This window comes from Lepidochelys kempii, chromosome 6, assembly GCF_965140285.1.
Source record: "Lepidochelys kempii isolate rLepKem1 chromosome 6, rLepKem1.hap1, whole genome shotgun sequence".
NCBI classification, from domain to species: Eukaryota; Metazoa; Chordata; order Testudines; family Cheloniidae; genus Lepidochelys; species Lepidochelys kempii.
The window spans coordinates 127,477,409-127,549,335 of NC_136385.1; the positions used below are offsets into that span (position 1 = coordinate 127,477,409).

General features: G+C 46.1%; 1 protein-coding gene across 3 annotated transcripts; it reads right to left on the reverse strand.

Moving 5' to 3' along the window:
- Positions 1-6,897: 6,897 nt before the first annotated feature.
- Positions 6,898-37,916, reverse strand: TMX1 (thioredoxin related transmembrane protein 1). Of its 3 annotated transcripts, none has more exons than XM_073350160.2 (8): positions 37,557-37,916; positions 36,301-36,416; positions 35,521-35,566; positions 34,791-34,919; positions 31,580-31,625; positions 31,382-31,483; positions 31,201-31,270; positions 6,898-7,576 (listed from the first exon to the last, which is right to left on the reverse strand). In XM_073350160.2, exons 1-8 carry the CDS (start codon positions 37,718-37,720, stop codon positions 7,512-7,514), a joined length of 738 nt encoding a protein of 245 aa, XP_073206261.1. In that variant the 5' UTR covers positions 37,721-37,916; the 3' UTR covers positions 6,898-7,511. The 3 variants fall into 3 exon arrangements, with proteins under 3 accessions (XP_073206261.1, XP_073206259.2, XP_073206260.2); XM_073350158.2 differs by lacking the exon at positions 6,898-7,576 and adding an exon at positions 25,836-30,333 and having other exon boundaries at positions 37,557-37,908; XM_073350159.2 differs by lacking the exons at positions 6,898-7,576; positions 31,382-31,483 and adding an exon at positions 25,836-30,333 and having other exon boundaries at positions 37,557-37,911.
- Positions 37,917-71,927: the final 34,011 nt, after the last annotated feature.

Genomic DNA, 71,927 nt, shown 5'->3' on the forward strand with positions numbered 1-71,927 from the left:
GGAAAAGAGATAGTACATTCAAGGCAGCACTTTGTTTTGTTTTCCATGGCAAGCAAATGAAGATGTAGAAGGCAAGCTGAGGAAAAGGGAAGCTTGCCCTCATCAGAAAGCATTTCTCTCCGAGAGCGTCTTACTGATAAAACTACGCAGGCAGAGAAAGAGTCAGAACTTCTGAAGTCAGCTTCTTTACTACCTGTTTTGTAAGAGGCGATGAACTGGTGACATGAATAGACTAGTGTTTATAGCAATATTCCATATGTCAGTTACTAATGGTGTCTTTACTTTGCTTAACCAATACAGAAAGACCAGAGCTGAGTCTCAAAATCACAGAAATTAGAGATGGAAGAGTGCCATTAGCTCAAATGGTCCACCTCCCTTCAAGGCTGGGATTATTCCCTGCAGTATATGTCACAAAGATACTGAGATCCCCCTGTCCCTGTCCATTTACCTGGTATTTATATATGAAGTTAGCCATTTGTCTTGTATTTTGAACGCTAAGGGTCACAGTGTCAAAGCAGCCACCACCACAGCCTTTACCCTCACTAGTTAGTACAGCCAGCACTGGGAGATCATTTTTCCCCACACTAACATTTTGTTCTAAAACTACATTTTCGCACGCAAATCCTCCATTTGCTCAGTGGTGCATGTGAACAGCTTGTAGGCATATAAATGAGGTTTTGGCCAAGCAAAATATTAGTTATAAGATATGTGGTATGCAAAATCCTGTAGTATGCAAAATTGTGGGCAGCCGTTTAGAAGCTGCTGTTGAAAATGTAGCAGTGAGTGTATGAAACATTACTAAAATATTACTCTCTGATTTGGGCAGCTAATATTCGCGCTACAGGTGGCTATTACATGTTATGAAGCTAAGCTAGGTAGAAGTAACAGCTGAATTACAGAAGCATTAGACCCAAGGAACCGGTTGCTTAGCCGGTGTAAACCAGCACAGCTCCACTAATTTCAATGAAGCTACATTGATTTATGCCAGCTGAGGTTCTGGCCCAAGGACCATACGTACATAAAACCTTAACACAGATTCCACTCTTCAGTTCATGCTTTTGTTTTGTTGTTTCCAAACACCTGATTTCCTTTTTCACAAGGAAAAAAGTCTGAATTTGGAGGAACATATGGAAAAAAAAAAAAGAGGATAAGCTTGATGGCTGAAGTATTTTCATACTGTGTTCTATAAACATATATCCATAAATACACATATATACATAGAAGTATAGTTTCCGCACTATTTTTCAATGCTCTTCCCAATGAACAGACGTCACTGTCATTGTGGAAAGCTCTGAAGCTATCTGAAGTGCAAATCATAGAATTTAGAGAAGGAAAATACCTGCTCTGCTATCTAACCTGTCCCCTGCCAGGACAAAATCATTTCCTGTGGAGTAACCTTACTTTCTCTAGTCCAATTTTGAATATTTCCTGGGATGGACAGTCCACCACTTCCCTTGAGAGATTATCCCACAGTGTTATAGTTCTCATGTTCAGGAAGTTCTTCCTGATAGTCAACACAAATTTTCCTTTTCTTAATTTCATCAGATCTGGTTACACTCCTAGTATCCACTTGGTATAACTCCTCCTCTTCCTTGGGGTTCATGTCATGTCATGTCTTTGTAAATTATTATATCGTCCCTTAAAGCAACCAAGATATCACTATTGAGTTCTTTCAAACCTTTAAGTCAATCCTTCCAGTTTCTTAATTATGAAGGTTATTTTCTCAGAGCTTCCTTCCCACCAAAGTAACCCAGAACGGAACACAGTCTTCAGGTAGTATTAACGCTTGCTATTCATGATCAGTTACTTCTTTTGCTTGCTTCTCTTGCTTGTTTTCCTTGGGTATGTCTACACTATGAAATTAGGTTGAATTTATAGAAGTCGGTTTTGTAGAAAGTGTTTTTATACAGTCGATTGTGTGTGTCCCCACACAAATGCTCTAAGTGCATGTAGTCGGCGGAGTGTGTCCACAGTACCGAGGCAACCATCAACTTCCGGAGTGTTGCACTGTGGGTGGCTATCCCATAGTTCCCACAGTCTCCACCGCCCATTTGAATTCTGGGTAGAAATCCCAGTGCCTGATGGGGCTAAAACATTGTCGCAGGTGGTTCTGGGTACATATCGTCAGGCCCCCCTTCCCTCCCTCCTTCTGTGAAAGCAAGGGCAGACAATCATTTTGCGCCTTTTTTCTTGAGTTACCTGTGCAGACGCCATACCACGGCAAGCATGGAGCCCGCTCAGCTAACCATCACCGTATGTCTCCTGGGTGCTGACAGACGCGGTACGGCATTGCTACACAGCAGCAGCTCATTGCCTTTTGGCAGCAGACAGTGCAGTATGACTGGTAGCCGTCGTCGACATAGTCCTGGGTACCCTTTTAACCGACCTCAGTGAGGTCAGGGGCACCTGGGCAAGCATGGGAGTGACTCAGCCAGGTCATTTCCCTTTTAAGTTTCGTCTCAGAAGATGATGGCCAGCAGTCATACTGCACCGTCTTCTGCCGAGCACCCAGGAGATGACGATGGCTAGCGGCCGTACTGCACAGTCTGCTGCCAGCAAGATGTATAAAGATAGATGAAGTGGATCAAAACAAGAAATAGACCAGATTTGTTTTGTATTCAGTTTCTCCTCTCTCCCTGCGTGAAATCAATGGCCTGCTAAACCCAGTTTTGAGTTCTATCCTTGAGGTTTTGAGTTCTATTCTTGAGGGGGCCATTCTGTTTCTCGCAAAGCCACCCCCTTTGTTGATTTTAATTCCCTGTAAACCAACCCTGTAAGCCGTGTTGTCAGTCGCCCCTCCCCCCATCAGGGCAATGGCAGACAATCGTTCCACACCTTTTTTCTGTGCAGACGCCATACCACGGCAAGCATGGAGCCCGCTCAGATCACTTTGGCAATTAGGAGCACATTAAACACCACACGCATTATCCAGCAGTATATGCAGCACCAGAACCTGCCAAAGCGAAACCGGGCGAGTAGGCAACGTCAGCGCGGTGACGAGAGTGATGAGGACATGGACACAGACTTCTCTCAAAGCACGGGCCCTGGAAATGTGGGCATCATGGTGCTAATGGGGCAGGTTCATGTGGTGGAACACCGATCCTGGGCTCGGGAAACAAGCACAGACTGGTGGGACCGCATAGTGTTGCGGATCTGGGATGATTCCCAGTGGCTGCGAAACTTTCGCATGCGTAAGGGCACTTTCATGGAACTTTGTGACTTGTCTCCCCTGCCCTGAGGCGCAAGAATACCAAGATAAGAGCAGCCCTCACAGTTGAGAAGCGAGTGGCAATAGCCCTGTGGAAGCTTGCAATGCCAGACAGCCACCGGTCAGTCGGGAATCAATTTGGAGTGGGCAAATCTCCTGTGGGGGCTGCTGTGATGCAAGTAGCCCACGCAATCAAAGATCTGCAGATATCAAGGGTAGTGACCCTGGGAAATGTGCAGGTCATAGTGGATGGCTTTGCTGCAATGGGATTCCCTAACTGTGGTGGGGCCATAGACGGAACCCATATCCCTATCTTGGCACCGGAGCACCAAGCCGCCGAGTACGTAAGCCGCAAGCTGTACTTTTCAATAGTGCTGCAAGCACTGGTGGATCACAAGGGATGTTTCACCAACATCAACATGGGATGGCCGGGAAAGGTACATGACGCTCGCATCTTCAGGAACTCTGGTCTGTTTCAAAAGCTGCAGGAAGGGACTTTATTCCCAGACCAGAAAATAACCGTTGGGGATGTTGAAATGCCTATAGTTATCCTTGGGGACCCAGCCTACCCCTTAATGCCATGGCTCATGAAGCCGTACACAGGCAGCCTGGACAGTAGTCAGGAGCTGTTCAACTACAGGCTGAGCAAGTGCAGAATGGTGGAGAATGTGCATTTGGACGTTTAAAAGCGCGCTGGTGTACGTATGCTGTATGTAAGGGAGCAGTGTGACTGCTCAGAGCTCCGGTACGAAACTGCAGAAAAACCTGAGTGTCTCTGGATTAAGTTTAGAAGTGTGAGCAACAAGAGTGATGTAGTGGTGGGAGTCTGCTATAGACCACCGGACCAGGGGGATGAGGTGGATGAGGCTTTCTTCCGGCAGCTCGCAGAAGCTACTAGATCGCACACCCTGGTTCTCATGGGTGACTTTAATCTTCCTGATATCTGCTGGGAGAGCAATACAGCGGTGCATAGACAATCCAGGAAGTTTTTGGAAAGCGTAGGGGACAATTTCCTGGCGCAAGTGCTAGAGGAGCCAACTATGGGGGGAGCTTTTCTTGACCTGCTGCTCACAAACCGGGAAGAATTAGTGGGGGAAGCAAAAGTGGACGGGAATCTGGGAGGCAGTGACCATGAGTTGGTTGAGTTCAGGATCCTGACGCAGGGAAGAAAGGTAAGCAGCAGGATACGGACCCTGGACTTCAGGAAAGCAGACTTCGACTCCCTCAGGGAACGGATGGGTAGGATCCCCTGGGGGACTAACATGAAGGGGAAAGGAGAGCTGGCTGTATTTCAAGGAATCCCTGTTGAGGTTACAGGGACAAACCATCCCGATGTGTCGAAAAAATAGTAAATATGGCAGGCGACCAGCTTGGCTTAACGGTGAAATCCAAGCAGATCTTAAACATAAAAAAGAAGCTTACAAGAAGTGGAAGGTTGGACATATGATCAGGGAAGAGTATAAAAATATTGCTTGAGCATGTAGGAATGAAATCAGGAGGGCCAAATCGCACCTGGAGCTGCAGCTAGCGAGAGATGTCAAGAGTAACAAGAAGGGTTTCTTCAGGTATGTTGGCAACAAGAAGAAAGCCAAGGAAAGTGTGGGCCCCTTAATGAATGAGGGAGGCAACCTAGTGACAGAGGATGTGGAAAAAGCTAATGTACTCAATGCTTTTTTTGCCTCTGTCTTCACTAACAAGGTCAGCTCCCAGACTGCTGCGCTGGGCATCACAACATGGGGAATAGATGGCCAGCCCTCTGTGGAGAAAGAGGTGGTTAGGGACTATTTAGAAAAGCTGGACGTGCACAAGTCCATGGGGCCGGACGAGTTGCATCCGAGAGTGCTAAAGGAATTGGCGGCTGTGATTGCAGAGCCATTGGCCATTATCTTTGAAAACTCGTGGCGAACAGGGGAAGTCCCAGATGACTGGAAAAAGGCTAATGTAGTGCCCATCTTTAAAAAAGGGAAGAAGGAAGATCCTGGGAACTACAGGCCAGTCAGCCTCACCTCAGTCCCCGGAAAAATCATGGAGCAGGTCCTCAAAGAATCAATCCTGAAGCACTTACATGAGAGGAAAGTGATCAGGAACAGTCAGCATGGATTCACCAAGGGAAGGTCATGCCTGACTAATCTAATCGCCTTCTATGATGAGATTACTGGTTCTGTGGATGAAGGGAAAGCAGTGGATGTATTGTTTCTTGACTTTAGCAAAGCTTTTGACACGGTCTCCCACAGTATTCTTGTCAGCAAGTTAAAGAAGTATGGGCTGGATGAATGCACTATAAGGTGGGTAGAAAGTTGGCTAGATTGTTGGGCTCAATGGGTAGTGATCAATGGCTCCATGTCTAGTTGGCAGCCGGTGTCAAGTGGAGTGCCCCAGGGGGTTGGTCCTGAGGCTGGTTTTGTTCAATATCTTCATAAATGATCTGGAGGATGGTGTGGATTGCACTCTCAGCAAATTTGTGGATGATACTAAATTGGGAGGAGTGGTAGATACGCTGGAGAGCAGGGATAGGTTACAGAGGAACCTAGACAAATTGGAGGATTGGGCCAAAAGAAATCTGATGAGGTTCAATAAGGATAAGTGCAGGGTCCTGCACTTAGAACGGAAGAACTCAATGCACAGCTACAGACTAGGAACCGAATGGCTAGGCAGCAGTTCTGCGGAAAAGGACCTAGGGGTGACAGTGGACGAGAAGCTGGATAGGAGTCAGCAGTGTGCCCTTGTTGCCAAGAAGGCTAATGGCATTTTGGGATGTATAAGTAGGGGCATAGTGAGCAGATCGAGGGACGTGATCGTCCCCCTCTATTCGACATTGGTGAGGCCTCAACTGGAGTACTGTGTCCAGTTTTGGGCCCCACACTACAAGAAGGATGTGGATAAATTGGAGAGAGTCCAGCAAAGGGCAAGAAAAATGATTAGGGGTCTGGAACACATGACTTATGAGGAGAGGCTGAGGGAACTGGGATTGTTTAGTCTGCAGAAGAGAAGAATGAGAGGGGATTTGATAGCTGCTTTCAACTACCTGAGAGGTGGTTCCAGAGAGGATGGTTCTAGACTATTCTCAGTGGTAGTAGAGGACAAGACAAGGAGTAATGGTCTCAAGTTGCAGTGGGGGAGGTTTAGGTTGGATATTAGGAAAAACTTTTTCACTAGGAGGGTGGTGAAACACTGGAATGCGTTACCTAGGGAGATGGTAGAATCTCCTTCCTTAGAAGTTTTTAAGGTCAGGCTTGACAAAGCCCTGGCTGGGATGATTTAATTGGGGATTGGTCCTGCTTTGAGCAGGGGGTTGGACTAGATGACCTCCTGAGGTCCCTTCCAACCCTGATATTCTATGATTCTATGGTGCAGTTTACTGACTCGGTTAGACCTCAACGAAACCAATATTCCCACTGTTATTACTGCTTGCTGTGTGCTCCGCAATATCTGTGAGAGTAAGGGGGAGACGTTTATGGTGGGGTGGGTTATGCACAGCCAGACACCAGGGTGATTAGAAGAGCACAGGAGGGCGCAGTGCACATCAGAGAAGCTTTGAAAACCAGTTTCATGACTGGCCAGGCTACGGTATGAAAGTTATTTGTGTCTCCTTGATGAAACCCTCTGCCCCTTGGTTCACTCTACTTCCCCGTAAGCTAATCACCCTCCCCTTCTCCCTTTGATCACCGCTTTCAGAGGCAATAAAGTCATTGTTGCTTCACATTCATGCATTCTTTATTAATTCATCACACAAATAGGGGGATAACTACCAAGGTAGCCCAGGAGGTGTGGTGGAGGAGAGAAGCACCAAGTGGGGTGGTGGAGGAGGGAAGGACAAGGCCACACAGCACTTTAAAAGTTTAAAACTTTTAAACTCATTGAACGCCAGCCTTCTGTTGCTTGGGCAATCCTCTGGAGTGGAGTGGCTGGGTGGCCAGAGGCCCCCCCAAAGCGTTCTTAGGCATCTGGGTGAGGAGTTTATGGAACTTGGGGCGGAGGGCGGTTGGTTCCACAGGGGCTGTAGCGGCAGTCTGTGCTCCTGCTGACTTTCCTGCAACTCAACCATACGCTGTAGTATATTAGTTTGATACTCCAGCAGCCTCAGCATTGAATCCTGTCTCCTCTCATCACGCTGCTGCCACCTTTCAGCTTCAGCCCTCTCTTCAGCCAGCCACTTACTCTCTTCAGCCCGCCGCCTCTCCTCCCGCTCATTTTGTGCTTTCCTGCACTCTGACATTGTCTGCCTCCACACATTTGTCTGTGCTCTGTCAGTGTGGGAGGACAGCATGAGCTCAGAGAACATTTCATCACGAGTGCGTTTTTTTCACCTTCTAATCTTCACTAGCCTCTGGGAAGGAGAAGATCCTGTGATCTTTGAAACACATGCAGCTGGTGGAGAAAAAAAGAGGGACAGTGGTATTTAAAAAGACACATTTTATAGAACAATGGGTACACTCTTTCACGGTAAACCTTGCTGTTAACATTACATACATAGCACATGTGCTTTTGTTCCAAGGTCAAATTTTGCCTCCCCCCAGCATGTGGCTAGCCCCTCACCACTCCCCCCTCGCCATGGCTAACAGCGGTGAACATTTCTGTTCAGCCACAGGCAAAAAGCCCAGCAGGAACGGGCACCTCTGAATGTCCCCTTAAGAAAAGCACCCTATTTCAACCAGGTGACCATGAATGATATCTCACTCTCCTGAGGATAACACAGAGAGATAAAGAACAGATGTAGTTTGAACGCCAGCAAACATTCACTGCAATGCTTTGTTGTACAATGATTCCCAAGTACGTGCTACTGGCCTGGAGTGGTAAAGTGTCCTACCATGAAGGACGCAATAAGGCTGCCCTCCCCAGAAACCTTTGGCAAAGGCTTTGGGAGTACATCCAGGAGAGCCGCGAATGCCAGGGCAAATTAATCATTAAACATGCTTGCTTTTAAACCATGTATAGTATTTTAAAAGGTACACTCACCGGAGGTCCCTTCTCCACCTAGTGGGTCCAGGAGCCAGCCTTGGTTGGGTTCGGATGGTACTGTCTCCAGGTCCAGGGTGAGAAACAGTTCCTGGCTGTTGGGAAAACCGCTTTCTCCGCTTGCTTGCTGTGAGCTATCTACAACCTCATCATCATCTTCCTTGTCCCCAAAACCTGCTTCCGTGTTGCGTCCCTCTCCATTGACTGAGTCAAAGCACACAGTTGGGGTAATGGTGGCTGAACCCCCTAAAATGGCATGCAGCTCATCATAGAAGTGGAATGTTTGGGGCTCTGACCTGGAGCAGCCGTTCGCCTCTCTGGTTTTCTGGTAGGCTTGCCTCAGCTCCTTAAGTTTCACGCAGCACTGCTTCGGGTCCCTGTTATGGCTTCTGTCCTTCATGCCCTGGGAGATTTTGACAAATGTTTTGGCATTTAGAAAACTGGAACAGAGTTCTGATAGCACGGATTCCTCTCCCCATACAGCGATCAGATCCTGTACCTCCCATTCGGTCCATGCTGGAGCTCTTTTGCGATTCTGGGACTCCATCATGGTCACCTCTGCTGATGAGCTCTGCATGGTCACCTGCAGCTTGCCACGCTGGCCAAACAGGAAATTGAAATTCAAAAGTTCGCAGGCCTTTTCCTGTCTACCTGGCCAGTGCATCTGAGTTGAGAGTGCTGTCCAGAGCGGTCACAATGGAGCACTCTGGGATAGCTCCCGGAGGCCAATACCATTTAATTGTGTCCACAGTACCTCAAATTCAACCCGGCAAGGCCGATTTCAGCGCTAATCCCCTTGTCACGGATGGAGTAAGGAAATCGATTTTAAGAGCCCTTTAAATCGTAAAAAAGGGCTTCGTCGTGTGGACGGGTGCAGGGTTAAATCGATTTAACGCTGCTAAATTCGACCTCAACTCCTCGTGTAGACCAGGGCCTTGTGGCGATGTCACATTTCTCCATTAGTTTCTAAATGTTACAGCAGCATATTGTGAGATTTGAGCCAAGGTGTTGTGTTTTGTTGTTGTTGTTGGGTTTTTTAAGTATACAAGAAGTGGAGGCACCTGAAACTGAGGCACCCAACAATCACAAGTTCCTTTGGCCGTAATCTATTTTACCTTTATAAACCAAAGCTTTTTTTTTTGTAAAGACATCAATCAAATGTAACTATAATATATGTTGTTACTAAATTGCTCACTCGGAACAAGAGATATTTGATATCTGCCTGATTAATGTTTCTTCCAAAGATTTTCCTTCTGCTGCTCGTACATTGCCGTAGCATGTTCACCTGCACTGGGGCTTCCAACAAACTCACAATCATTTCCCCTACCACTGTTTATTCAAACTTCCCTAACCTAACACCAGGGGACCACATCATCTGTATTATTTATGTTTCCACACCTGGATCAGCAGGGTATGGAACAGACATTGGTGTGCTCACACAAAAGCTCTTTTGTGGATACCCGATGCATATCTGAAGGTACACAACTCAAGCTGTTAAGCAAATGGTCCAGCATAAAAACCCATTGCATTTCTATTCCAACACATTTCCAAGTGGAAAAGAATACAGCTACATGGACTGGGAAGAGAAAAGGGAAACCTTTTACTCGTTTGTCTGACAGTGTAGAAAGCTCTGCAGTGTAGAAAACAACTGGAAAATTTAGGATGAGGGCCAAATGGAAAAGTTTTGTATCTCCATGTAGGAATCAAAGGACTGAAGCAGATTCCATAGGCAAGAGCCCAAACGCTAATGGTTTATACAGAATCACAGCTGAATACGTCACTAGTCAGGAAATGGTTCACTGAAGAACCATTTGCTGTCCCTAATAGTAGCACCACCCCTACTAGGAAGACAAACAGATAAGGTAGCTCTCAAACAAGGAGCTCACATAACTGCAATCACATCTATTCTGCTCCCCTGTCTAATTCACTTCCCGGACATAATTCCCGTCTTAGTTTTTTGTTTTTGGAGGATTGATGAAAACGCTGTTCAGAGACAGACCGTGTGGTCAGCCAGTGAACAAGCTCTTGGCTCTTCAGAGAAGTCAGCTGGAAATGATTTATGGCATCAGTGTTAATAGCAGGTCTTCAGTGCAGCTGCACCAGAGCAAACCCAACGCGATGACGTTAATCGAGTAAAAGCTCTCTCCCGCATGTAGCTGTGGCAACCACAGCAATCCCACTGCACGTGAAGGGTAAATAACTCCATGCCTAGCACAGAAGACAACGTCTACATTTGCGGACACAGCATTTAAATTTGCCTGTGGCTAAAATTACAGGGATACAGGATGCCACTTGCAGAAGGGATGGAGTACTGGTGTATCTCCTCCCTTCATTTGCCTATATGTCAAGTATTTATATGGCATCAGTCACTATAGTATCCAAGCACCCATTTACTTGCAATCCCCCCCAAAACAAGATGCAAATTATAGAGGAGTATAGAGAGATCACCTCTCTCAGAAATTATAATACATGGGAGGATCAAGGGGCTTTGAGGCCTCTGCTGAGTCTGACATTCATAAGAGCCCCCAAAATATCATACTATTAGTTCTTGAAGAAGCAGAAGCCAAGTATTGCCACTAATTACCAACACAAATATAATTGTGGAATAATGATTTACTGATGAAAATGATTCATTCTGCATTTTTTAAAGCTTCCTGATTTAGAAGTCACATTCTACCTCTCAAAATGAATCTTCCAAAAAACAAAAACAAAACAAAAAAAACCACTAAAAGATGTAATAAGTTTATTTTCCCCAGATGCTCACAAATATTTTAGAAGCTGACATTGTTTTAAGGGTGTACCTTTCCATCATGTATGATTCACATGCACAGAATTCTAAGAGGCCATAAGCAGTGTAAAACAAGGCACCGGATGGGGAGTCAGAGTAGAGAACTGCAGACCCCTAATGCTCCATGAAGGAGTCAGCGACCCATGCCAGAGGATCTTGGCCTGGATGCATGAAATGGCCAGGGAATGGAAAAAGGCCCCACAGTCACAGAGAACCTCCCCATCCAGCTTCCTCCTCCTGGACTTATGGATGGCCAGAGCTAGGAAGACTGACAAGGCGTCTCGTGCCTTTGTGGAGCCACAGATGGGCCACGTAGACAGGAACAGTTGTGGAGGAAAGCATGGCCAGAACCTCACTCGGCCTGAAGGAGCTGAAAGAGGAGCGGCAACATGGCACTCTGCAGGTAGGCCAGGGTCTCCCTCTCACCACAACAGGGGAAGGCGTCAGAGATTTCTGTGAACTGTGCCTGCCACGCACCCAGGCTAACAGCCCCTGTGTAAGAGCCACCAGCTGATAACCACAGCAGGCCACAAGACCAGAGCTGCATGAAGGCTCACCCTTGCTAGGTGGAAGGGCATCCTGCCATTTAGTAGTAGGGCAGGACACGAGAGCAAGGAAGCACATGTCATGGAGAGCAGACACGTAGAGATGGTCCCCGGGTGTGGCTCTGAAGCAGGCCCGCTGGACGGCATTCAGCCTGCCTAGGTGATATGCTGGGGGCAGCCAGCAGGGTGGTTTGTGGGGTAGGAGCCTGAAGTTGAGTTCTGATGGGCCAGTAGCTACAGGAAGGTGGAGAACACCCTTTTCACAGGACCTGCTCAAGACACAGAAGAGAGGCTGGGCAGCCTTCATCTCCTAGAGCACACAGCAGGGGACACGAAGAGTGTGCACCCCATGGTTGACCCAGTATTACCAGCCATAGTCCAGAGGTCTCTTATCCTAGTGATATCAGCCAGGGCCAGCCTCCAACACACCAAGGACACCCCCATCACCTGCGCAGGAAGACAGGGATTTTGCAGCAGGGGCTCAGCAAGGCACCCCCCCACACACACACTTGGCGTGGATCCCCTGCAATGGACATGGTTGTGTTGGTTCACATGCACAGGCTTGACGCCTCTGGCAACTGAAGACTTACTTATTCATAGAGCAGGCAGTCACCGTGCAGGTTTCCTCTCAGCCCCGACTTGGAAGGACCAGGCATAGAAGCAAAAAGATCCATCAGTCTTTAGACATATTCAATCAATGGCTGCTTGGGCTGGGTTGGCCCAACAAAAGGGATAACCCAGGGGAGCTTGTGTGGCTAAAGGCCTTTGGCTCAGTCTAACTTGACAAATGACCAAGTGACATGATGCTCAGATATAGGAGAGGCTGGCAAATGAAAGTGAGTGTCCACGGCCACATTCTGGTTAGGCCTTCCTGATGTCACACTTGGTCACAGACTCACAGCGAGGCTCTCATTGCCTCAACAGGAGCCTGATCCAAAGCCCACTGAAGTCAACTGAGATACCTTCTCTCTTAATCTTCCGTCTCTGTACTGGACCATTTCAATAGTTGTCATAGGATCAGCTGTTAAACCTGTAAACCCCTTTTCCGCAACCCCCCCCCCAACCCCAACCCCAGGGGCCAGCTGCCTCTTTCTAGCAGGCGGCTGCTGTTCTTCAAATAGTCACCCTTACTAACAAACTGAGCGCCCTGAACCTCTGTCTCCAAATTCAAGGTGTAATTAAACCTGCCCCATGTCTGCAACAACCACTGACCTACCTCTGGTTTCCCATCAAAGGGATACTACAGCTTCCCCAGGCAGTCCAGCCCAGCCTCATCCTCAAGCCCACTAGGGCCCTTTCTATGTCTCCATTCCAGCAAAGCACTTAAGCAGGTGACTAATCCCATTCAAGTCAAGCACATGCTTGAAATTAAGCATATATTTAAATCCTTTGCTGAATCAGGGAATAAACGCCTTTCCCTCCCCCACTATATGCCCAGATGCCAATTAAACAGCAGTTAGTGGTCCTCTGGCCATGTTGAATTCTCATAACAACAGATATGCCCCGCTTTAGGAATAAAAAGTTAGCATTATGCCAGAAACTGCCACTGAAAGGAAAGACAAGACCATGAATTTATTTCAAGGAGAGAGAAAGACCTAAGACAAAAAAAAGTGAGGGAAAAAATAATTGTGTACAAAAGAGGCCAGAAAAAGGGTGCTATAATTTTGTTCTCTATTTTTGTCTGCTGTCCTTAAAGGACTATTTTTAATAGGGGAGGATGACCTATCCTTGACCCCCGAAATACTGCACTTTTAAAAAAAAATTTAAAAACACTGAGATGTAAAATGAAGGAGCTGTTCAGTCTAACAAGGAATAAACCACACCAGAAGGTGTGCATGAGGCTCTCTTTCTTGAGTACATAAAGGCCACCTGCTAGGGGATATACTTTTGGGGCTTATTGCTGTATTTATCATCCCATCTACAGAGGTTATTAAAAGATGTATTTCAGATGCTCTTTTCCTGGTACTAATCCTCAAAGGTGAATAATTTATGCATTTGACTTTTTTCTTGTCAACAAAAATACCTGAAGGTGGTGTCTCAACTGGGGAAATAGTCCCAAAGATTCAAATCAGTTTTAAAACCAGCTAGAGCCCCAGTAGAGACTAGGGTTTAGCAACTAGAAGCTGCTTTTCAGAGATTTAGGTGATTCTTAGCATTGGCACCTTGTCTATGTGCCAGCTCTGAACAAGTCTGAATTTTAGGGAAAGGTACAGTAGAGGCAGAAGTCAAATCTTCATTTTTGGAATATTTACTCAATTTAGGCAGACTGAAGAAAAGTATTGGTCTGTTTCATACTTTCAGCATCACTTACTCTCCATTTAACTGCAGAACAGCACCGTTTGCTGAACGGCTGTACAAAGAGCTGTACATCTGTAAGCAGTGTCAGGATGAGCTCCACCCTGACATCTGGTGGTGAGGTGTGGCAAGTTGTGGAAAAGAACTTCAGGGGCAGATCTCATTTGCATAGGCACACCCACCACGCCTAGAATGAGACCATAGCTGCCCAAATGGTCACTTTGGCCGCTGTGGGATCCCCAGTGTCTCTGTTATTGGGGCAGGAAGAATAAATTGTTATTACCCTGATTATGGGAACTGTGCTTGGAACTGTACGTGGCCTTTTGTTACGATGGAGGGATTCACCATCATCTAAGTAGCACTCGCTAGGCAAGGGTCATGGGTTCCAAAACTGTGTGAATGGAGAGAGGCTGGGGACAAGTATTAATACTTGGTGGCATGGGCCCCTTGGTGAGGGCCTTACATGCTGATTGTACTTCCTCCTCTCTCCACTGTGGAATATCAGAGCTAATTTTGATTTCATTAGAAGTCTAGTTATAGGCTGCTGAGCTCACTTTGGGCTGACAGTGCACCAGCACTGGGGCTCCCCTACTATAAGCTGAATTCACCTAAGAGCTGAAATCACTGAGTGTTGTGTTAAGTAGTGGGGGAGCCTGAAGATATATTGTGGAGCAGTTTGCGGGACGGCTGGTGAAGCAGTTCGACGCGGAGCAGTGTGTGGATGGCAGGAGCTGCTTGTGGGCCGTGGAGCTGAGTGAAGGAGTTCGTGGGGCGGCTGGCGGAGCGGAGCGCAGCTGAGCGAAGGAGTTCGTGGGGCGGCTGGTGGAGCGGAGCGCAGCTGAGCGAAGGAGTTCGTGGGGCGGCTGGTGGAGCGGAGCGCAGCTGCGCGAAGGAGTTTTGTGGGGCGGCTGGCGAAGCGGAGCGCCGCTATGGAGCTATGGGGCGGTCAGCTTCAGATCACGTAAGGTGCCTCTTACCCCCGTCCCATTTCCACCCAGGTTGGGAGGTAAAGCTCCGCTGATAAACTTTCGAACTCTGGGGCTGCCCTGACCAGGGACAGAGACTTTTGGGGCATTGGACTTTTGGGGTTGCTGGACTCAAGAACCAAAGGGAAAAGGGCATGCCCCAATTTGCCTGGGGTGGGGTTGTTTTTGCTCATGGGTTGTGTTATGAATCCGGTTGGTGGTGTTTCCCCAACATAATGCCACATTGTTTCTCTCTGTTATTAAAAGACTTTTGCTACACTCAGACTCTGTGCTTGCGAGAGGGGAAGTATTGCCTCTTGGAGGCGCCCAGCGGGGGTGGTATATATTTTTCCCAGGTCACTGGGTGGGGGCTCGAGCTGGTTTGCATTGTGTTATTGGAATGGAACCCCTAGATATTGAACCCGGCCCTTGTTGCTGCCAACTCTGACGGGCAGAAGGGTTACATTTTTGGGGGCTCGTCCGGGATCGCCTGGGTCAGTACCCCTCGCAAGCACCTGTTGAGTGATCTACTACATTGGGAAACAATTTATATATTTTTTTTGTTTGTGCTTATATTTTGAGGAAATTACTGTTTGTATAATGGCTAATATGTCAGGTTTGTTGGGCCCTGGCTCAGCAGCTTCTAGCTCGGAGGCTGCAGCCTCGGCTGATGATTGGACAAAAGCTCTGGGGCAAATATTGGAAAAGGTTGTGCTGTCCCATGCTGAGTCAGACTCTTGTCGTAAGTTAAGATTATTTGCTGGGGAGGAGGAGTTTGAACCCTGGTTAGAGCATACCACTGAAATGCTGCAAGAGTGGGCCGTACCAGATGCAGAAAAGCGAAGATGCCTTATAGAGAGCCTTGGCGGCCCAGCATTAGATGTGATTCGCACCCTGAAGCTCATTGACCCTGGGGTCAGTGTGAAGGACTGCCTAGAGGCCCTTGAACACAACTTTGGGAGCGTAGAGGGCCCTGAAGACAGCTACTGTAAGTTCCTTAATTCCCGACAACAAAAGGGCGAGAAGGCTTCAGCCTACATACAGAGACTGGAGAGACTGCTTCAGAGAGCTGTCATGAGGGGAGCAGTGACTGCTGAGCAGATGGATCAGACCAGACTGGCTCAAATTGTAAGAGGAACTCAGTATCAGAACCCGATTCTACTTCATCTCCGGCTAAGAGAACGACGGGAACATCCCCCAAGTTACTCCCAGCTGATAAAAGAGGTCCGAGAGGAGGAAGAAAGGCAGGCTGCCAGTGAGTTTTGGGAAGCCCAAACATCGGAGCCAGCCAGCACAACACCACTGCAAATGGCCAGTGTACTGATGGTGAGCACCAGAGAGGAACTTGCCCAACAAATGCAGGTCCTGACGGAACGGATAGCTGAGCTGCAAAGTACCGTTGACCGAGTTAAGACTTCTAGGAATAAGAAGCCTCAAACTGTGGCGATTGAGAAGCCCGCACTTAGAGCCACCATCCCCCCCAGGCGAAGGGGGAAAGGTCAATTCTTCTGCTACCGATGTGGTCAGGATGGACACAGTGCTGCCAAGTGCCGTAATGAAGAAAACCCCTCCTTAGTGTATGGAAAGCTGAGGATCAGTTGGGAGAGATCCGGTAGCTGCCAGAGGGTCTGGGGACGGGGACCCCCCAGGTCTGCAGGATTTGAAGATTCCCCCAGAAAAGACTTTCCAGCTGGGATCCCTGCAGGACTGATAGGGCCTCGAGCAGAGGTCATGGTGAGGATCGAAGGGGTGGAGTGTAAAGCAGTGCTTGACACTGGATCTCAAGTGACTATTATATTTCAGTCATTCTACCAACAGATGCTTAGGCACCTGCCTATACAGCCACTGACTGGCCTTGGCCTATGTGGCCTCAGCATGGATGAATACCCCTATCAAGGGTATGTCATAGTGCACCTGGAATTCCCAGAGGAGGTTGCTGGGGTAAGAGAAGAGGTAGACACAGCTGCCTTAATATGCCCTGACCCTAAAGGGACTTCTGATGTGTCTGTGCTGATAGGGACCAACTCCAGTCTCTTCAAGGTACTCGCGGATTACTGCAGAAGGCGGGCTGGAGACCAGTACCTGAATACCCTGATGATCCATACGCTTTGTGCTGAAGCCTATAGGAAAATTGAGAGCGCTAAAAGGGACACATCTGAGCTACCGCTTGGGGCACTGAAGTACGCGGGCACAACCCCCTTAGTAGTGCCTGCAAGGACGGAGCAAGAAGTGCTTGTCATGAGTACCTGTCTGAAAGGCAGTAAAGGGACGTTAGCAATGATAGAGCAGCCGATGGGAGGAGAGCTCCCTGAAGGAGTGCTGGTCCCCAGTGGAGTCATAACCCTACCTGCTGAAGCCCAGGAAAGGGTGACTATACTGATTGCTAATGAAACGAGTCGTGATATTTTTGTGAAGCAAGGACAAAAGATAGCAGACCTCTTTGAGCCTGAGTCGATTGTAAAACCCCAGTATGAAACTCCAGTTCCGGCAATAGACCCAGCAAAGTTTGACTTTGGAGATTCACCAGTGTCCGAGGACTGGAAAGATCGCCTGAGGAAGAAACTTTGTGAAAGATCCAAGGTGTTCTCACTGCATGAGTGGGATGTGGGATGTGCAAAAGGAGTAGAGCACAATATCAGACTACATGACTCTCGACCTTTCAGGGAGAGATCTAGGAAGATTGCTCTCTCTGAGATGGAAGATGTGCGACATCATCTTCAGGAGCTGGCTGCGAATGGCATCATTACAGAGTCCCGCAGCCCATACGCCTCACCCATTGTGGTAGTCCGCAAAAAGAATGGGAAAATCCGGATGTGTATTGACTACCGCACCCTAAACAGCCGTACGGTGGTCGACCAGTACACTATGCCTCGAGTGCAAGACGCCTTAGACTGTTTGCTGGGAAGCCAGTGGTTCTCTGTGTTGGATCTTCGAAGTGGATACTACCAGATCCCTCTGGGAGAAGAAGATAAGGAGAAGACAGCCTTCATCTGCCCATTAGGGTTTTATCAGTTCGAACGCATGCCCCAAGGGATTTCTGGAGCACCTGCCACTTTTCAACGTCTCATGGAGAAAGTTGTGGGAGACATGAATTTACTGCAAGTGTTAGTTTATTTGGATGACCTGATTGTGTTTGGAAGAACCTTAGAGGAGCATGAAGAAAGACTTCTTAAAGTGCTTGATAGGTTGGAGGATTATGGTCTGAAGCTTTCAATTGACAAATGCCAGTTCTGCAGAACCTCAGTGAAGTATGTGGGTCACATTGTGTCCCAAGAAGGTGTGAGTACTGATCCTGATAAAATAGAAGCACTCACTACATGGCCACGTCCAAGTAACTACAGAGAACTCAAGACCTTCCTTGGATTTAGTGGCTACTACCGCAGATTTGTGAAAAACTATGCTACGATTGTAAAGCCTCTGAATGATCTTACCAGGGGACATCAGTCCAGCAAGAACAAATCTAAGTCCAAGAATAAGGGGAGGTCCCCAAAGCCTCCTGTGCAGAGACACAATGGCCCCTTTGCACCATTTGGGCCACGGTGGGATGAGAGATGTGAAAGGGCTTTTCAAGAAATCATTACTTGCCTAACTCATGCTCCAGTCCTAGTTTTTGCTGACCCAAGCAAACCATTTATCCTGCATACTGATGCCAGTTTGGAGGGTCTGGGAGCAGTCCTGTACCAGGAAGTGGAAGGCAAATGTAAACCTGTAGCCTTTGCCAGCCGAGGATTGTCTGATAGTGAAACTCGCTATCCCACCCACAAGCTGGAGTTTTTGGCCTTGAAATGGGCCATCACTGAGAAATTTCGAGACTACTTGTATGGTGCTCAGTTCCAGGTGTGGACAGACAACAATCCACTGACTTATGTGTTAACAAGTGCTAAGCTGGATGCTACAGGGCAGAGATGGGTGGCCGCCTTGGCTAGCTATGAGTTCAGCATTCAGTACCGATCAGGGAGAAGCAATGTAGATGCAGATGCATTGTCCAGGCGTCCGCAGGCTCCAGAAGTTGCTGTGATACCCACAGATGGAGTGAGAGCTATTTGCAGTGTGAGTCGCCGAGAGCCAGAGGCCCGTGAAGACTTTCAGGGATGTGTTGCAGAAGCTTTGGGCCTGCCCCCTGAATGCATGCCTTCTGCTTCGGTGAACTATATTGCATTAGACCAATCTCCTTTGCCCATGCTCAATGCGGCTGACTGGCAAGAAGCCCAGCGGCAAGATATTGACATTCGTGATACACTACTTGCCAAAAGGGAGGGGCGAAGCCCAACTGCGGTTGTCCCACCTAACCCGGAGGGTAAACTACTATTGAGAGAATGGACCAAACTAAAACTGATTCAGGGAGTGCTACACCGAATGACCACTGACCCTTTACAAAAACAACGAGCACAACTAGTACTGCCAAAAAAGTACAGAGCCCTGGCCATGAGGGCCCTGCATGATGACTTTGGGCATTTAGGGATGGAGAGGACCCTGGAACTTATTCGTAGTAGGTTCTATTGGCCCCGAATGGCTGAAGATGTTCGCAGGAAATGTGAGACTTGCGCTCGATGTGTTCAAAGGAAAACTCTGCCCACGAGGGCTGCATATCTCAAGAACATCACCAGCAACAAACCTTTGGAGTTGGTATGCATTGATTTCTTGTCTGTAGAGGTAGACAAGAGGAATGTTGGAAACATTCTAGTAGTGACTGACCATTTTACACGGTATGCACAAGCATATCCCACACGTGATCAGAGGGCCACCACCGTTGCTCGAGTATTGTGGGACAAATATTTCTCAGTCTATGGATTCCCGGCTCGGATACACTCTGATCAGGGGCGGGATTTTGAGAGTCACCTTCTGAAGGAGGTGCTGAAGATAGCAGGAATTAAAAAGTCTAGGACAACGCCTTATCACCCCCAAGGTGATCCTCAGCCAGAGAGGTTCAATCGAACCCTATTAGATATGTTGGGAACTTTGCGACCAGAGCAGAAGGCAACCTGGAGCCAGCATGTCGCATTTCTGGTGCATGCCTACAATGCCACAAAGAACGATGCTACGGGAGTCACCCCATATCTCTTGATGTTTGGGCGAGAACCAAGATTACCCATAGACTTGTGCTTTGGTGTATCAGAGGATGGAGATAGCTATGAAACTCATCAGCAATATGTATCCCGACTAAGAGAAAAGCTGCGGGATGCTTATCGCTTAGCTACCGCTGCGGCTCGGAAGAACGCAGACCGCAACAAACATCGATATGATGCTAGAGTGCGTTCGCAGGAGCTCCAGCCGGGGGACAGAGTCTTGCTGCGAAATTTGGGTATTGCTGGCAAACACAAGATAGCTGACAGATGGAAGGCAATACCTTACCTGGTGATGGAAAAGCTGGGAGATCTGCCGGTCTACAAGATCAAACCTGAAGACGGTCCAGGGCAAATAAAGACGGTGCATAGAAACCTTTTGCTCCCTGTGGGGGAATTGGTAAGCACCCCTTGTGAGATGGGCCACGGCAGGGCCGCCGGGCAGAACAGAGGTGCTAGACCAAAGCCGCCATCCAACACAGACAGTGGGCCCCCTGCAGCTAACTTACCCCTATTCTGCACATCTGAGAGTGAGTCTGAGGAGGAAGACACAACCCTGGTGTATCCTGGGATGGAGACAAGATTTCAGTCTCGATCAGCTGAACCAAACGAGAGTTTTCCCTCTTCCGCCCTAAACCCAATGGCGGAACTATTTAGGCCCCTTTCTGATACCCCGGTGCTGCTGATGAGACCCCCCTGTGATGACACACACAGGTTATTGGACAATGGGGACAGACAGGTAGAGGATGTCCTGGGCACCTTGGACCCTCCAGCGTTAGAACTAGGAGTGCAGGGGCCTACGCCAGTAGCCGAGGGACCCTCCAGGGAAGCCTCTCCATCCGTCACTCAAGAGGATGTTCCCCTTACTTCGGCAACAGAGATTCTCAATAGACGAGACAGGGTGATAAGACCAGTGAAACGGTTAACTTATGATGCACCTGGGGTGACTAGTGAGGAGCCAATACATTTAGCACACAGGCTTGTGGAAGCTAAAGTGGGCTTCCTGAGGCCCTTTGGAGGAAACCAATGAGTTGGTATAAAGGGAGTGTGATTTGTCGGGACGACAAAGTCTTGGCTGGGGGGAGGATGTAAGCAGTGTCAGGATGAGCTCCACCCTGACATCTGGTGGTGAGGTGTGGCAAGTTGTGGAAAAGAACTTCAGGGGCAGATCTCATTTGCATAGGCACACCCACCACGCCTAGAATGAGACCATAGCTGCCCAAATGGTCACTTTGGCCGCTGTGGGATCCCCAGTGTCTCTGTTATTGGGGCAGGAAGAATAAATTGTTATTACCCTGATTATGGGAACTGTGCTTGGAACTGTACGTGGCCTTTTGTTACGATGGAGGGATTCACCATCATCTAAGTAGCACTCGCTAGGCAAGGGTCATGGGTTCCAAAACTGTGTGAATGGAGAGAGGCTGGGGACAAGTATTAATACTTGGTGGCATGGGCCCCTTGGTGAGGGCCTTACATGCTGATTGTACTTCCTCCTCTCTCCACTGTAGAATATCAGAGCTAATTTTGATTTCATTAGAAGTCTAGTTATAGGCTGCTGAGCTCACTTTGGGCTGACAGTGCACCAGCACTGGGGCTCCCCTACTATAAGCTGAATTCACCTAAGAGCTGAAATCACTGAGTGTTGTGTTAAGTAGTGGGGGAGCCTGAAGATATATTGTGGAGCAGTTTGCGGGACGGCTGGTGAAGCAGTTCGACGCGGAGCAGTGTGTGGATGGCAGGAGCTGCTTGTGGGCCGTGGAGCTGAGTGAAGGAGTTCGTGGGGCGGCTGGCGGAGCGGAGCGCAGCTGAGCGAAGGAGTTCGTGGGGCGGCTGGTGGAGCGGAGCGCAGCTGAGCGAAGGAGTTCGTGGGGCGGCTGGTGGAGCGGAGCGCAGCTGCGCGAAGGAGTTTTGTGGGGCGGCTGGCGGAGCGGAGCGCCGCTATGGAGCTATGGGGCGGTCAGCTTCAGATCACGTAAGGTGCCTCTTACCCCCGTCCCATTTCCACCCAGGTTGGGAGGTAAAGCTCCGCTGATAAACTTTCGAACTCTGGGGCTGCCCTGACCAGGGACAGAGACTTTTGGGGCATTGGACTTTTGGGGTTGCTGGACTCAAGAACCAAAGGGAAAAGGGCATGCCCCAATTTGCCTGGGGTGGGGTTGTTTTTGCTCATGGGTTGTGTTATGAATCCGGTTGGTGGTGTTTCCCCAACATAATGCCACATTGTTTCTCTCTGTTATTAAAAGACTTTTGCTACACTCAGACTCTGTGCTTGCGAGAGGGGAAGTATTGCCTCTTGGAGGCGCCCAGCGGGGGTGGTATATATTTTTCCCAGGTCACTGGGTGGGGGCTCGAGCTGGTTTGCATTGTGTTATTGGAATGGAACCCCTAGATATTGAACCCGGCCCTTGTTGCTGCCAACTCTGACGGGCAGAAGGGTTACACATCAACGTGATATATGGTGAAACTATAATTGCATTCAGAAAGCTTCCGGTTACTGAAGGCAGATGCTAACTGCAGCTTCTGGGTGGGGATGTTAAAATCAAAATGAACAGTAGTTACCTGTCCACTTTTTAGCAACAGGTCATTTCTTCTTTCTTTTTAAGAGCTGCACGAACCTGTCATTTGTGTTTGACCAATGGAACTAAGCAACCCCACCTCCCACCGAGGAAAGGAGCAGGCTAAGCTAGAATATGCTCACACTTTTCAAAAAGAAAAAGAGTACTTGGGGCACCTTAGAGACTAACCAATTTATCTGAGCATAAGCTTTTGTGAGCTACAGCTCACTTCATCGTTGTTCGTCTCTAAGGTGCCACAAGTACTCCTTTTCTTTTTGCGAATAGAGATTAACATGGCTGCTACTCTGAAACCTGTCACTTTTCAGTTAGCTTCCCCGTTTTAAAACTTTGTGCAAACTAGTTTGCCAGCAGGCGAAAGTCAGGACAGCAGCTTACATCCAGCCTCACCTATTTCACCGAACAAGGCAAGGCTTATGCACATGCAATTGGGGCACGCAACAGGTGCTAGTGAAAAGTGCCTGACTCCCAGCCTGTATTTCCTACTTTCTTTCTAGATTCATAGAATCATAGAATCATAGAAAATCAGGGTTGGAAGGGACCCCAGAAGGTCATCTAGTCCAACCCCCTGCTCAAAGCAGGACCAATTCCCAGTTAAATCATCCCAGCAAGGGCTTTGTCAAGCCTGACCTTAAAAACCTCTAAGGAAGGAGATTCTACCACCTCCCTAGGTAACGCATTCCAGTGTTTCACCACCCTCTTAGTGAAAAAGTTTTTCCTAATATCCAATCTAAACCTCCCCCACTGCAACTTGAGACCATTACTCCTCGTTCTGTCATCTGCTACCATTGAGAACAGTCTAGAGCCATCCTCTTTGGAACCCCCTTTCAGGTAGTTGAAAGCAGCTATCAAATCCCCCCTCATTCTTCTCTTCTGCAGGCTAAACAATCCCAGCTCCCTCAGCCTCTCCTCATAACTCATGTGTTCCAGTCCCCTAATCATTTTTGTTGCCCTTCGCTGGACTCTCTCCAATTTATCCACATCCTTCTTGAATTGTGGGGCCCAAAACTGGACACAGTACTCCAGATGAGGCCTCACCAATGTCGAATAGAGGGGAACGATCACGTCCCTCGATCTGCTCGCTATGCCCCTACTTATACATCCCAAAATGCCATTGGCCTTCTTGGCAACAAGGGCACACTGCTGACTCCTATCCAGCTTCTCGTCCACTGTCACCCCTAGGTCCTTTTCCGCAGAACTGCTGCCTAGCCATTCGGTCCCTAGTCTGTAGCTGTGCATTGGGTTCTTCCGTCCTAAGTGCAGGACCCTGCACTTATCCTTATTGAACCTCATCAGATTCCTTTTGGCCCAATCTTCCAATTGGTCTAGGTCCTTCTGTATCCTATCCCTCCCCTCCAGCGTATCTACCACTCCTCCCAGTTTAGTATCATCCGCAAATTTGCTGAGAGTGCAATCTACACCATCCTCCAGATCATTTATGAAGATATTGAATAAAACCGGCCCCAGGACCGACCCTTGGGGCACTCCACTTGATACCGGCTGCCAACTAGACATGGAGCCATTGATCACTACCCGTTGAGCCCGACAATCTAGCCAGCTTTCTACCCACCTTATAGTGCATTCATCCAGCCCATACTTCCTTAACTTGCTGACAAGAATACTATGGGAGACCGTGTCAAAAGCTTTGCTAAAGTCAAGAAACAATACATCCACTGCTTTCCCTTCATCCACAGAACCAGTAATCTCATCGTAAAAGGCGATTAGATTAGTCAGGCATGACCTTCCCTTGGTGAATCCATGCTGGCTGTTCCTGATCACTTTCCTCTCATGCAAGTGCTTCAGGATTGATTCTTTGAGGACCTGCTCCATGATTTTTCCAGGGATTGAGGTGAGGCTGACTGGCCTGTAGTTCCCAGGATCTTCCTTCTTCCCTTTTTTAAAGATTGGCACTACATTAGCCTTTTTCCAGTCATCTGGCACTTCCCCGGTTCGCCACGAGTTTTCAAAGATAATGGCCAGTGGCTCTGCAATCACAGCCGCCAATTCCTTCAGCACTCTCGGATGCAACTCGTCCGGCCCCATGGACTTGTGCACGTCCAGCTTTTCTAAATAGTCCCTAACCGCCTCTATCTCCACAGAGGGCTGGCCATCTCTTCCGCATTTTGTGATGCCCAGCGCAGCAGTCTGGGAGCTGACCTTGTTAGTGAAAACAGAGGCAAAAAAAGCATTGAGTACATTAGCTTTTTCCACATCCTCTGTCACTAGGTTGCCTCCCTCATTCAGTAAGGGGCCCACACATTCCTTGGCTTTCTTCTTGTTGCCAACATACCTGAAGAAACCCTTCTTGTTACTCTTGACATCTCTGGCTAGCTGCAGCTCCAGGTGCGATTTGGCCCTCCTGATAACATTCCTACATGCCCGAGCAATATTTTTATACTCTTCCCTGGTCATATGTCCAACCTTCCACTTCTTGTAAGCTTCTTTTTTATGTTTAAGATCCGCTAGGATTTCACCATTAAGCCAAGCTGGTCGCCTGCCATATTTACTATTCTTTCGACTCATCGGGATGGGATACTGCAGAGATTCAGTATCTGCAGCCACACCCACTCACTAGGGTGCACATGACACTGCTTAAAAGTATTCTAGAAGAATCCCATTTGTAAGGCAGCTCGCTGCACCAGGGCATATAGCAAACATTTAGTTGTTAGTAGCTGGCGTGTAGACAATCACAAAGACGATTCCTAAAAATTCCTTGGGTTGGGGAAGTTTCACAGCATATTGTTTTAGACCCCAGGAGAAAAGTCAATGAGTCAAACCAGGAGGCCAAACTTCAAGATTTCTAACTGTTGACTCCAACCTGTGTTTTTCTACACTGAGATCTATACTGTCCTATACACTCATTATCTAAGCCCTTTTGGGGAGTAGATTCCCCTGCACCCTGGGAGGTATCTAGCTACTGCTAAATAACCAGGTCATGTTACAAGAAGTAGGGCTCTGTGTCTGTCATGGAGGTCACCGAAGTCATGGATTCCATGACTTCTGACACTTCTGCAGTGGCCAGCGTGGCTGACCCCAGGGCTGCCCATAGAGACAGCCTCAGCGGCTGCTGGTGGAGTAGCTCCGCAGCCAGCCATACTATGCAGCTGGAGGGGCCCCAGGGCCAGCCGCACCTCGGCACCAGACCAGGACCGTCCTGAGCAGGGTCAGCGGCCCCTGGCCACGGGTGCTCCCCCTCAGCACAGTGCCCCCCGTTAAGATTTAGTCACGGGTATTGTTAATGTAAGTCATGGATAGGTCACAGGCTGTGAATGTTTGTTTATTGCCCATGACCTGTCCTTGACTGTCTTGTACTAAAAATACCCTTGACCAGATCCTAGCCTTAACAATAAGAGATGCTATTGTGGATTTTAAAAAGAGGCACAAGCTGTTCGCTGCCACTTTAGTTTAAAATGTCATTCAACATTTTTCCTTTAAAAAGACAAACAGTCAGAACTATTTTATTAATTGTATTGTTACAATGTGAGTGTTATTTTGCATTGACAATGGCTGCTTAGCCTTGCTTTGACACTGGAAAAGGGAGCTAACCCAAAATGTGTATTCAAAATTCACCGAGAAAACAGGAATCTAAGGCTGGTAGTCATAGTTTCAATAAGTATTCTTTCGGAGAACCTTTGACAAAACTTTAAAAACGGTATGTTACAGCACCCTGGTCTACGAGGTTATATTTCAATCCCAACTAGAATGAAAAAGGGTAGTCTGGCTTTTATAAAATTGATATTCAAGCATTATGAACACAAACAGATATAAAGGGCAGGTTCTTATTAACATACCTTTGTTACATTGCAATCTGAGGCTAGTAAGCCTCGATAAACAATTTTAGGAATACAGTAATTCAGTACAGATGAAAGGAAGAAATGATCACAGGACAAACCATCGCAGTGTGAAAGCATGACAGTAAGATTTACAAAGGTGGGCAAAAGCACGAGGCTGGCCTATGATCACTAAACACAGCATTTATTGCACAAACAATAAGCACAAATGCAAGTTCTGCAACACTAAGTCAGGATTCACGCAACTCAGAATAAATGACCCTTAAGTTCGAGAGGCAATTTTTGAACTAGTTCAATCATTTGCCTGTAGGGCAGGAATGTATTCGGAAAGGTAGGAAAATCAAAGACAAGTTATACAAGTGTTACCCTGGCAAGAGAAACACGAGAGTGCTACCACTTTAACAAGAAAACACATTGATTTTCTTCACTTAAAAGCTGTAACATGGCAAAAAAAATCAAGAATATGTTTTATATATTATACAAGTGTAGTTGTTTAAAACTAACATCTGCATCTGTAAGCAGCAGCTACATTTAGACATACGGAAGGCTTTGTTAAACTGTATTATTTCAAATCTAGAGTAAGCACTTTTCCACACTGAGAACATGCAGCTCTATCTGAATCCTTGGCCTTCTCTCAAATCCTCTCCAGGATTAAGTGCAAGTTTCATGCTGAATGAAATGTACCACTTATCAAATAAAGTGCTGCTTTTCTCTAGTACATCATACATTATTGCTTTATTTTACTGGTAACAGACAGTGATCTAGACTCTATAGCATTTAAGGCAATTCCCACAAAAACATCTTAAGTGTATTATACAGGATACACATTTCATTTCACATACTACGTTAATTTTGATATTTTAAAACGTAGGAACACGATTCAACTAAAAAGCTAACCAAAACAGATTGATTTACATTGTTGTAGTTACACTTTCACTGAGGTAACAGCATAAGTGATAACACAGAATGGAAAATATTTTTGCTTAGGATAAATCAAACCAACAGCACCAAAGAAACAAAAAAGACTAATAGGAAGTACTAGGACACGTTTTATAGCTGATCGTTTTCTTGTACATCTGAGAATTTCCCTGGAGGGATTTGTTTGACAGCAGAATATATCTGGTGAGTTGACTCATGTTTTTCCAATCACAGTATGCAGGTTGATTAAAGATGTGACTAACTGACATACAAATGCATATTTTGTGTTATTTATTGCCAAGAAATGTTCAAGACATGACAGACACTTAATGTGTCCCTCCCTTATGACTTTCAATGTATTAAATCAACAGCAATATTTGTGAATGCTGAGCAAGTTTGTTTTTAAGTAACTACTCCATATACCTTGGACATTCATTAATAGCTACTTGTTCCCGGCTGGTCTCTGCTAAAAGTAATTAGTAATATTGTTAAAACATTTCTGGCTTCAACGTGCCATTTTGCAGTGAAAAATTAAGAACGGCATCAGTATTTCCATTAGCCTCTCAAGTGACTCCAGACCAAAATTTACTGTTTGTAATGACAGATGTTTAATCTGCCAGCACTGCAAATTCACTAAGATGAGGACCAGCAAGAACTGAGTTACATTTGTTTGAAAATGTTGCACCTACTATATACAGCAATCTCACTTGCAAACACCACTTCAGAAGTTAGCAACAGAACTCTTCATTTTCTTTGGCTCGCTAATGCACAATTCCAGTATTAACATATACTCTATATTTCATATATATATATATAACAGAAAAACCCTTAGAATGCTAAGGAGACATGTATATTAATTTCAGGGCATAGCATTTAAAATGGCACTCTAAGAAACTGGACTTTTTGTAAATTAGTCAATTTAAAAAAAAATTCAGTGTGACACGTGTTCCTTTAAATATACACTAGGTACACAACCATGCTCATAAGAAGATGCGGTTGAACCATGACAGCTTTAGTTCCCTACAGCAGGATGAACTGATGGAACTGGCACTTAGGCAGAAAACTCTTTGTAAACTAAGCCAGTTTGAGCTGGAGTCATTGAGACAGACAGGGAATTGCCAGATGCCATTTGAAATAAGTTTTCAGAGTAGAAGAATTACATGGTTAATTGAGAAGCTCAGAACTTGTGTATCTCCTTTGGGGCATTTAAGAGCCTTGTACTCCTGCTAAAAAGAGACAATGCAACTGACGAGATTTCTGGGTAATGCAAGAGAGATTTCATACTAGCTTCACAATGCACATAAGGGACCTTCATTTTGTGGTTGAATAATTATAGGTACTGGCCTTTTGCTGTTCTCAGCTTTGACTACAGTGGGGTGACTATGCAGTCAGAAGACACTGTAGTCAAGATTACTCATTTGAACAGATGGATATGGAGCATCACTGTCTTAACTGAAAGCCACAAAAGCTTTAAATAGTCACAAAAAATGCTTAGGACTATTTCAAAGACTTTTTTTTATAGCATGTTATTACCTTTTAGGTTTATTAAAGGCTCTGTTTCCATGAGACATCACTAAAGACACGAACAGCTCCTTAAACTAATATGAAGCAGGCAAACACTTTACTGCATCAAAGCACAGGGAATGGAGTGCGCATACTACCATGGCAAAGAGATCATTGCTGACCATTCCTACAGGAATCATTTCTTTAGCTCCTCAGCACCAGCTTTCCATTTGTTTTAATAAGGCGGTTAGAATTATCTGCGCTATAATGTAGCAGAAGTGAAAATATATTAGCTTCATAAGAGTGGTCCTGGAAGGCAAGCAACCACAAGGCCTGTGGTATTTGAAAAGAACATGTGTGCCTCTAGGCCAGGAGACACAGTGCTGAATGTCCTCTGCACAGTAAATGCAGAAAATGAGATGCTCTGAACACAAAACTCTGGAAACATCTTAACTTAGAACTTGGCAAGAGTAACAGAGGGTTTTCACACTAAATGTTTAACAGGAGAGAGTGTGCTATTTCTGTTTGAGTGTGGAAGATCAGGCATCCTGCTTTCTTCATCTATAACGCATGCTCATGTACTTTAGTTATCTAGGATACATTCAAATTAAAAAAAGAAAGCATTTTTTAATTTGAATGTAAGAGTAGAAAAATACCTTTCCACTCAAGAGTTCAGAAGGAGAAAAGCAACCAGGAAATTAAATTTCATCAATTCAAATTTTTTTAAGTCATATTTGTAGTTTTTCCTCCAGCCTGGGATATATAAAAGATTTACCTACTACACAGAGGATGAAAGTTGGTTAAAAAGAGAGGGGAAAGAGTAATATGGAACAGAATAAAAATGGTCCACAATAGAAGGGAAGACTCAAGTTTCATAACAGGGCAATCCTGAATATCAGGCCAATGCATGATTGGCATTAACAAGCCACTGTTCAGTTTTTAAGACTCCAGTATGTCCCATATTAGTCTCATCTCCTTGCTTTTTATTAGAGGATATCCTTAGTTTGCATTATTTGGTGTAAAGAAATTTGTTTGCTGCACTCAAGGTCATACCTATCTAACAGAACAGTGACCTGGAAACAGCTTATAGCACATTTTTACCACAAAAACTGGGCAAAGATCCCATAACTTGAGGAATTTTTTCCAGCATTTCTTCAGAATGAAACTGGAAAGGAGGAATCTTTACAATGAGGAATCTTTTCAGCTGCTCTAGCAGGCAAACAGGTTAGTGCATTTTCCTTGCTAATATTCTCTAATACTGCAAATACACTGGTTTTGCATTTTGTACAACTCAACCACAGAATGAGTCATTCAGAAAGCCATACAAACTATTTCTTAGCACCAATCCACAGACATGGTATTGGGTTTCGCCATTTGCCATATCAAGTTTCAGCTTTGAATACCTGATGCCACAGACTTTTTTAAAGGTAGCTTTCTCTGAAAGTGATGAGCAAACACTACAGCGATACGAGTTCCACCTCTCTTCAAGCAGAAGGGTCTGGTATATTGCACCTCTTTTGTTTCTCAAGAAACCCTCAAGTATATGGAACTATGATTTATCTGTGGCAGCAGCAAGGTTCACAGGACGCTGTCTTAGAGCATTTGTTGAAGAGTTTCTGTCTGCCACCTCTTTATCCTCTGCTTCATCATCTGAAAGATCCTCCTCATCTGCTTCTTGTTCTTCATCCAGTTTTTTCAAGAGCCGGGCTGATTCTGGTGCTAATTTTTCTTAAAGAGAAAACAGAAGTACTTTCATCTCAAGACCTATTTTGCTTGCGCAACACCTAACAGGTCTGTCTAGGAATTCTGATATACATGAACATTAACTGCAGTGGTTTAGTCATAGCAATTATCTTAACCACAAACCAGCAGAAGTTGGGAATTCCAATATTAAATGTAAAATGCCTAAACAGATTCATTGCCACCAAAGGAATTAGGTCACTCATGTTCTTCGATTACTTAGTCAAAATTACTTGGCATAAGACTCCCTCAAGCTTGGGACAGGGAACCTAAAAGCACCAGTTTGAGGTACACAGGGCTGAGCTTTCTCCTCATATGTCTTTGTAACAGTGAGTAAGCAATCCCCTTTAGTACCACCCCTCATTTTAATAGCTCTCAGTGAAGCATTTTAAACTGAATTGTTGGATTATGTTAACAGATGTAAACCCCTCCTCCTTTTAAAATGCGGCATGTCTTCTTTTGCCCTCAATCTGACTACAAGTTCCAAACGGAGTTCATTCACTGGAATTTAACTGAAATGTGTTGATGCCCAAACTTTTAGCTTACCTTATTAAATTTGAGATGGTGAGGGAGGAAATATCCTCCAAACATCTAAATGTTGAAAAAAAGCTATTTTCACCATCTGAAGTCTATATTAAACAATATTCTGCTCTCCTAACCTCAGTCATGATCCTATTATGAAGCCTAGACACTAGATAATCACAGTTAAAGTGCAATATCACTGATCAGCAAAAAGTCAAAATTTTAGTGAATGTTTCATGGCCAGCAATCATAAGCCTCATATTATTACACGAGGATTTACTCACTGGCTTCCTCGAACAAAATGAAACCCTTAGAAACATATAGCATGCTTACTTTGATAGTGGTGCTGCTGTGGTCTATGCCTTTTGGATGGACAGAGACAGTCTGCTAAAAATACCATGATCTGAAAAGAAAGTTTTCATTCAATAATTCTGAACTTCTACATTGCATTAATCCATCATGCTGTATAAAAAGCAGTTTCTGTTTCTCACAACTGAAAATATTTTTTACTTACAAGTCCAAGTATCAGTCCTGAAAACAGAGTTGCCAATGCAAAAATAGCATATGATCCCCAAACTGGTATACCAACATTTTCTGTAAAATAATTGTGGCAATGCTAAAAAGAAAGACAGACATTAGTCATCTCAAGAATGGCAGAATACCAAGTTTCTCTTTATTCAAGTTAAACAAAAATCAGACTTGCAACACATACCCTGATCCACATGGACAACTGAAACAAAGCAGACATACTGCTCATCCTGAAATAAATCAGAAAAGAGTGAAACTGGAAACTGCAATTTTTTTTTTTTTTAGGCAAATCAGAAGCATACAGATCTATGAACCTCCCATTCATCAGACCTACATTGAGCATTGGTTTTGCCACCATCCCAAAATATCTGGCTCCTTTCCTAACCACTTCTCCTTTATCCTTCTACTTTGCCCTTTACTCTGAAATAGAGCTCTGTGCAGATACAAAGCGTGTATCTGCATCCTATCCGTGATTCGCAAATATGCCCCACATATATCCGCATCTGTGGAGATGATGCGGATATCCGCAGGGTTTTAGATATAAAATTTGGATCCACTTCCATCCTCAAGCCGCAAAAATCCACATCTGCAAATGCAGATATCAACCGGGTATCTGCGGATTTGCAGGGTTCTAGAAACAGTCTCCCTCACAGGAGATGGGCATTATTTGGTACCTGAGTATATATTTTCTGCAAGTTTCTGAAGGACATCTACAGATCCCCACACCACCTAGAACTTGCACCTGCTGCCTATGCATTTTAACTCTTCATTTGTGAATGCACTAGACTTTGTTCCTCAGGGAAAACAGCCTATACAGTACCAATTATGTTTGTATTCAAGTAACTAATATGATACAAAAAGTATCTTAATGTGACATTGAGACTGCAGAGTTACAATAAAAGTCAGGGTATATAAAAGCTATGGTCCCTATAGCAACGTTAGCTTGGCCACAATGCACACACAGAATTATAAAATATTGCATCTAAGTAACAGATATTGGTGTAGGAATTCTAGGTTTTTCCATTTCCTGATCTTTCATTGTTACCGGGCTATCTTTGCAGTGCTGTTGTTTTGTTTGTGTTGTTTTGTTTTTTAGGAAAAGAAAAGCTAAAAGTTGACCCGCTGAAAAGTTAACTCACTTTCAGTACTTAAGCGTGCACTTATGAAAGGAGGCATGCACAGTGACTAAGGCACAAACATTAAAGATCTCAATTGTACACTTGCAGTAGTCATTTTTCTGTTCATCCTAATTTAATTAGAAGCCTATTTGTGTCATACTTGGTTGTGGACCAACTCTTTCATTAAGATTACTTGCAGACCAAGTTTCAAAGCTCAGGTATCTTGACTTCTGAACAAAGGGACAGCTTTTAAGTGGGAGAAGTATTTTTATACCTTTGTAAAAAAGACATCACAATTTTCCTTGACCTTTCAAAACACACACACACACACACACACACGCCCTGGAGGCCAAAGATTTCAGGCCTAAAGGTGACTGCCCAGAAATGCTGAGCAGGACTGCAACTGAGCCTGATGTTATTCTAACTGCAGAAAGGCTACACTATGAACACAGTACAGGAACTCCTCATTTAAAGTCATCCCGGTTAATGTTATTTCGTTGTTACATTGCTGATCATTTAGGGAACATGCTCGTTTAAAGCTGTGCAATGCTCCCTTCTGTCGTTTGGCAACCGCCTGCTTTGTCCACTGCTTGCAGGAAGAGCAGCCCTTTGGAGCTAGCTGGTGGGTGGTTGGAACCAGGGTGGACTGGCAGCCCCCCATCAGCTCCTGCTCCCCTAAGTTCCCTGTGCAGCAGCTGCTCAGCAGGGTATCAGTTGCTGGAGTTCAGCTGTCCCTCCCTGCACTGCCATGTGCTGCTCCTGCCCTCTGCCTTGGAGCTGCTCCCCGAGACTCCTGCTTGCTGTGTGTGGCGGAGGGGAAGAAAGGGGGGGGCTAATGTCAGGGTGTCCATCTCCCCCCTGCTCCTGCACCCCGCTTACACCATCTTCCATAGAGCAGGGGGGACACAGGGACAGAGGGAGCTGCTGCCTTAGGCAGCAACTGCGGTCTGGTCCCAGCTTGCTGATCTAATTAACAAGGCAGTGTACTTCTGACCCCACTCTTCATACTTAAAGGGGAAATGTGCATCTCTCTCTCAAACACACACAGGGGGTGTGTGTCTGTCTGCCCTCCCTCCTTTCCTGCTGCCTCGTAGAGTGTGAGAGTTAACCTTTGAGGGCTCAGCCAATTGCTAGTTCATCATTTAGCAGTAAGGCATTCCCTGGGAAATATCCCACCCTCAGACTCCTCCACCTCAACCAAGCTTCACAATCATCATCACTGTGTACCAGTATTAAATTGTTTGTTTAAAACTTATACTGTGTGTGTATGTATATATAGTAAGTATATTAGACTTTTGTCTGGTGAAAAAAATTACCCTGGAACCTAATCACTTCATTTACATTAAGTCTTATGGGGAAACTAGATTCGCTTAACATCGTTTCGCTTTAAGTCACATTTTTCAGGAACATAACTATAACGTTAAGTGAGGAGTTCCTGTATTTGTATTTTTGTACAGAAGAGCTCCAAATATTATTGTTTAGACTGTGCTCCAACAGCTGTCAAACTAGTCCAGCGCATAAGAATTTGGGATCACCCAAGTCAGATTACAGAATCTTGATTCTGGAATGCCATTTTGCTAAGCAATTCCCTATCTACTATCCCATTCCCTCCCCCAAAATAACTATATACCCCCAGCATTTACAACATAGGAGCACTGCAGTAGTTAAAAGCAAGCAATCTTCTGAGTTGCCCCTCAAAACCACTGGAAGACTATATAGCATTTCAAACAGCACTATTCTTTTGAGACTGGGTGACATCACTTTCCCACTGTTTCCTGCCTGCACTCATCACAGGTTGCATCTGATTTGTCTCCACATGTTCCTTACACTGCTAGCACTCTAAAACAATGATATACTCTTTCCAAATTTTTAGCTGCTCCACTCAAGCGTGCAGAACAAGTACATTAGCCTATGAAAAATCTACAAATACAGTGTCAGAGTCTCAACTCTGCAAAGATTATCCTCACCAGCATAATGGCCCCTGAAACAGCCTCATTCGAACAGGGGACAAAAAGTTACTTTTACCCCCTAAGGCAGCTGGTTCCCAAACTTGGTTCGTGACTTGTTCAGGGTAAGCCCCTGGCGGGCCATGAGACACTTTGTTTACCTAAGCACCCACAGGTACAAGCCGCGAACCAAGTTTGGGAACCACTGATCTAAGGTGAACCAAGCAGTGCTATGGTGCACCAGATAATTTGTCCCACAGAATCCTTGAATGTGCACGTGTCTGGTAGTGAAAATAATACAGATACTGATAAAAATCACACTGATACTTACAGGACAGAGCAAGGACCAAACCAAGAAGAAACTGGTTCAACAGACTTCCATTCTTGGTCACTGATGAAATTTATGAAGTCGTTTTTAGTTCTCTGGCCCTGGTACCTTCTAAACTCTCCATCTTTACAACTGTTCAAAGAGGAACAAATTAGATGAGTACCTTAGGATGCCAGATACAGTACAACTATTGTGTAGCTGTGTAGTACAATCTATCCATGTAGCATTCATTTCTGTTCAATGGCATTTTTCTCCTGTATTCTCTATAATCATTCTTTTTATCCTACTTTAAAATCAAGATTCTTAGAAAAAATGGAACGCAATCAACGTCATTTATCTGGCAGAATACAGGATCTTTGCTGGACTCATATTGTGTTACTACGGAAAGACGACAATCTTGCCAGTGCCTCACCCAACAGCAGCATTAAAACCACCTAATAGACACAAGTTTAAAAAATGGAAGCACCCACTACAGAGATAGGTCAAGGTATGGACTAACTGCAAAGAAATAACTGGATGACATTCTATGGCCCATGCTATGCAGGAGGCCAGGCTAGGTGATCATAAATTTATGATTAATGATACAAAGAGCTCTGAGACTTCTCCCTCTCCATCCTAAAAAGCCTCTCTCAATAAAGCAAACAAATAATCTAGAATCATTTTTCCAAGAAATACAACATTTAATAAGGAGATCACCACATTTCCTCTATTACTGTGAATTTTGAGTACTTACTGATAGATAGTGGGAAGTGCTGTTATGACAAATCGGCCACTCAGACCTGAAGGACACAATTGTTTTTAAAATGTTAAGAACAATTTGAACTGGTCGGGGGGTTGGGAAGAGAGAATAAACAGTGTCGGACAATAAATGTGTTTATCATAGGCATCTTGACAAAAATGTCTATCAGTTGTTCACCTGTAATTCTAATAAAGCACAAATTGACACACACTGGAAAGAGAGCACAGTCTAAGGGATATGACACTCAACAGGGAGACAGAAGTCCTGGGTTCTATTCCCAGCTCTGCACTGATCAGCTATGTGACTTTGGGCAAGTTACTTCACCTGTCTGTGCCTGTTTCATCTTTTGTCTGTCTATTTAGACTGTAAGGTCTTCAGAGCAAGGACTGTCTCTTTCTGTGTGTTGTATAGCAGCTTGTGCAAAGGGAACCCAATCTTGGGTTCCCACAGTAATGCAAACAGGGTGGAATTTTCAAGGTGCTCCTAAATGATTTAGGAGTACAAGTACCATTGACTTTCAGCAGGACTTGTGCTTCTCAGCCATAAATATAGTTAATGGGCTTTCACTACAATTAAGGATACTGTATCTGTATTGTTCCTATTGCCTCTAATCATTTTATGTAAAACAAGCACACTCAACATTTCACTTTAGTACAACAAAAAAAACCCCAAACAAAGAAAGCATATGAAGCAACACAGCCTCTGGGTATTGCACAAAGTGTAAACATCTGTATAAAATATTGTTTCTTTTTTCAGATCTATAACAGGGATTACCTGGCTGTTCTGTGACATCCACTTTTGCAATGTTAACTTCAAGATCTTCCCCCCATTCAGCAAACTTTTCCCATTCAGGCTGAAGGTTTTGACAGGCAGGACACCAGGGAGCATAACTGAAAAATAAGGTTTGTCTCAAGAAACGAAGTGGGAGAAAACACAATGCTAATTTATCCAACCATACAGTAATAACCCAGAATATAGACACTGCCATTGCAAGTAACATGCCTAGTGACTTAATACAAGCTAACACGCAAGTGCTACAGAGATATTAAGAAACGGGCAGCCACACCCCATTGTAACAGATTAAGCAAATTAAAGATATGATTACAACAGAGTCAGCTATCATCTATTTTTAAGCCATGTCTTCAGGCCTCATAAATTTGCCACCTTTACTACCTCTCAAGTAACAGCTTCCAAGAGAACAATTGTTAGCAAAACTGAGTATGGCAGACTGTGAATGCTGCGGTTATTGAAAGAAGTCTGCACAAAGGAGAAACTAGGCTGTTTTAAAAGCTGCCCGATCCTGCCTGAGGCACTGGTGCGGAATCATAGATGAAAAAAAATAATCCCAATTAACAGACCTTGCAGCAAGAGGGATTTGATGAAGTGAGCTGTAGCTCACGAAAGCTCATGCTCAAATAAATTGGTTAGTCTCTAAGGTGCCACAAGTCCTCCTGTTCTTTTTGCGGCTTACTATTAACTCAGGAAAGCGTCTAGGAGTCAGGGCAGGTAAGCACTGGAATAGCTTATCTAGGGAGGTTGGGGGATAGCCACCACTGGAGGTTTTTAAGCACAGGTCAGGCAAACACGTAGGGTCAGGTCCAGAGAACATGGGGCCCTGGCTCAACGCGGGGGCTGGACGGGATGACCTCGGGAGGTCCCTTCTAGCCCCACGGCTCTATGAGACTGCGGTTCGCCCTGGGAATCTCAACACAGCGAGAGGGGCCAAGACCCCAGCGCCGGGCCGGAGCGGGGGGGGGGGGGGCTGGGCCCACGGAGCCCCCCCCCGCGGCGGCGGCGGCCTGAGGTCCGCCCCCCCCCACACACACCCCAGGGCATGCCGGGAGCATGGGGCGACGCCCGAGTGGTGCCGAGAACCCTTCCCCCCGCTCCCCGGGAGGGACTGGCGGGAAGCGCGGGCCGAGGCCCGGACAGCACGACCCCGCCTGGTGGCTCTGCAGGGCTGGTGGGGGAGGGGAGACACCCCGGGGCGCGGCGGGCCGGGGGAGGGGCGGTCGCTCCCGCGCACTCACAATTCAATCATCCACTCGCCCTGCAGCAGCTCCCGCCACGTCCCGTCCGTCAGCGCCTTCACTTCGCTCCGCCTCCCCAGCGCCCCCGGGCCGGCCAGCAGCGCCAGCAGCCCCGCCGCGGGGACGAGCCAGGCCACGGCGCAGCGCCGCACGGAGGCCGCCATCTTAGTTACGCGGCCGGCGCTAAGCCGCTGAGGACTTCCGCGTTCTCGCCCGCCCAGCGCGCTTACTGCGCATGTCAAGGGGGCGCTGAACCCGGCCTGCGTGGCTGGCGAAAGGGCTAGCGCCGGCGCCTGCGCATTCCGGGACAGCGCCCAGACTGCGCATGCCCGAACCGAGCCCCGTACACAGCGCGGGTGGCGGAGCTGACAGCCGCCACTCAGAGCGCATGCGCATTTCGTAGTAGGCCGATCTGTCCACAATGCGCATGTTCGGGCTCTGAGCGGCGAGGCGCGCATGTCAGAGCTTGGAGCGGCGCTGTCATCCATTGGGCACGATGGAAGTGAGGCGCGGTCGGGGACCGAGAGGGGCGGGTCCAGGCTGAGTGAAAGGCCGCTCAAGGCGGGCTTAGAACGTTAGGGAGCCAATAGGGCACCGTGTTCTGGGAGGGTGCGTGTGGGAGCGGCAAGCTCAGAAGGCCTGCCTCGAAGGCCAGTGGGGAGCCGGGCTGGCCCCGCGCGGAGCAAGAAGTGTCAAGGTTCCTCCCCCACTCTGAACTCTAGGGTACAGATGGGGGGACCTGCATGAAAACCCCCTAAGCTTATCTTTACCAGCTTAGGTTAAAACTTCCCCAAGGTACAAACTATTTTACCTTTTGTCCCTGGACCTTATTGCTGCTACCACCAAGCGTCTAACAAAAATAACAGGGAAAGAGCCCGCTTGGTTACATCTTTTCCCCCAAAATCCCCCCAAGCCCCACACCCCCTTTCCAGGGGAAGGCTTGATAAAAATCCTCACCAATTTGCATAGGTGAACACAGACCCAAACCCTTGGATCTTAAGAACAACGAAAGCAATCAGGTTCTTAAAAGAAGAATTTTAATTAAAGAAAAAGTAAAAGAATCATTTCTGTAAAATCAGGATGGTAGATACCTTACAGGGTAATCAGATTCAAAACATAGAGAATCCCTCTAGGCAAAACCTTAAGTTACAAAAAGACACAAACACAGGAATATACATTCCATTCAGCACAACTTATTTTATTAGCCATTTAAACAAAGCAGAATCTAACGCATATCTAACTAGATTACTTATTAGCTCTGTCATAAATATAAAGGGAAGGGTAAACCCCTTTGAAATCCCTCCTGGCCAGGGGAAAGCTCCTCTCACCTGTAAAGGGTTAAGAAGCTAAAGGTAACCTCGCTGGCACCTGACCAAAATGACCAATGAGGAGACAAGATACTTTCAAAAGCTGGGAGGAGGGAGAGGAACAAAGGGTCTGTGTCTGTCTGTATGCTGCGCTTGCCAGGGACAGAACAGGAATGGAGTCTTAGAACTTTTAGTAAGTAATCTAGCTAGGTATGTGTTAGATTATGATTTCTTTAAATGGCTGAGAAAAGAATTGTGCTGAATAGAATAACTATTTCTGTCTGTGTATCTTTTTTGTAACTTAAGGTTTTGCCTAGAGGAGTTCTCTATGTTTTTGAATCTAATTACCCTGTAAGATATCTACCATCCTGATTTTACAGGGGGGGATTTCTTTATTTCTATTTACTTCTATTTTTTATTAAAAGTCTTCTTGTAAAACACTGAATGCTTTTTCATTGTTCTCAGATCCAAGGGTTTGGGTCTGTGGTCACCTATGCAAATTGGTGAGGCTTTTTATCCAACATTTCCCAGGAAAGGGGGGGTGCAAGTGTTGGGAGGATTGTTCATTGTTCTTAAGATCCAAGGGTCTGGGTCTGTAGTCACCTAGGCAAATTGGTGAGGCTTTTTACCAAACCTTGTCCAGGAAGTGGGGTGCAAGGTTTTGGGAAGTATTTTGGGGGGAAGGACGCGTCCAAACAGCTCTTCCCCAGTAACCAGTATTAGTTTGGTGGTGGTAGCGGCCAGTCCAAGGATAACGGGTGTAATATTTTGTACCTTGGGGAAGTTTTGACCTAAGCTGGTAAAGATAAGCTTAGGAGGTTTTTCATGCAGGTCCCCACATCTGTACCCTAGAGTTCAGAGTGGGGGAGGAACCTTGACAAGCTCTTTACAGGAGTTCTGACCTGCATTCCTGCTCTGGTCCTGGCAAAAAGGAACACAGACAGAGAGAACCCTTTTTTCCCCCCTACCCCTCCAGCTTTGAAAGTATCTTTTCTCCTCATCGGTCATTTTGGTCAGGTGCCAGCGAGGTTATCCTAGCTTCTTAATCCTTTACAGGTGAAAGGGTTTTTCCTCTGGCCAGGAGGGATTTAAAGATGTTTACCCTTCCCTTTACATTTATGACAGGGCGCTAGAACCGGCGGGTCTCAGACTGTGCTAGAACCGCAGCCCCAGGGGGTGCTAGAACCGGCGGGTCTCAGACTGTGCTAGAACCGCAGCCCCAGGGGGTGCTAGAACCGGCGGGTCTCAGACTGTGCTAGAACCGCAGCCCCAGGGGGTGCTAGAACCGGCGGGTCTCAGACTGTGCTAGAACCGCAGCCCCAGGGGGTGCTAGAACCACTAACCTAAGCTGGTACAAGAACCAGGGTCCCAGGCTATCCTAGAACCAGGGTCCTAGGCTGCACTAGAACCGATGATGTAGGCTGGTGTTAGAACCAGGAGCCTAGGCTGAGCTGATTCTCTTGCCTGCTCCTAGACTTGGCAGAATCCGATTTCCATTTTTTAAATAATTTTGACTGATAGTATCAATGTTGATGTTTAAGCTTTTTAAAAATTGTTATCCTTTTAAATGTTCACAGTTGTGCAAGATTATGGGGTTTAAACTTTTTTAGATGTTTATCAATTTACATTTTCACCGCTGTGGGAAACTATGGGAAGGTCAGACAATAATAATTTAATGACAGATGATATTCAAAAAGTCTTATAAACTCTTAAACACAAATTGTCAACATCACATCAAAATATACAGAGTAAATATCTTTAAGTCAACCTCTAATAAGTTCTCAAGCAGCATTTTCTCACTTTGTCTATCTGTAAATTTTGATTATTACCCATAGAAATATTTTCATCAGTTTGTGTGCGTATGGTGAAATTAACATTTATTGACATTTGCCAATAAAGAGGTAATCCTTCCAAACCTATCCATTCCTGACCCACCAAGTCACTCATACGCCACTGCAAAAGTGCCTGCTTATGCCATTTATCAGTACACCTCTTATGAGTCCAAGACCTTTCAGCAGACCTGGAGAAGTAAAAATCCAAAAGACATATTGCACAACTGGGATATGGAGCAGACTAGATCTTCCACCACCGTCAACAGCTGCTTGCAAAAAACAGAGTTTTCTCAGGGCAAGTCTGAGACTGGAATGACTCCCACAGGAACCAAGGATCATCACAAACTTTCCACTCCCGTGCAAGGAGGACTTCTTCCCTATGTCTTCTCTAACATAACACAGAACAGCGTGGACATTCAAACCAAAAAAAAAAACACTACACACCGAGTTCTCCCCCTGGGGAGAGGAAGAGAGAGAATCCCCCGCAGACGATGGATGTTAGTCAGAAGTGGAAGGCTCACAGTAATGACAGCAGTATAAGAACCTGAATAGAATAGAGTGAAGGGATGTCTTTTCAGCCCTATAGTGTTCTACACAGATTTGGAAGCCCCTCACACCTGTGGTTGAAAATTAATCAGAAATAGAGAAAAAATCATGAAGCTGAAGTTAGAGAAAGGGTTGTTGCCACTACAGGGATGAATCCCACTGCATTTTCCTACACTCTGTTTATATTCGCAAAAAGAACAGGAGGACTTGTGTCACCTTATAGACGAACAAACTTATTTGAGTATAAGCTTTCATGAGCTACAGCTCACTTCATCGGATGCCTGTAGCTCACGAAAGCTTATGCTCAAATAAATTTGTTCGTCTCTAAGGTGCCACAAGTCCTCCTTTTCTTTTTGCGGATACAGACTAACATGGCTGCTACTCTGAAATCTGTTTATATTGTAAGTTCTTTGGGGGGACCATCTTTTCCTTACATGTATGTACAGCCCCTAGCACAAGGAAGCCCAGGCCCCTGATAGTAAGTGCTACCGCAATACAAATAATATTTTTTCATTTTCTGCGTGAATCATTTTCTTTATTTCCCTCATTTTGGGATCTTTTGTCATTGCTTTATTTCCCGCATGCGGGGCCTTGGCAGGTGGAGTGGTCTGGCCTGGGTGCAGAATGAATTACTAGAGCTATGCAGGAAAAATAATAGATCCGTTTTTGTTGCCTTATTGGCACCGACTATATTATACAGTGTGTGTGTTTTTAAAATAGGTACACGTTACTAAGAACTTGCTGACTCAGCTTATTTACTACTTCAGTGGTCAGTGCTTTCAGCACTGCACACGTTATTCCTTTTTATTTTTATTTTAACTGGATTTTTGCAACCTAATTATTAAAAAATCCAAGAACATATCCCTGTCCCACATCAGTAATGATATGTTAAGACTTTTCTTCTGTTCTTCAGAGTAACAGTGCTCCTCTTCATAATCTGAGATGCAGTCAAGCATAAGAAAGTGGATAAGTAGTCAGCATGTCTCTTATCCTAGTAATGAATCTTGTACTATCATGTAAATCTCTTTTACTTTTTATTAATGATTATTGAACAAATAGAAACTACTGTACATTAGTTTTTCTCTCCATTATCACATAGAGTTTACTTCTAAATATACAAGAAAACAGATAATTTTTTTTGGAACCTGAGGACAAGGAAACCTTGAACAAGTCTTACACACTCCAGAATATTCAAGAGACACTGCCAGGGACAAGAAGTTTGCTTGGCCTTAAAAATTACTGTAATCTTTTCCAGGAGTTTTAGTTCTTGGTTGATTTTGCTGTAAAGTCTCCTGTAGACTTAAGAGAATTAAATGGCAGTAGTTGTGAGTGGCCCACACTAAAGAACCATAACTAAAGAAACACCTTCTCTGATTGCAGCCTCGTACTCCATTGCATTGGTCTGCTCTGTTCTTGTGAAACTAAAGTCTGAAGAACTTTTGGTCTGAAGCAGGACTGATTCTTGGAAATGGAAAAGGAGTACTTGTGGCACCTTAGAGACTAACCAATTTATTTGCGCGTTATTAGAGCATAGTCTCTAAGGTGCCACAAGTCCTCCTTTTCTTTTTTGCGAATACAGACTAACACGGCTGCTACTCTGAAACCATTCTTGGAAATGTTGCTCTAGTCTACAGCCTGCTTGCAGAAACGTTTTGGGGAAATGTTAGGGGCCTGTGTGACACTGACAGACCAGCCAACCTGTGTATGACCCATAACAACTTAACAGGAGGCATTACAATTGTAATCAAGACAATCTACTTGTATGTGAATTTCAAAGAGATGTTCTAGCAGTCATCAACCCCTTCATTTGTAGTAATAGAATTCAAGGGTAGATGCTGTGTATTTGTCTATGTTTACCTATATCCTGTTAGAAGTTTAACACTGCAGCCAGATTAGTGTATAGATGCTAATTTCCTTTCATGTCTTAATTGCTTTAATTATGTATGCGACTGTGTCCAGTATCCTTAAAATCAAAGATGTAAGATATTGCAAGAAACTAATAATATTATCTACATTGTCTTCAGTTTAACTATGTTATAATGGAGGATGGGCTAATTGCCTTATGTGAATGTGTGTAACTAGTTTACCTGTGTATACATAGGAAATAGAACATTAGCTTCAAAGCAAGGTCCAAAGGCGATCTGTATTGCCTATTCCTCTGAGGGAAAGGCCCTGATGTGACAAAATCTGAGGAGGCATGTTAGCCTTCTAGAAGAGCTATAAAAAAGAAGCCTTGGGCCTAATCATGCCATCTCTAGTCTGCTTAAACTTTGAACAGGGAAAGTGAAAGCCAGGGGTCGGCAACCGTTGAGAAGTGGCGTGCTAAGTCTTTATTACTTTAAGGTTTTGTGTGCCAGTAATAAATTTTACAGGGCCCTCCCCCCCCCCGCCCCCCGATGGAACCCCAGACCGGCAGCGGGCCGAGCGGGGCCGGCAGCTGGGACCCCAGCTGGCAGGGGCCAGCGGACGGAACCCCAGACCGGCAGCGGGCTGAGCGGCTCAGTCTGGGGTTCCAGCGGGCGGCCCTGCTCATCCCGCTGCCTGCCTGGATGGACGGAACCCCGGGACGCCAGCGGGCTGAGCAGGGCCAGCGGCCGGGACCCCGGCTGTCAGGGGCCGGCAGACAGAACCCCAGACCAGCAGCGCGGGCGGCAGATGGAACAACAGACCGGCAGCGGGCTGGGTCTGGGGTTCCGTCCGCCGGCCCCTGACAGCCAGGGTCCTGGCCGCCGGCCCGGGGTTCCGTTCATCCAGGCCGGCAGCGGGCTGAGCGGGGCCGGTGGCTGAGACCCCGGCTGGCAGCAGAGTGCCACTAAAAATCAGTTTGCATGCTGCCTTTGGCACGCATGCCACAGGTTGCCGACCCCTGGTGTAAGCTATAGAATGGAGATCTTCCAAATAATTATTTGGAATAACCAGGGAAATGCCTGGAAAGACTTTGACAGACTTTACATATAAGATGCCTTCGGATTCTGACCTGTTGGGATGATTCCAGGGAGACTTTTACAAGCCAGCAATTTATTTCATCACTGCTGTGATTTTGAACTATGAACACTGGAAGTCACATGTATGTATATTGATATTTTAACCATTTGTAACTCTCGTTTCTTTTTCCTTTTATTATTAAATCTTTAATTTTTAGTTACTAAAAGGTCAGTATCAGCACATAGGCGCTGACTTTTAGTTTTCCACAGGGGTGCTCCACCCCCAAGGCCCTACTCTCGTTCCACCCCCTCCCACAAAGCCCCACCCTCCCTCTGCCTCTTCCCGCCCCTCCTACGTCCCCTCCCTAAGGTTCCCACCTGCCCGTCGCTCGCTGCCCTCCGCCCTCCTCAATTCCATCACTGAGCTGCCGATCAGCTGATCAGGTGTGCTTCCAATCAGCTGTGGCTGGTGGATGCTGAGCACCCACTGTTTTTTTCTGTGGCTGCCCAGCCGCAGAGCACCCACGGAGTCGGCACTTATGTATCAACGTATTATTAGTTAAGATCTGAGATGCAGATTGACTTGAATAAGTGTCTAGTCCTTTGGGATTGGTGAACCTCACATATGGTGAATCAGGTTTTCAGTGACCCCTCACTGTATTAGACTTGGCTGTCTAGGTGGGAGCCAAGGGCTGGAATACCTAAAGGGGACCGTGTCTGGCTTCTTATTAACCAGTGTGGTGTTACAGAAGCTGTTTTGTTACTGGGTTGGTGAATCGAAGTATAGAATAAACCACCAGTTTTGGGGATCATCTGCCCTATTTCTTGCAGGCTGCCATGAATGTAGCATTCCCCGTGTGGCCCATCCAGGCACCCCAGTCACAGCCTGACCCCATAGTCCTTACACAGGCAAACTTCCCATTGACCTCAGGGCTGGGCAGGCCCCTCTTCCATACACATAACTCCCTGTAGGCTTGACTCTACCCCATGGGAGCAGGATCAGATCCTATCTCTCTATCATTTGGAGGGCTCCCCACCTTTGACATTGGGGAACTTACTCGCCTTATCATTGGAGCATCCTGGGGGTTTTCTCCTCCCTAAAAAAATGGTGATTGGAGGGAATGGTGGTCCTTTTCTTTCTCTCTTTGGCTCCTAGGACATGAGCTGTTAGCCACGGAGAGCTGAATATTTTTCTGCAGCTGGTCCATAACATCATTTCTCAGTTGTCCATTCATCCAAACCCTTCTGCATAATAAGATGTCAGGAGCCCATGATCCTGACTGTCAGATATAGTGTTCCACTTCTAAGGCCATGTCTACACTACAAAGTTAAGTCGACTTCATGCAAGTCGACATCGAGCCTCCGATGTAAGTAAGTTGATCTTGCGTGTCCACACTGTGCTCACTGTGTCGATGCAGTGCATCCTCACTAGCAGAGCTTGCATCAGTGGACAGAGCACTGCACTATGGATAGCTATCCCACAGTGCATGTAGCCAAGTACAATTTTGGGTTGGGCTTGCAATGCCTTATGGGACCAAAACATTGGCATGGGTGGTTATGGGAACATGGCATTAGCCTCCCATGATGCACTTCCCTCCCTCCCAGAAATCAATGGCAAACAAACAAATCCTTTTTTGCGCCTTTTTTTGTAAGCCTGGGTTACCCGCCTGGACGCCATAGGATGAGAAGCATGGACCCTGCTCAGCTGTACCCTGTTGTTGTGAGCATTACAAACACCTCGCGCCTTATCCTGCAGTATTTACACAGCCCATACAGCAGCCGCTGCACGGAACAATATGATGTCACACAAGCAGCCCTGCTGGAAGACACAGAGCAGAGCAATTTGCAGTTGCTGGCGACAGTCATGCATCACCTTGACACGGTTGAGTGCCGTTTCTGGGCCCAGGAAACAAGCACTGACTGGTGGGTCCGCATCATTATGCAGCTATGGGATAATGAGCAGTGGCTGCAGAATTTTCGAATGCATAAGGCCGCTTTCCAGGAACTGCGTGAAGAACTTTCCACAGCCCTGAAGCATAGCAATACTAAAATGAGCTGTTCTAACAGTTGAGAAGCAAGTGGCGTTAGCTCTGTGGAAGCGTGCAATGCCAGACGGCTAACGGTCAGTGGAGCATCAATTTGAGGTGGGTAAATCTACCATGGGATCTCTTGTGATCCAAGTTTGCAGGGCCATTAGTAGACTTCTGCTAAGAAGGATAGTGACTCTGGGCAACGTGCAGGACATAGTGAATGGTTTTGCCATGATGGGGTTCCCTAATTGCAGTGGGGCAATAGATGGCATGCATATCCCGATCTTGGCACCAGAGCACCTTGCCAAAGAGTACATAAACCAAAAGAGGTACTTCTCAAGGGTGTTGCAAGCACTGGTGGATCACAGGGGCTGTTTCACCGACATCAACTTGGGATGGTCAGGAAAGGTTCATGACTCGCGCATCTTTAGGAACACAGGTCTGTTCAGAAAGCTGCAAGCAGGGACTTTCTTTCCAGACTGCAAAATAACCATTGGTGATATTAAAATGCCAATAATGATCCTGGGAGACGCAATCTATACCTTCCTCCCATGGCTCATGAAGCCATACACAGGCAACCTGGACAGCAGTAAGGACCAGTTCAACCATAGGCTCAGCAAGTGCAGAATGGTGGTGGAATGTGCCTTTGGACATTTAAAAGGTCACTGGCATTGTTTGCTTACTAGGTTAGACCTCAGTGAAAGCAATATCCCCTTTGTTATTGCTGCCTGCTGTGTGCTCCATAATATCCGTGAAACAAAGGGAGAAAAGTTTCCGCCGGGGTGGGGAGTTGACGCAGATCACCTGGCAGCCAATTTTGAGCAGCCAGACATCAGGGGACTAAGAAGAGCACATCGAGGGGCTCTGCATCTCCGTGAGGCTTTGAAAACCAGTTTCAGCAATGAGCCAGAGTAATGTGACAGTTATCTGTATTGTTCCTTACCAAACTGTCCCTTTTTTGCATTTTATTCCCTGTAGACTCCACCCCCACCAACCACCGTGTGTTTGAATTAATAAAGAGCTTTTTCCTCCTCAATCTGTTGTTTTATTATGCTCACAGACACACAGAGGCAGCAAAGAAAAGTAAGATAACCTGGGGCAAAAGGGCTGATAACACGGTGGGGGGAAAGAAACAAGGAAAGGTTGCTTACAGATGCACTGCAACAATAAAAAATGTGGGAATGGGCACCTTCTGGTCCTTGTACCCGCCGCTGGTTCTGAGTGCAAGGGATACCGAACTTCCCCTCCCCACACCTCATAGGATGTTTGGGGGAGGAGGCTTGAGGACTGAGCAATGATGGCAGCATAGGCTGCAGAGGGAATCTAGCATCCAGCTGCCTTTCTTGACCCTCAGCCAGATGCCTCAACATGTCTGACTGCTCCTTCATAATCCACAGCATCTCTTCCTGCATGGTCTCCTGTCTTCCCGGTCCACGTCCAGGTTCTCAGACAGTGTAATCCTCCTTTTTCTGAGCTCTGTCTTGTCACTGTCAGAGGCGTGCATTAACTCATTGAACATATCCTCCCGAGTCTTCTTTTTCTAATCTGGGAAAGTCTCTGTCCCAGGGTGGAGGATGCACTGGCCGACAAGGTTTCAAGTGCAAGGAATGCAAAGCACAAGGGTAGCATTGACAGTACATACATTTAAAAAAAAAATTAACCTTGCACCAGAAAAACACCCATCAATACACTTCACTGCAAGCCACAAGGTACTCACAACCGCTGGCTAGTGCAAGAGTTGGTTTGCTGCTCCAGCCATGGTGAGTAGGGCCACGAGGCATAGGCAAGAGGTCTTGTGCTGCTGCTTTTGTGAAGACATCCTTGGGATCACCGGTTGGAAAAGCCCTCTTTCCCCCAGCAACCTGGATGGTGCTTGAGGACAGGCACCAGAGTAAAGAGCCCCTCCCCCGCCTTAAACACACACACACATACACACACACAGCTCCCGGTTGGGGGGGTAAGAGAGACAAATAGGAAGCTGTCACCCCCTTTTTTTCCAATGCTGTTTGATCCCTTCCAACCACAGCACATTTGGGAAAGCATGGTTGTGTGACCCAGATTTCACCAAACAGGGGGCGGATTACTTGTTGAATTGTTTGCAGTTTAAGGGCTAGCATTGAAAACTTCCCCCATTTCCCCTAGGTGACCCTGTGCGATATCACTCTCCTGAGGGGAACAGAGGCAGCAAGGGAGCAGATGCTGCAAGCGTCTGGGTACAGACCTGGTCCTTATGCTGCAATGTTGTGCGCTGCAATGATGCCAGCAGAGTTAATACTGGAGTGGCACGGGGAAACGTGTCCTATCTGTGGTGGACAAAATAAGGCAGTCCTTTCCAGAAACCTTCTGCCAAGGATTGCAGAGTACCTCCATGAAGGCTTCCTGGAGCTCTCCATGGAGGATTCTCGGGCCATAAATAATCTTTTTTGGAGAGCACCCTCTGCGTAGCTGGAGTGGCCACCGATACCCACTACACCTACTTTTTTGTTCATAAAAAATAATAACACGTAACCCCTGCAATTTTGATTGGAAATGTGGGCTCACCAGAGGTGCCTTCCCCGGCGTAATGCTCTCCCACCAACTTGTCCTCTGAAGGGATGGGCTCCAGGGTTAAAAACAGTTCTTGGCTGTCGGGGAGAATGGATCCTCCACATGCCTGCCTCACATCCTCCTCCTCTTCAACGTCAACAATGTCCTCCTCATTGTTGCTCGAGGTTGCCCTAGGCTCCTGGGAGGTCTCCACGGAGCGTTTCGGGATAGCAGTGGGGTCTATGAGGATCACATGCAGCTCCTCATAGAAGCGGCCTGTCTGTGGGGCAGAACCAGAACGACCGTTCGCCTCCCTCGTCTTCTCGTACGCTTGCTGAAGCTCCTTTATTTTCCACACGGCTCTGCTGCATGTCCCTGGTGTAGCCCTTCTCCCCCATGCCCCACGCAATCTTGGCATAGATGTCAGCATTTCTTCTGCTGGATCGGAGCTTCGCTGCACACTCCATGCTGGAGTGCGTTTGCGGCCTTGAGTCTCCATGATCCGTTGTGCTGGCGAGCTCTTCACGCTGATCAAACAGGAAACAAACATTCAAAAGTTCCTGGGGCTTTAACAGGGGAACAGCTATTTCCTCTGTACCTGGCTGACGTGCAGTGGAGTTGTAAGTGGTCACAGTCAAGCACTGTGGGACACCTCCTGGAGGCCAATTCATTCAAATGACACAACGCAGCGTCTACACTATCCCCATGTCGACCCGTGGATGTCGAATCAAGCACTACGCCTCTTGAGGAGATGGAGTACAGAAGTCGACTTTACAGGCCACTTAGGTTGGCAGAAGGGAGACAGGATACTGGGCTGGATGGACCTTTGGTCTGACCCAGTATGGCCGTTCTTATGTTCTTATTAGATCAACTTAATGTGGCTTATGTTGACCTAAGTTTGTAGTGTAGACCAGGTCTGAGACTCAGTGGTGGTTGTTTGCTTTCACTAAGGGAAAGACTCAGCTGGTGGGGTCTGGGCTTTTAGCACCCAATGGCACTCCATCTTATCACCAGTCTACAATAGGAAATTGGATCCCATCTGAAAACTGTTTTTGCAGTAACTGGTCTCCCAGGACCATTACAGGAATGACTGAAGGGGCAGTCTAGACTACACAAAACCCTTCGCCATACCATTACAGAAAGCACAAAACAGTGCTACAAACTACTAAATACACCGCATGGGGTTAGGTTATGGCTGTGATGGGAACGGTAAATGTGAATTTTCTGACATCTGTGCATTTAAAATCTCAACCACAATGTTGGGTAGTTCGTTTTCTGTATGTGACAGTTAGCTGTACTGTGTTGCTGGAGAATGGCTTTTCGTGTTCCTTTTCAATCTGGGCACAAGGTGGCAGAGTTGACGCTTCTTCTGAGCAGAATGCGGAATGAGTGTTGGAGAATTTATATTTGCCTGCTAATGGCATTATAACACAGTTATCAATATATTAAAGATGAGGCAGTATAACTATTCCTAGATCACTTCCATCTATATTTCCATTAACAACTCCAGTCCTGTTTCTTTTAATATATGGCCAGTTGTACTGCTGTAATGGCTGGCTGTATCAGTTCTGGAATTGATTAGATATTCTTAAAGGGAGAAGATAAAAGCCCAGTATTTTATCTACGTAATAAAGGAATTGTCCTTTTCGTTAGGTCATGCCTAGCCTTGAAAAATTCCCAGGGTTTATTTGGATGGACTGGTTGACCAAAAAAAAAAAAAAAGGAACAAATTTTGAAAAAAACCCAAACACTTAGCTTTTTTCCTTCCATATTCAAAAACGTAGAAATTGGAAATCCAACCACACATATAGATGGTCAAAAAAATAAATGACTTGTTCCTAAAATTTCAGTTTTTATTCCTTTTTGTAAAAAATTCACAATTTGAAATTGTCCGCATTTGGAAATTTGAAAAGTTTCAAACAGTTCTATTTACATGTTCATTTTTTAAAAACACTTGCATGCTCTGGTGACACAGAGCTAAACAAAAATAGCGTCCAGTGAGTAAACCTGAGTATATAATGTGAGAACAAAACATGCTCATATCACCTGGCTATTGAGAGCTGACCTTATTGAACAGCGTTTTGCCATTGTGACTCGCCTGACCATACAGCCAGCTCAGAAGCCCCACTGTTATACAAACAAGCCAGGCAACCGCTGGATGAGTCACATGGTCAGTGACCTGACCTTGATCAGCTGGTTCAGGGCACACATTTGGCAGAATCCCCTGCAGATTACAAGACACCGTGCAGCTGTCATCTGCACCTAATCATTTGAAGTAGTGGACAACAATACAGTTCAGGATCCCAAGTAAAACCGACCCCAAAATCCTAAGGCTGAAAAATTGCTCCGAGATTACATTCCATAGTATCTAGTATTATGCAGGCAGATGAAATATTACGTATAAGCATCCAGAGCATCTAATTTGATAGAACTGTTTTCTAGTATAGGCCTTTAGGAAAAGGCGGCTTTCGGAAACCTACTCCGGGACCGAGTGGGTTTGGCCTTTAGTGGAGCTAGTGCAAGGAGGTGATGGTTTTCTGCAACCCAGGTGCTCGTTTCCATAATTGGAAGGCGGGAGGACAAGGCAAACATCACCTGCCCTTCCACAGAGAAGAATCTTGCTGTGATGCAGCTGTCTATGTGCTAGTGGGAGGGAATTAATCCCTGCATGCTTAACTGTGAGCACACGTCTAGACCCATTGGCTTCATTGGAAGTTAGATCAGGCCCTGTGATTGCAAATGCAGTTTTCGCCTTGCAATGCCATTTGAGAGGATTACGGACTTTTCATTCTGCTTTATGGAGTGTTGCTGTATTGACGTGTACTATACGCAGGTTCTTGTTCAGTCTTGTATCACATTCCGTAATGCATTTTGAGACGGGGTGTAAAATGCAACACATACTAAAGTTGCACTATTGTGTGTTATATAACAATTTTGTCATCTTCTTGGGATGTATAAGCATCACAGCATCCTTCTCATAACCACTGCCCGTCGGCATTTTCCTTTGCATGCCAGAGAGATTGCACCAAATGCTAATTATTCAATAATCTGATTACTGTCTCACTTAGGAACAGTAAATCTTTCTTATCCCAGAGACTGTTTGCTCTTCAGTTATCTCACTTGTTTTCTTAGTGCAAAAGCTAATTCGGTGGTTTACATTTGAAAGAACTACCAAATCACTTTCAACTGTGTAGAGACGATTAGAAGGCAGTGTTCCGTTCACGTGTTCCACAGTAGTTACCATGGGAACCAGAGTAGAAAGATTTTTGAAAACCAAAAAGTCAAACAGATTGTGTTTCCGACAACAGGTATTGTCTTATTTATTGATTCATTTGGTTTAACTCTTTCATAGCCTGCAGGTATTGCTCTTAAAATCGACTTAAAAAGTAGAGGCATTTTTTAAAATTTGCACCTTAGCCACCTGATCTGTCCCTCTCCCCCACCGCAAGGTCCCCCCTGCCAAACCCCAGCCCTGGCTCACCCCGAACATCCACTTCCCCGACCCCATGCTCTCATCCTTCAGTTCTGCCATCTTCCGAGCTGAATGACCCTACTGCTCCAACTTAACTGAATCCCAAGTTCACAACCCCAGTCAGCTTTTTACCACCTTTGATTCACTCCTCAAACTCCTGCCTCCACTAGTCTCTCGACACCGGATCTCACTTGATTTTGTCAAAGAGAAATTTAACAAAATATGACATGACCTTCCCCTTTGTTTGCCCTCCCTTCCCCTCCTACAACGCTCTTCTCCTTCTCTGCAGTTAGAGATTTCTCATCTGCTCTCCTCCTCTAATCCCTCAATTTGCCCCAGTAACTCCATCCCATCTCCCTCACACCCTCTTCCTATTCTTTCCCCAACCCTTCTCCTTAACCTCTCATTCACCTCTGGCTCTTCCCCTCCCAATCATCATTGGTATATGTGCAATGTGCCCAGCCATTTAATGGCGTTCTCAGCCAGGTGGAGAGCTGGTAGCTTGCCGTCACAATAAGTCAGTGGGCACTCGACAAGGATATGCGACATAGTCTGACGTTGACCACAGCTGCATAGTGGATCATTAGAAAAAACCCATTTAAAGAGATTGACCGCACAGTTGTCCTGTCCTGTTTGAAACTGGTTCAGAGATGTCCACAGGTGCTTTCAACCCCTCGCAATAAATGAGTCTCTCATCTTGAAAAACCCCACCCTTGACCCCACTTGCTTCTCCAGTTACAGACAAAAGGGAGAAGGGATATGGGGAGGTAAACTCATTGAATGCACTGCCTAGAATAGCAGTCTGGAGTTTCTTTCCTCCAGTTCCACCCTAGACTCTCTCCAGTCCAACTTCAATCCCTCAAGCTCCATTGAAATGGCTGTTGCCAACGTCTCTAATGACCTGTTTTCGGCCAAAATTCAGAACCAGTCCTCCGTGCTCAGCCTCCTTGGCCCATCAGTCACCTCTGACATTCTCGACCATGTTCTTCTTGATATCTTGTTCTCCACTAGCTTCCATGGCTCTGTCCCTTCCTGGTTCTTTTCCTACCTCTCTCATTGTTCTTTTAGTGTGTCCTTTAGAGGATCCTCACCACCCCCCCTCCATCTTTCCATGGGGTCTCCACAGAGCTCTGTCGTTGGCCCCCTTCTGTTCTCCCTCTACACCTTATATCTGGGTAATCTCATCCACAAACACAAATTCAGCTGCCATCTCTATGCTGATGACTCACGGACCTACCTCTCTACTCCAGACCTTTCTCCTTCTGTCCAAACTAAAATCTCAGCCTCTCTCCTGACATCTCCTCGTGGATGTCAAAGCTGTCAGCTCAAGCTCAACATGGCTAAAGGCGAACTCCTAATCTCTCCCTCCAAACCCACCCCACTGGCTCTATCCCTAGTCACTGGGGACAACACCATCATCCTTCCTGTCACTTAAGCCCATAACTGAAGCTTCACCCTGGACTCCAACCTCTCTCTAGTTCCTCACATCTGGGCTACGTCTAAACTTTGCAGATTCTCTCTGTATAAGATCTCTAAGATCCAGCCTTTCTTATCCAAGCTCATAAGATAAGAGCCTGGATGTCTCAATTACTGCAACATCCTTCTCTCCAGCCTTCACACATGCAATCTTGCCCTACTTCTATCCCTTCAGAAAGCTGCTGCACAGATCATTCCCCTGCCTTATTGCTTTGACCATGTCTCCCCTCTCTTTGCATCCCTCCTCTGTTGCATCAAACACAAGCTACTTGTCTTCACTTTCAAGGCCCTTCACAACCCATCTCCGCCAACCTATCATTTCTATCCCCTGTCGACTGGCCTTCAGTCAGTCCAGGGCGCTTCCTCCTGTGCTGCCCCTCACGGTTAGAAGCTCCCCGTGACCATCTGCAAAGCTACCTCATGATCCTGCTTCAAATCCCTCCTCAGACCTCTCCTTTGCTGCGATGCCCACAAAACGCTTGACAACAGCTGGGCTGCTGGCATGCTGAGACCACTGCCAATCATGCCGACCAACGCTGGCTCATTGCTTTATTGTATCTCTCCATCTGTCTGTACCAATCTGTGTTTTGTCTTATATGTCGATTGGAAGGTCTCTGGAGCAGGGGCTTTTTGTTCTGTGTCTGTACAACATCTAGCCCCATGCGTTCTGGTCCATGACCGGCTCATAGGTGTTACTGCAAAACAAGTACATGATCATGTACTATTTTTCCCCACAAGACTACGGCATCACACAGCACACTGGATGGATGGTGCTTACCGAATGGAGAGGAATTCAATATTTCTTTTTATTCTCATCCTATTTAATCCCTCCATGCATTATTTACTACACACCATCCACGCCTTGCACTGAATGCACAATTATTCATTTCCTACTGAGCTTTTCTGTGGTACACTTATCGTGGAATCTTAGTTCTTCACAAATATTAATGAATTTATTCACAATACCCCTATGAAGAGGTGAAAATAAGCCGGTACGCCCAGGTACGGCACACGGGCAAGAGCCCGTGTGCCGTACCGGGGTGGATCGGCTTCCCCTGGTGCAATTTAAAGGGCCTGCGGCTCCCAGCAGCGGCTGGAGCCCCCGGCCCTTTAAATTGCTGCCAGAGCCCCGCTGCTGGAGCCCTGGAGTAGCGGCGGTGGGGCTGGGGCGGCGATTTAAAGGGGCCAGGGCGGTAGCGGCGGCTGAGCCCTGGGCCCTTTAAATCATCCCCGGAGCCCCGCTGCCGCTTCCCCAGGGCTCTGGCAGGCTCCGGAGACGATTTAAAGGGCCCGGGGCAGTAGTGGTGGCCGGAGCCCCGTCCCCGGAGCCCTGCTGCCGGAGCCCTGGGGAAGCGGTGGGGTTCCGGGGACGATTTAAAGGGCCCAGAGTTCGGCCACCGCTACTGCCCTGGGCCCTTTAAACCGCTGCCAGAGCCCCCGGCTGCTGCTGTTACCCCGGGGAGGGGGAAGGAGGTACTTGCTGGTACAGGGTGGGCAGGGGCTGGCTCTGACCTCCCCCAGCCCCGCCCCTTCTGCCCGAGGCCCCGCCCCTTCCAGGAGCCAGAGCTGGCCCCAACCCAGCCCCGTACTGGTAAGTCCCTAGACTTACTTTCACCCCTGCCCCTATGAGGTAGGAGTCCTACAAACAGTTTCATTTGCTACACAACTCAATTCTCAGAGCACCATCCATCCTCGGTAACTGAAGACTACCATAATGTGGACTTCTGTTCTCTCCCATCCCTGGCTCCTGCCTCTCTTCGCCCATCCTTGTTCCTATTTTCAGAGCTTTATAACTTGGCCAAATTTGGGCAGATTTTCAAAGGGATGGCAAAAGGCACATCCCTGACTCCAGGGTGACCCAATGGCAAATTTCAAGGCCCTGTTGAAAAGTGTGGAGTTGCTAGAGCTATTCAATGATATAGCTATAAGAATTTTTTTTTTAAACCTGGATAAAACATTTTTTCCTAACCTCGATCACAGAAAAAGCAGAACCATTTTTAGCTGAAACTTTCCACAAAAATTCAGCCTTAGTAGACACCTGGCATGGGAAATTTCAGCCTGAATGGCTTAAGTTTGACAAAATTGAAAGGAACTGAAAACAGGGTCTTATAAAGGTAAAACGTCAGGCAACCCTAACTCTAGGTGTCCTTACCTGCACAGTCAATAAGAGTTTGCCACAAAACTGGTCACATGTACCTACTATGAATTAAGGAGAGAAAAAAAAAAATCAAAGGCAAGGAATGGGGAGAGGGAATGACCAAGATAGTCAGAGGCACTGCATTGCGCAGGCAACGGGAAATTAAGGGCCAGAATCTCCACTGTCCTACCTCTTGTGTAATCATGTACATCAGCGTAACGTGGGCATAAATTCTTACCATTCTCGCTGAGTGGGATTTTAAACCCACTTTGCACTGCTGCAAATGATGCACAAAGTATGAGGCAATGGAGAATCTGGGCCTCCTGTTATTAACAATAGGACTAGCAGCCCTAGGGCAAACTCAGCAACTTGGGTCTGTTCTGTTCTGTATTGGCTCATCACCGCACTATCTGAGCGCCTTCCAATAGTGCATTCAGCCATCAGACAAAGATCTGTTACTTGTTTGTTCCCTCATCCTCACTCAGGGGGTGAGGTGTGTGCAGTGGTGTGTCTTGTTCTGGTAGGGTTTGCGCTGGTGGGGTGGGGCAGGTTCAATGTAATGTCCATGTTGCTCTGTATTTATGTTAGAAAAGGCCAGTCAAAGAAATGTGCCTTGCACTTGTAGCTGAAAGTGGGGAGCTTTGTGATGGTCCTTAGTTCCTGGATCGAAGGAGAGAGGAAAATGCTATTAAAATATTTTGTTTTAAAAAGCAATTGTTTGTAATTTGAGAGTCTGCACCGATGTTCTGTTACTGATTTGGGATCTTTCCCCACTGGAACAAATTACCAAGGATCGTGGTGGATTCTCCATCACTAGCAATTTTTAAATCAAGATTGTTTTTCTAAAAGATCTGCTCCAGGAATTACTTTGTCAAAGTTCTATGGTCTGTATTATACAGGGGGTCACTACAGTGTTTCTCAAACTTCATTGCACCGTAACCCCCTTCTGACAACAAAAATTACTACGTGACCCCGGGAAGGGGGACCAATGCCTGAGCCACTCCGCTCTTGGGGTGGGAGGGGCAAAGCCAAAGCTTGAGGGGGGCTGAAACCTGAGTCCTGCCACCCAGGGCTGAAGCCTTTCAGGTAGGGCTTGGACTTTGGCTTCAGCCCTGGGTCCCAACAAGTCTAACACCAGCCCTGGCAACTCCATTAAAACAGGGTCATGACCCACATGACCCCAACCCACTGGATGATCACAATGGTCCTGTCTGGCCTTGGAATCTATGAACAGATTCCTTTTGCACAGAGCTTTGTATTTCATCTTCCAGAAATAATGGAAAATAGGAGGCCAGTTTTAAATACAAGAAACCAAATTTTCCTCCCAGTTATATTTATGTAACCCCATTTAAATCAATAGCGTGGCACTGGTTTTGGCCCAGTCTCTCCCTTAAAGAGGCCCCGAGGTTGGGGGAGAAGGGTTGGGGTAGGCATCCGCACTGCAGAACAGGTGTAAAAGTTGTGAATGTACTGTAAGCCCTTGGCTAGTTTCTGGCAGCCCGCTGGGTGCAGCTGTCTGATTGACATTCAGGATTTGGGCAGATTCATGTATCGCATTAAATTCATCACCACTTTATTCATAGGAAGTGGCACCGATGGGACATTTGAAGCTGAAACCAGGCAGACAGAACAGTAATTTATTTATTATGCCCATTGTAGCATGCGATCATATTCCCGTTCGCTAGCCCAGGGGTCGGCAACCTTTCAGAAGTGGTGTGCCGAGTCTTCATTGATTCACTTTAATTTAAGGTTTTGCATGCCAGTAATACATTTTAACGTTTTTTAGAAGGTCTCTCTCTATAAATCTCTCTATAAATCAGGTGCAGTGGGGTCAGGGCAGGGGGCACAGGGTAGGGTCATGGGGGTGCTCCCAGCCCCCTGCCCAGAGCAGCTCATGGCAGGGGGCTGGAGGGGATATGCCCTGATTCCACCCCCCTTCCCTAAGGCCTCATCCCCACCTCTTCTCCACCTCCTCCCCGGAGCAGTGAGCACAGCTCCGCTTCTCCCCCTCCCTCGCAAGGGCCATCAGCTGATGAGCGGCAGGGCGGGGCAGGCACCCAGCACGCTGGGGAAAGAGGTGGGGAAGGGGGGAGCTCGCCTGCCCTGCAACAGCAGCCGGCAGGACCAAGCTTCTTCACCCTGCCCCCATGGGGGCGGGGAGGGGGGCAGAGAAGAGTGGGCCGGGGTGGGCAGGATTTTTAATGGCATGCTGCTGTCTGTTGGGGTCCCGGCCTAGGTTCGGCAGCAGGCTGAGCGGGGCCGGCAGCTGGGACCCAGCTGGCAGCAGTGTGCCATTAAAAAAAAAAAAAAAAAAATTGGCTTGCGTGCCATCTTTAGTATGCGTGCCATAGGTCGCCGACCCCTGCATTAGCCCCTGCATGAGGGCATAAGACCTTGGTATTGTTACATAGGCTGTGATGATCGAACAGTGTCCACCCTGCACAGTTTCTGAAGTTTAATGGGTTCTCCTGTGCTGTAGCTAAGGTAACAATCCTATCTTCGGAGTCAAAGAATCTCACCAATATTGTCATAATGGGAGCAACGCTCTACCACACAGCCCCGACATTTTACTGGTGTTGTAATACTGCTTGGAAACAGTTTGCTAAGTGCAGAAAGATCAATAGAATCATATCATCCCACTTATTCTCTAGGTCGGAGAAGGCTCCCCTTTCCTGAGAAAGTTTATTCCCGTTTGGACTGAACTGTGTCCGTCTTTGACTCCGAACTTTCTCTCATCAGGTCTCTGCCATCCAGATCAAGCTCCATGCTTTGCCATGCCTTGCCACTACAATATTACAGCAGCTTGCAGACAGGAGGAAACCATTTTGCTTCTGGTTCTTGGTTCAGTGCCTGAAGTTAGCCAGAACTGGCTGGATAGTGGCAGAAACTCCACAGCCAGTTAATCGGAGAATTATTTTTAATCAAACTGGAGATTTTTCTTCAAACTTACTACCTAGAGGGGAATATGCAAACTTGAACTATCAAGGAGAACAGCGAAGAAAGCTTGCCATGGGAGCAGCTGGTTGAGAGCAGAGCTATGTCTGCTGATCCTTCTTAAGCAAGCTAGAAGACTGCCTCTTCCGAAGCATTCTTGTTTGAATACAGGGCAACATTTCTGTTTGTTACGTGTATGCCTTCCACCTTGTACTCTTCTACCATCTAAGGTGGAAGATGCAAAATGGTAGTAAATATCAACAGAACAATGTCATTCCATAGGACCTGATCCATGGCCCATCAAAGCTGATGGGAGTCTCTTCCATTGCCTTCAGTGAGCTCTGGATCAAGCCTATAGTGTGGTATGAATGTCACATTAACATGTTACATTAAAATATCCAAGCTAAAAAAGCTGTCTTCATGAATGACCTGCCTGCTGTCTGGAGCTGGTTCTTAATTTGATTTCTGGAGTCATGATTATGAGTCCGTGTTAGAGGAGCCCAAAGCAAAATTTTAGATCCAAACCCTCTGAATGTTGGGGAAGTTTGAATCCAGTTCTGGATCTTCACTTCCTAATTTGGGCTCATCTCTAATCAATATAGATCTAAACTGCTGCGTGCCTGGCCTCAGAGCCAAGAGGAACAATATTTACCTTGACAATATAGACTGTAGCAACGATGACAGTGTCGACCCCAGGGAAATTAGAACAGGAAAAGCAGAGAAAAGGATTCAGTTGAAAGTGGGATAGTTCTTTAGAAAAAAATCATCTGGTTCCAACTCAAAATTAAGATCTAGCAAAAGCTGATGTCTTTTAAGAACATTTTCAGAAGACTGTGAAACCATAAACATTTGCAAAATGGGTCCAAAATCGGTGGGACCTGTGCCAGTGACCACAGTGCAGAATTTGGTTCTGTAGCTTTTGGAAGTGCTTGTGGCAACTGAGCTCAACCACTCTGAAGCATTTATAGTGGGGGAAAAACACCATGGGATGCAAGAGAATTACAATAAGTAGATTGAGTCCCCTACAGTCAGCAAAACTCAGATCCAGCTTATCTTACAAACACCAGAAGTGCATAGGTGTTTGGGTACAGCTGTGATCCAAGCTTAGATTTCAACCAACACAGTCCTCAAAGTTAGAATGTGTTGATTAGATCCAGGGCTTTGAGCTGGACCCGTGTGGAACTACGAGAGAGCTGGGATCATGGTAAACACCATAGAAAAGGTGCTCTTGAGGAAGAGAGATGCATTCGGGGAAAGAGCTGATAAACACTGAAACCCAGAAAAACCAAAACAGACAAATGCACAATCAAACCAGACTCTGTGTGTGTGTATTACACATGCCCCTCTGTGCCTAATCCACAGAGAATGGGAGTCTGTTACAGCCTTCACCCGTAGTCCCCAGTCTTTTAGTTCAAGCTGTAGCTGCTCATGCTTTTAGCTCTGGAGATGCCCCCTTCAACCTCCAGCATCAGCCAAGATGGCACCCATCACACGTTTCTAGATAAAGTCTTGGAGGTTTTCATTCTGTCTTCATCACCGCTAAAGGCTGAGGGAAAATGTAATAACTGTCTGGTCTCAAGAGGAGAAATGGTAATAAAACACATGGCAATTTGTCTGAAAAAGACTGATAGAGCTGTGTGGAAAATACACATTGCTGTTAAAACCACAGAAAAAAGCATTTCCACTATTTGCAAATAGTTGACCATGTTATTATTGAACAATGGCAGTATTACAATAGCAGGTACAAACCTAAACCACTGATAGGCACTGTATAAACATATAGTGACAGGACCTGGCCCTGAGAATTTATAGTTTGAAAGGCAAGATCCTAACAGGGAAAGGAGGATGGGATAGCATAGGTTATGTTAGCCTAGACTGGGGTGTGCACAGTTCTTAGCCAATCCACGTTTTCCACTTTTTTTTGTGGAAATAAAAGAACATTTTAAGCTGAGAAATTGTCCAGGGCAGTGTAGAAAGACATGTTATACCAGTGTAACTCCACCGCATGGTAATGTTACACTGCCCAATGACATCAGTGTAACTCCAGAGTAACTCTACTTAAACATGGGTTACTGAGACCAGAATCTTTCCAAATGAGTATGTCAAGGTTCCTCCCCCACTCTGAACTCTAGGGTACAGATGTGGGGACCTGCATGAAAAACCTCCTAAGCTTATCTTTACCAGCTTAGGTCAAAACTTCCCCAAGGTACAAAATATTCCACCCTTTGTCCTTGGATTGGCCGCTACCACCACCAAACTAATACTGGTTACTGGGGAAGAGCTGTTTGGACGCGTCTTTCCCCCCAAAATACTTTCCAAAACCTTGCACCCCACTTCCTGGACAAGGTTTGGTAAAAAGCCTCACCAATTTGCCTAGGTGACCACAGACCCAGACCCTTGGATCTGAGAACAATGAAAAAGCATTCAGTTTTCTTACAAGAAGACTTTTAATAAAAATAGAAGTAAATAGAAATAAAGAAATCCCCCCTGTAAAATCAGGATGGTAGATATCTTACAGGGTAATTAGATTCAAAAACATAGAGAACCCCTCTAGGCAAAACCTTAAGTTACAAAAAAGATACACAGACAGAAATAGTTATTCTATTCAGCACAGTTCTTTTCTCAGCCATTTAAAGAAATCATAATCTAACACATACCTAGCTAGATTACTTACTAAAAGTTCTAAGACTCCATTCCTGGTCTATCCCCAGCCAAGACAGAATATAGACAGACACACAGACCCTTTGTTTCTCTCCCTCCTCCCAGCTTTTGAAAGTATCTTGTCTCCTCATTGGTCATTTTGGTCAGGTGCCAGCGAGGTTACCTTTAGCTTCTTAACCCTTTACAGGTGAGAGGAGCTTTCCCCTGGCCAGGAGGGATTTCAAAGGGGTTTAGCCTTCCCTTTATATTTATGACAGAGTATCAGATGGTTTCACTTGTATAACAAGACCACCTCCGTTAAAGCATTTTTGCTAAAAAAAAAAAAAATAAAATAAAAATAAAAATTAAATTAAATTTAAAAAACCCACAACTCCTATTGGCAAAAGGGTGAAATTTCACCTTGAGGCATAATGGAAAGTTCCTATTAACTTTGACAAAAATCCCAGGTTTAGCATACAAAGTGGAGACTCGACCATTACGTGTCCCATCTTGTAGCTACGTTCAGAGCACAGCATATGACTCTACCAACATTCCAGAAACAGCACCCCCGTTCACCATTCCACTACAAAACAAAGGCCTAGTCTAGCTCTTCCTCCTTGCCTCTAGAACCGGAAATCCCACTAGACCTTTCATATTCATCCTAGTGATGTAAGCCAGAGATCTCAACCTCTAGATCCATACTGACATCACAGACCTCCAAGTACCCCATTCACCACATCAAACCAGGTGCTATGGAAAAGAGAAGGGAGCAGATATGGCAGTATACTTTGTATAAAAAAAAAAAAAAAAGTCTGTCCCCAAACCTTTAATGAATTCTGCACACGCTCAGGGATCCATCTCCACAGAGCTCATTGCAGGATTGGGGTCAAAAGCTATAATTGTCCAGTAACAACAACAATTAATGGCTCTTTTAAGTATTGTAGATGGTGGGTAAAGATATGGGGGCAGATTTAAGGTTCTTTGTGGAACCTTACCTATGGATTTCCTTACTTTCTGACATTTAATTCTTGTAATTACTCTACAGCATTCTAACTGTGTTTTGAACAAATGGATATTTATGTATGACCTTAGTTCTGTTGTAACTCAGTTTTTGGTTTGGGGAATTTTAAATTGTGAATAAAGGACACACAACAAATCAAAACTCCAAAGAGTTGTGATGTTTGCCATTGTGAAACAATCTATAAACAGTTTTCACTGAAGGACCTTATTTTACCTCCTCTGCTTACCTCGAACAGTACCTTTCTCCACAAACAGCCCTGCTGATTTCAGTGGGACGACTCGCAAAGTGTGCTATTACTCCAGGCCGGTCTTGCATTATGTACTAGTAAATTACAATGAAAACTACTTTTAATTGAAGTAAATGGATTTGTTCAACTCCTTTTCTCAAGAAGCATATTAAAATTTTAGTTTTTAAAGGAATAATTGAGTCAGATCTTGTAAGAATAGATTTGCTCTCAGTTATTCAGAAGGTGTTCTCTCTGGCATACATATCTGAAATTTTGTTGTGAAAAGCTTTGTGAGGCTCGCCCACACTTCACTGAACCATGGGTGCTGTTGCTGCTGTGTGGGCTGATGCAAAATGTTCTTTCACCCACTTTTGCTTTCCTGCCTCTGCCTTTAAAAATGTCACTGAGAAACCTGTTCAAGAAACCACCCGTATTAGGCAAACTCCTGTCGTAAGAGACCACCCCCAAATGTAATGGGCCAGATTCTGCTTTTCTTTATGCCAGTGTGTACCCAGAGTAACTCCCCTAAAGTCAGAGTTACTCCCGTAAAGAAAGGTATAAGTTAGAGCAAAATCTGGCCCACTGAGTATAACTCTGCTCTACATTTATTAGCAGACCACTTCAGTTATTTTGGGGTGGTCATGAGGAAGCTTTCATTGTAATCATCACGATTGCTTTCTCTAGCCAATAACACAGGTTATCATAGGAGATGCAAGCAGAAGCTCTGCAAGACTGCAAGTAAAGTCGCTTTCATCATTTTCCTCAGCACCTTGACTCAACTATGTTATAAATCTCCCAGTATAGAGTGGTCCATATGCATTCATATTCCACCTACTTAGGTGTTCTGATTCTGTGGTGAAGGGAGATGTATATGTATCTTCAGACAACAGCCTTCATAGGGAAACATCAGAAAATGCTTTATAGCTTTTACAGTCTTTACATAGAAATACACCATAGGGAACTTACTTCCTACAGGCGGATCTATAGATATGGAAGGGTCACCAGGTCAGCTTTTCAGGAGAACGACCAAATTACAGGGAAAAAGTAGCAGGCTTAGGGAATAGGACCCAGATTGTTTTTATTAGAGAGAGTCTAAATCATCAGTAGGGCTTTTGTTTTTCAGATTTATTAATTTAATTTTTCAGGGTTAATTTTTAGTCATTTTATGTAGAGATCCAAAAATTGGGGGTTGTTTATACTGTAATAAGTAATGTATATTCTGTATACAATTGTACACATTACAGTGGTATACACTGAGTAATCTCTTTGCAATGTTCTCTAGTGCACTTCAACGAAGTACTGTTTCAAACGCCACTATGTTAAAGCGCAATAGGGAACCTTTAGGGCTCACCAGCTGGATCTACACGGACCGGTTACTGCACAACACATAAGTGTGCTTTAGAAATCACACCTCCATTGTCTGGATTACTCCATGTAGACAAGCTCTTACATATAAGCCCTGGTCCACACTAGGAGTTGAGGTTGAATTTAGCAGCATTAAATTGCTTTAACCCTGCACCTGTCCACACGACGAAGCCCTTTTTTTCCAACTTAAAATTAAAATCAATTTCTTTACTCCACCCCCAACAAGGGGATTAGCACTGAAATTGGCCTTTCCAGGTCGAATTTGGGGTAGTGGGGATACAATTCGACAGTATTGGCCTCCGGCAGCTATCCCAGAGTGCTCCATTGTGACCGCTCTGGACAGCACTCTCAACTCAGATGCACTGGCCAGGTAGACAGGAAAAGGCCCGTGAACTTTTGAATCTCATTTCCTGTTTGGCCAGTGTGGCAAGCTGCAGGTGAGTGCAGAGCTCATCAGCAGAGGTGACCATGATGGAGTCCCAGAATCGCAAAAGAGCTCCAGCATGGACCGAACGGGAGGTACGGGATCTGATCGCTGTATGGGGAGAGGAATCCGTGCTATCAGAACTCCGTTCCAGTTTTCTAAATGCCAAAACATTTGTCAAAATCTCCCAGGGCATGAAGGACATAAGCTATAATAAGGACCTGAAGCAGTGCCACGTGAAACTTAAGGAGCTGAGGCAAGGCTACCAGAAAACCAGAGAGGTGAACGGCAGCTCCGGGTCAGAGCCCCAAACATGCCACTTCTATGATGAGCTGCATGCCATTTTAGGGGGTTCAGCCACCACTACCCCAGCCGTGTTGTTTGACTCCTTCAGTGGAGAGGGAGGCAATATGGAAGCAGGTTTTGGGGACAAGGAAGATGATAAGGTTGTAGATAGCTTACAGCAAGCAAGCGGAGAAACCGGTTTTCCTGACAGCCAGAAACTGTCTCACCCTGGACCTGGAGCCAGTACCCCCCGAACCCACCCAAGGCTGCCTCCCGGACCCGCCAGGCGGAGAAGGGACCTCTGGTGAGTGTATCTTCTTAAATAGTATACATGGCTTAAAAGCAAGTGTGTTTAATGATTGATTAATTTGCCCTGGCATTCACGGCCAGTACAGCTACTGGAAAAGTCTGTTAGCGTGTCTGGGGATGGAGTGGAAATCCTCCAGGGACATCTCCATAAAGCTCTCCTGGATGTACTCCCAAAGCCTTATCAAAAGGTTTCTGGGGAGGGCAGCCTTATTCCGTCCACCATGGTAGGACACTTCAGCACGCCAGGCCAGTAGCACTTACTCGGGAATCATTGTAGAACAAAGCATTGCAGCGTAGGTTTGCTGGCATTCAAACAACATCTGTTCTTTATCTCTCTGTGTTTTCCTCAGGAGAGTGATATCATTCATGGTCACCTGGTTGAAATAATGACAGGTTTCAGAGTAACAGCCATGTTAGTCTGTATTCGCAAAAAGAAAAAGGAGTACTTGTGGCACCTTAGCGACTAACCAATTTATTTGAGCATGAGCTTTCGTGAGCTACAGCATCTGATGAAGTGAGCTGTAGCTCACGAAAGCTCATGCTCAAATAAATTGGTTAGTCTCTAAGGTGCCACAAGTACTCCTTTTCTTTCTGGTTGAAATAGGGTGCTTTTCTTAAGGAGCCATTCAGAGGTGCCCGTTCCTGCTGGGCTGTTTGCCTGTGGCTAAACAGAAATGTTCCCCGCTGTTAGCCACAGGGTGGGGGAAGGGGTTAGTCACGCGGTGGGGGGAGGCAAAATGCGACCTTGTAACGAAAGCACATGTGCTATGTATGTGATGTTAACAGCAAGGTTTACCGTGAAAGAGTGTACCCATTGTTCTATAAAATGTGTCTTTTTCCTCCACCAGCTGCATGTGTTTCAAGGATCACAGGATCTTCTCCTTCCCAGAGGCTAGCAAAGATTAGAAGGCAAAAAACAAAACAAAAAAAACCAAGCACTTGCGCTGAAATGTTCTCTGACCTCATGCTGTCCTCCCACACTGACAGAGCACAGACGAATGCGTGGAGGCAAATAATGTCAGAGTGCAGGAAAGCACAAAATGACCGGGAGGAGAGGTGGCGGGCTGAAGAGAGGGCTGAAGCTGAAAGGTGGCGGCAGCGTGATGAGAGGAGGCAGGATTCAATGCTGAGGCTGCTGGAGGATCAAACGAATATGCTCTAGTGTATGGTTGAGCTGCAGGAAAGGCAGCAGGAGCACAGACCACCGCTACAGCCCCTGTGGAACCAACAGCCCTCCTCCCCAAGTTCCATAGCCTCCTCACCCAGACGCCCAAGAACGCTTTGGGGGGGGCCTCCGGCCACCCATCCACTCCACCCCAGAGGAGTGCCCTAGCAACAGAAGGCTGGCATTCAATAAGTTTTAAAGTTTTAAACTTTTAAAGTGCTGTGTGGCCTTGTCCTTCCCTCCTCCACCACCCCTCCTGGTGCTACCTTGGTAGTCATCCCCCTATTTGTGTGATGAATTCATAAAGAATGCATGAATGTGAAGCAACAATGACTTTATTGCCTCTGCAAGCGGTGATCGAAGGGGGGAGGGGAGGGTGGTTAGCTTACAGGGAAGTAGATTGAACCAAGGGGAAGGGGGGGGGGTTCATCAAGGAGAAACAAACAGAACTTTCACACCGTAGCCTGGCCAATCATGAAACTGGTTTTCAAAGCTTCTCTGATGCACACCGTGCCATCCTGTGCTCTAACCGCCCTGGTGTTTGGCTGTGTGTAACCAGCAGCCAAGTGATTTGCCTCAACCTCCCACCCCGCCATAAATGTCTCCCCCTTACTCTCACAGATATTGTGGAGCGCACAGCAAGCAGCAATAACAGTGGGAATATTGGTTTTGCTGAGGTCTAAGCGAGTCAGTAAACCGCGCCAGCACGCTTTTAAACGTCCAAATGCACATTCTACCACCATTCTGCACTTGCTCAGTCTGTAGTTGAACAGCTCCTGATTACTGTCCAGGCTGCCTGTGTACGGCTTCATGAGCCATGGCATTAAGGGGTAGGCTGGGTCCCCAAGGATAACTATAGGCATTTCAACATCCCCAACGGTTATTTTCTGGTCTGGGAAGAAAGTCCCTTCCTGCAGCTTTTGAAACAGACCAGAGTTCCTGAAGATGCGAGCATCATGTACTTTCCCGGCCATCCCACGTTGATGTTGGTGAAACGTCCCTTGTGATCCACCAGTGCTTGCAGCACTATTGAAAAGTTTATGTACTTGCTGGCTTGGTGCTCCAGTGCCAAGATAGGGATACTGGTTCCGTCTATGGCCCCACCACAGTTAGGGAATCCTATTGCAGCAAAGCCATCCACTATGACCTGCACATTTCCCAGGGTCACTACCCTCCATATCAGCAGATCTTTGATTGCGTTGGCTACTTGCATCACAGCAGCCCTCACAGTAGATTTGCCCACTCCAAATTGATTCCCGACTGACCGGTAGCTTTCTGGTGTTGCGATCTTCTACAGGGCTATTGCCACTCACTTCTCAACTGTGAGGGCTGCTCTCATCTTGGTATTCTGGTACTTCAGAGGAGGGGAAAGCAAGTCACAAAGTTCCATGGAAGTGCCTTTACGCATGCGAAAGTTTCCCAGCTACTGGGAATCGTCCCAGACCTGCAACACTATGCGGTCCCACCAGTCTGTGCTTGTTTCCCAGGCCCAGAATCGGCATTCCACGGCATGAACCTGCTCCATTAGCACCATGATGCCCACATTGCCAGGGCCCGTGCGCTGAGAGAAGTCTGTGTCCATGTCCTCATCACTCTCGTCACCGCGCTGACGTTGCCTACTCGCCCGGTTTCGCTTTGGCAGGTTCTGGTGCTGCATATACTGCTGGATAATGCGCGTGTTGTTTAATGTGCTCATAATTGCCAAAGTGATCTGAGCGGGCTCCATGCTTGCCGTGATATGGACTCTGCATGGAAAAAAGGCGCGGAACAATTGTCCGCCGTTGCTCTGACGGAGAGGGGGGCGACTGATGACATGGCTTACAGGGTTGGCTTACAGGGAATTAAAATCAACAAAGGGGGTGGCTTTACATCAAGGAGAAACAAGAACAACTGTCACACAAAATGGCCCCCTCAAGGATTGAGCTCAAAACCCAAGTTTAGCAGGTCAATGCTCAACCCACTGAGCTATCTCTTCTCCCCCTCACCCCCCGGTATTCCAGGCAGGACTGAATCTCCATTAAACTTTTCAAGGTGCCCCTGACAAACCTCACTAAAATGATTATTGGCCGTTGATTTCACGGAGGGAGGGAGGGAGGGAGGGGGGAGCAAATGAATACAAAACAAATCTGGTCTAATTTCTTGTTTTGATCCACTCCATCTATCTTTTAGATCTTTGGCTGGTGGAAGACGGTGCAATAGGACTACTAGCTATCCTCATCTCCTGCCTGCTCGACAGAAGACGGTGCAATACAACTGCCGGCAGGATTAAAGAGAATGACCTGGTTGAATCACTCCTATTTTAGTCCCTGCGCCCATGTCTGCCCAGGCGCTCCTGACCAACCTTACCGAAGCAGCCAAGAGCACCTCGGACATGATGATGATGGTTATCAGACCTATTGCACCGTCTGCTGCCACAAGGCAATGAGCTGCTGCTGTGTAGCAATGCAGTACCACGTCTTGCCAGCACCCAGGAGACGTACGGTGACAGTGAGCTGAGCAGGCTCCATGCTTGCCGTGGTATGGCGTCTGCACAGGTAGCTCAGGAAAAAAGGCGCGAAACGATGGTCTGCCCTTGCTTTCATGGAGGGAGGGCCTGATGCCATGTACCCAGAACCACCCGCGACAATGTTTTTGCCCCATTAGGCATTGGGATCTCAACCCAGAATTCCAATGGGCGGCAGAGACTGCGGGATAGCTACCCACAGTGCAACGCTCCAGAAGTCGACGCTAGCCTCGGTACTGTGGAAGCACTCCGCCGAGTTAATGCACTTAGAGCATTTTGTGTGGGGACACACACAATCGACTATATATAAACGATTTCTAAAAAACAACTTCTATAAATTCGACCTAATTTCATAGTGTAGACATACCCTAAGTAACCATTTCTGGTGTTTATTGGATGAACATCATTTTTTACATTATTTCAGATGTTTTATCAGTGTTTTAAAGTCAAAAATTAGAAGGCCTAATCATAGGCCACAAAGAGCAGATGGATCTCAAGAGTCAGATACAGACAGAATTGTTCTGACCACTTCAGTAGCCACCTAGCACTGAAGCCAATGATCAATTTTGCAGCTAAGTTTCATTTACACCTGTTTTGTTCCATTAGGAATATTTCCTCACATCTAACAACGGCATGATTGAAAATAAGGATTTTTGGGGTAGGAGCCGTCAATGTCTTTCCAGAATGCTTAGCACAATGGAGTTCTGATCCTGAATGGGACATCTGCATGCTACTAGAATATAGTTCTTCTGCCCTGAGTCAATCCCATCAAATAGAGTCCACTCTACAAGTCCTCTCCTACTAGAATATAACTATTTAGTCTTAAAAACAAGATAGATGATACAGCCTTATCCCATTAAAAAAAAATCGTATTTTCTCAGATACAACTCAGATGCAGCAATGCCACAGACATATGTCATTGTCATTAAGGCCAATTTCCATCTTGGGCAAAGCTTTCCTTCCTGGATCATTGCTCTGTTCAGGAGGCCAGCGTGTTGGTCCTTCTTTAATACACAGGTTTCAGAGTAACAGCCGTGTTAGTCTGTTTTCGCAAAAAGAAAAGGAGTACTTGTGGCACCTTAGAGACTAACCAATTTATTTGAGCATAAGCTTTCGTGAGCTACAGCCCACTTCATCGGATGTGAGCTGTAGCTCACGAAAGCTTATGCTCAAATAAATTGGTTAGTCTCTAAGGTGCCACAAGTCCTCCTTTTCTTTTTTCTTTAATACACAGCATCTGAGTTACAGTAACATGGTCTCTCCTAGAGTCTCACTACTAGAGGGAGCTCTTGTACAAACCTACTAGATATCGCTACATACGACTCATTAATCTCCTTGTGGACAGAGATCTTTCTGCAGTTTCTCACTCCTGCACTTTTTGCTGTTCATCTTCCTTTCCGGAGTAGTCCCATTGTCTTAAACTACTGGTATGAGTAAGGGCTGCCTGCGCACGAAAGGGCTTGTGGGGCTGGCCCCATAGATTGCAAGCTCTTTGTGGCAGTCCCCTGCCTTTATTAATTTCGAGGCTGGGTCCATTTACTGTACTAAATAATGAAGCAAAATCTGCCCTCAAGAACAGCATGGGTACACCTAAGTCATTGGGGATGATGCCTGTGTATTTATGAGGAGAACTGAGTCTTTAGGGCCAGATTTTGAAGAGACCTCAGCTGCTAGGTTGCAGCTGGGAGCTAAGCTCTTTTGAAAAACTGGCCACAGTTGTGGGGATAGAACTCTTGAACGTCTGGCTCTTAATGTCCTTACATTGTTGCCATTTATTTTCATGACAGCACGGAGCCAAATGTTCTGATATGATATTTTTCTGTGCCATTATGATATTCAATCTGTAGAAAAAGAGTATTTTTGTGCTTGTTTGTTTTTTAAACCACTGGAAGTTGTTGCAGTTGCCTTTCCCTAACAATCACTCCAGATTCTGAATCGCAGAAATGAAAGACAGGAAATCTATTTGTTCCTCTTGTCCATGGGCCTGCCAGTGCAGGATTGTGTCTTACACTATATTAAATGCCATGGATGCTAAGGGAGTGAGATTCTCATTAGCACTTCATAACTACTCACCAGAGTCCAATAAAAGAAATTAATTTCACAGACGGGCAAACGAAAGTTGGGAATTTCCAAGCCACTGATGGGACCCAGCTTCCCTTCTTCTCCCTTTGCAAGGGAGACATTTCTCAGCTCAGAACCTCTTGCCCTTAGAGTAGCAGCTGATGAAGACAAGACTGAAAATTGTTCTGGGAGAAATGCCAAACAGAAACAAATGGGGAAATACATCTACACAGAAAGCAGAGAGAACATTAGGACCTGATCTAAAGCCGGTGGATGTCAGAATATCTCCATTGCCTTCAGGGGGTTTTGGAAGTTCTTAAGGAGTCAGTGGAATTCACACCTAACCAGCAGGTAAGCACAAGGCCAGTGCACCACATACATCTTCAAATTGAGCTTAAGTCATGTCTAGTCCTTGGGCTTCCTGCACGGAAGCAAGTTTCATTTCGCCCACTGCGCTCATGGGATTTTCTGTCCGATGGAAACAGCAGGAAGCATATGACAGCTGGGGACAATTCTTCTCCACTCCCAGCATCTCTCTCGCTACCCATTGACTCCAGGAATCAGATTTGTGCACATAGAATCATAGGATTGGAAGGGACCTCGAGAGGTCATCTAGTCCAGTCCCCTGCACTCATAGCAGGACTAAGTATGATCTAGACCAGGAGCTCTCAAACTGGGGTTGGGACCCCTCAGGGGGCTGCAAGGTTATTACATGGGGGGGTCACGAGCTGTCAGCCTCCACCCCAAGCCCCGCTTTGCCTCCAGCATTTATAATGGTGTTATCAATTAAACACTTTTTTATATAAGGGGTGGGGAGGGTCACACTCAGAGGCTTACTATGTGAAAGGAGTCACCAGTACAAAAGTTTGAGAACCACTGATCTAGACCATCCCTGACAGGTGTTTGTCCAACCTGCTCTTAAAAAAAAACCTTCCAATGACGGGGATTCCACAACCTCCCTAGGCAAGTTACTCCAGTTCTTATCCACTCTGACAGGTAGGAAGTTTTTCCTAATGTCCAACCTAAACCTGCCTTGCTGCAATTTAAGCCCATTGCTTCTTGTCCTATCCTCAGAGGTTCAGAAGAACAATTTTTTCTCCTAGCCTATTAACAGCCATACACTGGGCCCCACAGTCATTACGGGACCACGAGTTTACAGGAAAATGAATTGGAAAGATACAATAGTCT

Bases quoted from the DNA above. Each gene is read 5' to 3' on its own strand.
- TMX1 (XM_073350158.2), bottom strand. From the start codon at position 37,720: ATGGCGGCCTCCGTGCGGCGCTGCGCCGTGGCCTGGCTCGTCCCCGCG. The intron at 35,567-36,300 runs GTAATCCCTGTT...TGTGTCCTTCAG, and splicing joins GGATGTCACAGAACAGCCAG to GTCTGAGTGGCCGATTTGTC. The intron at 31,271-31,381 runs GTAAGTAAAAAA...CTTTCTTTTCAG, and splicing joins CAGGACTGATACTTGGACTT to ATCATGGTATTTTTAGCAGA.